The 65,113-nt window shown below is 38.4% G+C and overlaps 1 protein-coding gene across 1 annotated transcript; it reads right to left on the bottom strand.

Moving 5' to 3' along the window:
• Positions 1-4,652: 4,652 nt before the first annotated feature.
• SYPL1 (synaptophysin like 1) lies at positions 4,653-31,286 on the bottom strand. Its single transcript, XM_081146918.1, has 6 exons — positions 31,131-31,286; positions 30,794-30,865; positions 13,785-13,909; positions 12,215-12,419; positions 7,799-7,987; positions 4,653-6,337 (listed from the first exon to the last, which is right to left on the bottom strand). Exons 1-6 carry the CDS (start codon positions 31,179-31,181, stop codon positions 6,203-6,205), a joined length of 777 nt encoding a protein of 258 aa, XP_081003044.1. The 5' UTR covers positions 31,182-31,286; the 3' UTR covers positions 4,653-6,202.
• Between the last annotated feature and the right edge of the window lie 33,827 nt (positions 31,287-65,113).

Genomic DNA, 65,113 nt, shown 5'->3' with positions numbered 1-65,113 from the left:
TCCATATGTATTTTAGAATTAGCTTGTCAATATACAAAAAGTCTACTGGGGATTTTAATTGGAATTGTGTTGAGTCTATTGATCAATTTGGGAAGAATTGACTTTTTAAATAATTTATCTTTATTGTTGAAAGTATTACAAATGTCCTCCCCTTCCCTCCATTGATCCCCTCCACCTTGTATCCCTTCCCATAGGACTTCACCACACTATTGCCTGTGTCCATGGGTTATGTATATATGTTAATTGCTCCCCATCCACCCCTGCCTCCACTCTGATTCGTCAGTCCGTTCCATGCTTCTGTGTCTCTAGATCTATTTTGCATCGGTTTATTTTGTTCATTAGATTCCACATATGATTAAGATCAGGTGATACTTGTCTATTTCTGACTGGCTTATTTTGCTAAGCATAACAGTCTCCAGTTCCCACCATGTTGTCTCAAAGGGTAAAGAACTCTTCTTTTTTACAGTTGCATAGTATTCCATGGTGTAAATGTCCCCAAAGGTGCTTGATATTATTTCAGTCTTCTTGAGCTTGTAGAGACTTGTTTTATGTCCTGACATGTGGTCTATCTTTGAGAATGACCCATGTGCACTTGAGGAGAATGCATATTATGCAGCTTTGGAATGAAATGTTCTATAAATGCCAACTAAATCCATCTGATCTAGTGTGTCATTTAGAATCAGTTTCCTTGTTGATTCTTTGTCTGGAAGATCTATCCAGTAAAATCAGTGGGGTGTTAAATTCTCCTACTGTGACTGTATTGCTGTCGATCCCCCCGCCCCCCCCCCCCCCCCCGACTTGTGTCTTTTGTTCTGAGGTGGGTCTCTTGTAGACAGCATATATTTGGGTCATGTTTTCTTATCCATTCAGCTATCCTATGTTTTTGCTGCATTTAATCCATTTATAGTTAAGGTTATTATTAATAGGTACTTATCTATTGCTATTTTGTTTCTTTATGCCTATGTTTTTTGTTCTATTTCAATTTATTACAGCAGTCTCTAACATTTCTTGCAATGCTGGTTTGGTGGTGAACTCCTTTAGTCTTTTTTTTGGTCTGGGAAGCTCTTTATTTCACCATCTTTTTTGAATGATAGCCTCGTTGGAGAGAGTATTATTGGTTTCAGATTATTGCTTTTCATTCCCTTGAATTCTTCATGCCATTCCCTTCTGGCTTGTAGAGTTTCTGATGAGAAATCAGCTCACAGCCATATAGGAGCTCCTTTGTAGGTAACAGATTGCTTTTCTCTTGCTGTCTTTAGAATTCTGTTGAAATTTTGGCATTTTAATTATGATGTGTCTTGATCTGGGCCTCTTTGGGATTTTCTTGCTTGGGACTTTCTGTGCCTCCTAAACTTGTGTGGTTTTTTCTTTGACTAGGTTAGGAAAGTTTTCTGTCATTATTTCTTCAAACAGGTTCTCTATCCCTTGTTTACTTTCTCCATCTTCTGGTACTGCTATGATGCAAATATTGTTACATTTCATGTTGTCCCACAGCTCCCTTAAACTGTCCTGCTTTGTTTTTTGGTTCTCTGATTTTTTTCTACCGTCTTCTAATTCACTGATCTGATCCTCAGCTTCCCCTAATCAGCTGTTTATTCGTTCCAATGTGTTCCCCCCCCCCCCATTTTGTCATTCTTAATTTCCTTTATAGTTTCCATTTCTTTTCTCATGTTGTTGAGCATCCTTATGATCAGTATTCTGAACTCTGTATCAGATAGATTGCTTATCTCCATTTCATTTAGTTCTTCTTCTGGAGAATTCTTTTGTTCTTTCATTTAGGGCTTGTTTTTTGTCTCCCAATTTTGGCTGCCTGTTTGGATTTGTTTCTATGTATTAGGTAGATCTGCTAGGACTCCCAGTCTTTTGGATGGTCTCTGGTGCAGGCCAATGTCAGACGCTATTTGTGACTGGCCTTGAGTAGTTTGAAACTTTCTGCACTCCACAGCTTGTGGTTCCCTCTGCTGAGGCTGGGTGCGTTCGGAAAGGACCAAGATGGGCACAAAGGTTTGCTTTTCCAAGCCCTGGGTCCAGAAGCAAATCAGGCAAAGACTCAAAGTACCCAGAGGCTGTTATTCAGTCTCTTAATGAGTCTCAGGCTGTAGACACTCCACAGGGTGGGACAAGAGGTTTTCCAGCAGGGTGGGGCAATTGCTTCCCCTTCAGGCAAAAGCTGCTTGGAAGATAAATGTCTGCCTGAGAGAGATGTCCTCTGCCTTATGGGGGAATGACTGAGCACAGGAATCCAGATGGCTGTCCTCTGAGCTCTAGTCCCCCACCAGCACCCATGGATTCCCCTCACACAGTTGTAGTCCACTCTGCCCTCCCTCTGCTAAAGCCCAAAGTGAATGGCTACACATGAAACTGTGCACTGGCCCTTTATCAGGGTGCCTGCATTTCCAGCCATCTCTCCCTGGCAGACAGAAACCCCACTGCTTTTCATAACTGGATGTTACGTGGGCACCTTTCTCAGTTCTGGTGCTGTGCTGGGAAGCCCAGCTTGGGGTTTAGATCCCTGAGTTCTTGGTGGAATCCCCTTCCACAGCTGAGATATTCCTTTTGACTTTCAGCTGCTGCTTGTGGGAGCCCAACCAGCCCTCTAGTGTCTCTGCACTTCCTACCAGTGTCTATGCAGTCTCGTTTTTCTCCTTGGTTATGAGGGTGCTCTCCAGCTAGTCTTCAGTAGCAATTGATTATTCAGTATGTTTTTTCTGTATTTTAGTTGTAATTCCAGTTTGGTCCTGGGAGAGTCAGTGTAGCTTCCACTCAATCTGCTGCCATCTTGGAATCTGAAGAATTGACATCTTAATACTAAGTCTTCTGACTCATGAACATGGAGAGTACTCTGCTTTTCTGTCTTTATTGCACTTTATTCACTATCCTCCATAACCACACCCTACACCTTTTTAATTGCCCCTCTGAACTCTTTTTGACCACAAGCGCCTTTTTCAGTTTTCTCATTCTGATAATTCCCACCACAGATCTCTGAATTTACCAGAATCACTGGTTAGTCTCCTTCCTTTTCCCCATTTCTCTGTTTTCACTTTCTTTCCCACCTTGGTACTCTTCTTTCATGCCTACTTCCTTGCCTACAAGCCCAACCACAGATCATTCTGTCAGCTTTCTCCATTGCTACATTCATTGGCTTAAAAACCTAAAAGTAAAAAGCAAAACTAACATATTCAGAAGAAAACAGAGATAGTTATCTTCATAACACTGAGAAGGATTTCTCAAGACACAAAAGCACAACAAACCATGAAGATGAATAGGGAACACAGAATAGGTGAAACTAAAGTAGCCAATAAATACAGAGAAAGATCACTAACTTTCATAGCAATCAGAGAATTACATATTAAAAAACATCAAAACACTCTTTCAAACCCATCAGATTGGCCACAGTCCAATAACAGGAAGTATTGGCAAGGATATGGGGCAACAGGGACTCATATATCATCGGCGGGAGACTAAATGGGTACAAGCACTTTACTGAACAATTTTTTAATATCCAAGTTACAACTGAAATGTTTCTCACATTCCAACAGTTCTACTTCTAGTGATGTCCTAGAGAAGCCTTAAAACATTTCACAGAAATATTTATTCCAGAGCTATTTGTAATAGTGAAAGGTGAGAAAAATATAACTGTACTTCAGAAAGGAAAAGGCTGTATCTGTAATGTTTTATTTCCTTAAAAAGACAAAACCAAAGCAAATATAACATGAAGAAAACAAAATGTTAATATTTGTTTAACCTAGTGGTGGGGCCTAGGTTAAATATTGTTTATACCTATCTATCAAAAATACTACATATATTTCAAAATTAAGTGTGACTCAGAAAGTACACAACCAGCAATACTGTCCTTAACATTTAGCGGTAATTACTTTAAGTATCATTATTCAATTGATCTCAATTCACAAAAACATTAGTAATGATGCCGTTTATACATAATTCTTTGTAACCTATCACCTAGTAAATTCAAAGTTATTATTTCTTTTGTGATGTAAACATATATCCTATGAATTGCTTAACCCTGTAATGTTGACTCAAAATCAGGGAGTAAAAAGACAACAGAATGGACCCCTTTCTACATTTACTGTAATCTCAATAGTTATTAACTTTTAATGTCATTAACTATATGTACATCTACCACAAACAAAAAAATAAACACCAAAACATCCCAGGCTCTTTGGGGAAAATAAAGACTCATGTAATCCTGAAGCTTATCTTGCCTTTCTGTCCACCACCACCACCCTTCCCCCATCTAGCTCCATGGACTTCAGGTTAAGAGTCTCTATATTAGATGCTATCAGATTAATCATAGTAAACATTTATAAAAAACCTACTCTAATTTTAACATTGTTTCTAAGGACTTTATTAACATACTTCATCCTCATAAATACACTTACTTTTAGGTCAGTAGCATTCTTATTCCCATACAGAGGGTATGGGAATACAGAGGGTAAATAATTTGCCTAGTTAATTAGCTTATATGTGGTACAACCAAGATTAAAATTCAGTTAGGCTCCAGAGCATACACACTTACTCAAGAATCTTTGCACCTAATTGAATGGATAGTCAATTAGAAAAGGTTTAACCTGAAAGTTATAAACAAACATTTTAAAAATGAGATTGAAAGAAAAAAGGATAGACTCAGGGTCTCCAAAGCTTTTTGTCTCTTTTATTCCTTGTCAAACATTAAAAAAACCCCAAACTGTGATATTCTATTCCTTGCTTTGAAAATTAATTTTATTTTGCATTGCTAATGCCTTTAAGATGAAGGTTTCTCTGTAATATAACAATCAGTGCACTCTTTCTTTTAACTTCTTTATTAAGTTGGTTGCATAAAAGATATCTTCTCATACTGACAATTCTTGTCATGAATAAAATCAACAAAAATAAGCAAGAGCAAGAAGTGCTTTACAAATAAACAATCAAGTGGTAAGAATAGGCAATCTTGCCCTGTACAACAAAAAGATTAGGAAGCAAAATGTGAATAAGCCCTGAATTCAGAATATACCTAAAGACACAAAAACACACAAACCATGAAGATAAATAGGCAATACAGAATAAGAGAAACCTAAGTGGTCATTAAATACAGAGAAAGATCACCCACCTCAATAGCAATCAGAGAAATACAAATTAAAAAACATCAAAGGTTCCTTGTTTATGATGCATAATTCCTTTATCATCCATTTGTGAAATAAGAATGAACATTAAGAAACATGAAATCCGAATTGCATTTATTTCCACAATATTAATGCTAAATTCAAAATAACAACTTAATTGAATCTATGAAATGTTTCAAAAGTAAAAGGAAATCTTAATTTTTTTAACCCTATGAATAGGGTCAGCAAAAAAAGGTGGATTATTTTACTCTACTTGCAGGGAGAATAGGTCTCAGTCTGCACTTAAATGGTATGAGCAACAAAAGAGAGCAAACCAATATCACTAAGAGTAATGCCCATACATACCAAAATATCTACTTGAAGCATGTTCTTTCTACTTATACAGCAAGTCTATTAAACAACCAGCATAATGGAAGCTTACATCTCATGAGACAGAATTACTAATTTAACATACATCTATTAGAAATTTTCAACCCCCCACTCCCAAAACATTTTAGCACACCTATAAAGTACTGCAGGTCATTTAGAAAAACAGAACTAAAACATACACCCAGTCTTTGCAATTAAAATTTTTTCATAACATATAAACAATGTCCAGATATAAATTCTGAACTAAATACATTTTTTCTAAATATGATTTATTAATAAAGGCTTTCTTAAACAAAGATAGGTCTTAGGTTTATGATCTATACAAACTGACAGTAGTGTATATTCCAAATAGAGATTTTCTTCCTATTATGATATGACAATATAACTCTTTTCTGAGTGAAGATATATGTTAAGGTTTAAGGTGTAAACACTCTGGAAGGCAAACAACTTAGTGAAGAAATTAATGTTCATTTTAAAATGTGTATCATCTCATAATAGGCCCCTGAATTTTCAAATTTACATGTGAGAATACATTTACATCTTCAATTTCTAGGAAAGTTACAGGCTTTATATAAAAAAAGCAGCAAAATTTTAAACCTGCCAATTTATTGAAATAGCCTTTACTTTTATTAGAAACAAATAATGCTTCTCAAGATGTTGGCAATAGGTCATAGTATAGACATGTATTTCATACAGTGTACTTCTCCCTTTAATTATATTCCAGTAGGAGGTGGAATACCTCCTTGGGCATGGGAAGCAGAAGTATTTGATGGACTGTGTAAGTTGGTCTCCTTGTACACAAACCATGCATTTCCTCCCCAAAGTATCATATTCAGAAAGCCAAAGATCTAAGAAAGAGAAAAATAAACATGAAGATCTAATATCTACTTAAATATTCATACCTAAGTTTTCCTTTAAATATTTAACATTTCCAAGCAGTATACCATTATTTCATTTAAAGTTTAAATTAATGACATGGAATAAAAAAGAAAGACTTCAATGCCAAATTCAGATACATAATGACTTACTCCCAATGAAATAAAGCTAAATCTATAAATCTGTAACATATAAAACCACGACTAAAAGAAATCTTATTTTTGCATGCTCATTATTATTAAAAATGGGATTAAATATGAGAAAGTAACTAAAACCCTCCTTTTAAACTGCCTTTGCATATCCTTTCCTACTTCCCTACTTTATCCCCCCTACTATCTACCATCTTTCCTACTCTAATAGCTGTAGCCAGAAGAGGAAAGGAGTCAGAAGAACTTCATTTCACATCTTGCATTATTCAACCTAAAAGAAATTAGTCTTCCCTGGTATAAATCTGACAAGATGAACAAACTGAAGCTAGCCTATTTTCACAGCTTTTTCTAAATACAAGGAATATAAATATATTCTTATATTTATAAAAAGAATATGAAGAGTGGGGTAAGAAGCTTGAGAGCACTATCATATTACAGAAGGCCAAATGCTTTATATCTTTTGTATATTTGCATACAAAAACATTTATGGAACTGTCCATTTCAGATATTATCAATACAATTGCAAAAAAAATGGCTTTTCAATTACATACAAAGTTATAAAGCAAAAATTTGGCCAAACTGCTTTATAAGGCAGTGTGCTGACTTCATCCAACACTTTCTTGAGACCTCCTTAAACATAATATACTCAGTATATTAATTATATTTAATTTTATATTTATCTGAATTTTGGTAAAAATAGAGGACTAAAGAATATGTAAACTTATACGGACCTAATTTTTTAGGTATTTATGAAACCATGAAAATATTACTTTCATAGACTCAGAGCCAATCAGATTAGAGAATGAGCTCTAAAGTCAGATCTGGTTCAAACCTTGGCTTGCCAATTTACTATCTGTGTCAACTTGGGTGAATTAACATGAACTACATTTTTCTCTAGTTGTAAAATGAAGATAATAATGTCACCTCCCACATTCCTCTTAGGATTGTTGGATAACTTAAGATATGAGTGTAATGCCCTTGTAATGCCTGACATATAGACTTAATAAATGTTAGTGACTATTATAAGTACCTATCAGGTAAAACTCTTGCCTAGTCAATTTTAATGATCAGAGACTGAATTATGATCTTGTTCAAACCCGTTTCCTAATTTTCGTAACCAACTTTACTTCGTTGTTATAAAGGTAAAGACTACACGATAACCAGCTTAGTAAAAATAAAAACCAACACATCCAGAGATTATTAACAGCTGTTGTTTTCTTAAATTACTAGGTAAGGTTTTTCAAGTAAGTGGAATAAAATATTTTATAAATACTGCATACATACCACAGATACATTTAGGGATCCCATACTAGTCACAGAGCCAAAATAACACATCAATCCTTGAGAATGACAGGGTGTAAGTTCCCGGACAATATTGTGACCAGTAGCTGTTTTAATATCTGTAAGAGCTTTAGCCCAGGCTGAAGTGCTCACCAACCACAAGAAAGTGACAACAATGGTAACAACAAAGTCCTAGCAAAAAGAAGTATGAATTAATAATAATGAAGTTAATTTAAAAATACCAAATTCAAATCCATAATGAAGGAACTGAGATTACATTGAACCCCACGGTACTGAGAAATGGCCTTCATGATATACTTTATAAAAAAGGGCACAGTCAACATAATAAACATTGCTGTTTATTATTAGCCCACTGCCTGAGCTACAACACTAAGGAAGACTCAATTATCTCTTTAGGACTGAAAGATATTTACACTAGAAATCAAGACTTCACATAGCCCTCACCACAAGCCATTCACTCCCAGGATTATACCTTAGACCCTGTTATCACCAGTAACTGTATCCCTCCATAATCTCTATTTCAATTATCCTACTCCCCAAGATCACTTCTCTTTCCAGCTCCCTTCCTCTAGCACTGCACCTCAAAAATACCTATCGACCCCACGGAGACCTACAATCTGATCTTATCACTTACTGTCTCTCAACCTCACTTATGCTCTAAATTCCCTCCTTAATTTATATTCTAAGGTCCTTCATTATAATCCCTTGCATATACTCTTAACTCCCTTACCCTTCTCCTGCTTTATCATATTGTTCTGGCAAAACCAACTTTAGTTAAATCTAATTCTCTGTGATAGGCACAATTAAATGGTGAAAAGCACATATCCAGGAAGACTTGTTTTTTAAAATTCATGACTGTGAAATTTTAAGAATGCTCATTATAATAAGAAAAGAACAAGAAAGAAGTCTCTGAAAATAACCTTACCCTAGTAACTTTCTATTAAAGTCTTTGCTATTTACTATAGTTCTAAAATTAGGACTAAAGTTTTTAATATTTTGGGTAGTTTCTTATCGAACTAATAAGATGAAGAAAGGAAAAAAAAATTTACTCAATCTATTCTGCTGGGAAACTAAAATTTTGTCAACTAGTATTGTTACAAAGATCTAAATAACACTTTTTGTATAATATAAAGTCTAAGTCCTCCTTTGTCTGGTCTTCCTTCAAATTAATGACCAAAGTGGGAATAATGTAAAATTTGTATCTTTTAATGTTATGTATTAGGGTACACTTGAGGTTATGAGTTCGTACACAACTGAAGCAAAACTCCAAGCTCAGGAATGGGTTCTGGAGCTTATCACAGAAGTGTTTTGTTTTTAAAATGAATCTGATTAGTTTTTAATTATTTTTGCCAGTCAGCTCTTAGTTACTTATTTAGCATAAACACCAATGACTACTTATGAGATACAGGAACTGTCTCAGCAGCTTGTCCACTTGGTCAAGATGACATTGAATATCTTGTGATTAGAGAACCAAAAACAATGATTAATTTTACAAATATGGAGGTATTTGCATTTTGCATTTGAGCTCCCCCCTGTTATTGGCCCTCTTACAAAATACAGACAAAGGAGAAAAGGACAGAAACATTATAGCTTAAATTTCTGCACTGAGAAAGTATTCTCCTTTTTGCTGCTGTACTTTTTGCTGCAGGTAGACATTTCCTAAACACTTGCTAGAAATACAACGCCTTTTGGAGAATACACAAATAGTATGTATGAGGTTATCACATGTTAAAAAAGTAATCTCTGGGCTTAAGTTCCCAGGTTTGACTAATATATATTAAATCCTCTTAATTTTAGGTTTTTTCTTCCTTCCATATTTCTAATTAAACAATATGCTGTTTTTCCCCCTTTCCTGATTATGCTCTTTAAATCTACTTTGCTGATGGCTTAAGACAGGACATTCTTATACTTCAAAAACTTTTCTGAAAATGATGCACAGAGTAACCCTAGGGTGAGGAGAGGTGGGGGAAATGTGGGCCTCTGAAGATAGTCTTTGTCCTGCTCAGGACTCTAGTTAAGATGATACACCATGCATGCCTGGAGTTCTGCAGTTCACAACCTGCAGCTGCCTACGACTGCTGTGGTCCTACCAATAATGAGGATATGATTCATAAGAGATTTTTTAGAATTTGGGATACCCTATATGTTTAGTTTTATTTTATGGTATTTCTGATTCTCCACATGGCCTAGAGGCCTTAAGCTCCTGCACACAAAAAAGTAGTACATTTACTTAAAAAGGAAATTATAGTTGATTTAATGTCACAATTGAAATGTTCCTAGAAACACCTTAGCAGAGGATCGAGAAAATTGCTAAAATAAAAGAATGTCCCCATTAACAAACAGTACTTGTCCGGCCGGGTGTGGCTCAGCGGTTGAAGAGTCGACCTAGGATCCAGGTGATCGGGGTTTGATTCCCGGTCAGGGCACATGCCCGGGTTGAGGGCTCGATCCCCAGTCGGGGGCATGCAAGAGGCAGCCGATCAATGACTCTCTCATCACTGATGTTTCTCTCTCTCTCTCCTTTCCTCTCTCTGAAATCAATAAAGATATATTTAAAAAACAAAACAAAAACAGTGCTTTAACATAAAAAAAACCCCACACCAATGTTATATTTGGCTATATTTAAAAATTTGTGTATCTTGAGAAAACTCTTTTTACATTTATATGTTTAAATTAAAAATGGAATTCAAAAGTTAACTTAGAAGCTGGACTTTTACAGACAAGAAGCATCCATTTTATATGTTATCAATATAAACCACTTATGGAATTAATTCTGGATTCTTTCTTTATATGACCACTAACTGATCATTCTGAGGTGAAAAATTACTTTTGACTTTCTGAATGATGCAAACTAGATCAGTTTTATTAGACAGGAAACCTTCTACAAAAAAAAAAAAATTTGAATGCTGCTTTTAAAAGTGTGGTCATTTTAAAGCTTACTAAACAAAGTACGAGAAATAAAAGGCTCACTGCTAAATTTAACTTAAAAATTTGTTGGGATAATGACAAAATGGCAATATGGCAATAAATGTCTTCATTGAGAATTTAAATTATAAAGAATTTTAACAAAACAGAATATCTGATCATTATAGTTTTATAGATTCCTAATATGTAATTTCTGTTGATTAAGCATTACAAATAGTTGTTGTCTATATTTTTGAAAGGCACCTAACAACCAAGAAATATTTTATAAAAATGCCAGGTTTAAGAATCTCTTTTCAGATGTAAGAAATGAAATAAATATGGATGATAAAAGGTTGTTTTATTCCTTACTTACCATTTGCATTCTTATGATCCAGGCAGCAAAAATTAAAAATAAGTAAATAAATAAAATCTGTTATATTATTTGATAATTTCTTCATATTTAAATACCTTCCCTTTAAAGTAACTTCACAAATAATTAGTGTATGTCAATATTTTCTCAAGATATAAATGACCAGTATCACAAAAAACACCTCTGTTCTCCCTTCAAGTCAGTAACACTAATACTGCCTTTGTACTTATTTTTCTGTAGTGGAGGTCAAGCTTAAAGCCATGTCTTATCTTTGAATCTGCTGCCAATAATCCAAGGCAGATTCTGCTAACTAAATATCAGAGATTATTTCTATTTTTAGCTTAGCAGATTGAAACCAATAAAGATGCCAGGACTTCAAATCCAAATCCTCTGTTGCCATCTAAAGTTTCAAAATTAGCTCATGAATGCCACTAATGCTGAATTCTACAATTCTTACAGAATTATCTGTGTCAGGTTTTAAATAAAGGAATTTAGACCAGGAGTCAGCAAACTTTTTCTGAAAAAGGAGACAGTAAATATTTTTGATCTCTGTTACAAGTATTTAACTCTGCAACTGTAGAATGAAAGTAGTCATAAACAATATGTAAATGATTGAGTGTGGCTGTGTTCCAAAAAAATTCTATTGAAACAAAAAGCAAAAAACAATGAATTAGATTTGACTTGTGGGGGTATAGTTTACTAATTCCTGACTATTAACTTCAATAACACATTGTAGAGGTCTCTGAGAAGGAAAAAAGGTAGTAAGTAGAAACAAAGTTGTGAGGCTACTAGAATGGTCAGCAATTCTACTTAATTTCTTTGCTACTTGCAACTTAATATGCTCTATTACATATCTGAATTTTTCCCAGGTTAAAACAGAATTAGAAACAAACCTCAGCACTCCCTAGAGTACAGAAAAAGTGCTGCAAACACACTAAAAGAATTAGCTTAAACGTGACAACGGGAGAAAGCTCAACCTCATGGCAAACAAAGATCAAAATTTGTTGAACTGGCTTATGACTAGAATTTTATTGCAGTTTAAGAAAATCTGTATTTTACTTCAAATATAATGTATATTTATCTTACACAAATTATTTTTGTATAAAAAGAAAGTGTTTACTTACAGTCATGGGAAGTTTTCGACTATCCCGATATAGGTTTGTGTAACCAACATAGAGCAGAAGAGCAGCAATGCAGTACAGGAAGACAAAGACTGCAAATGTAACATAGAATTGCGCAGAAGAGGAGTAATCTCCAATAAGCACAAATTTTTTCCAATGTACATCACATGCATTTACTGGAAGTGACTGAAATGATGCTTCATTCAACCTATTTAAAAAAAGGCTCCAATAAATTTATGAATTACCTGGACTCCCCGAACAGAGATAGAAATACATAGGCAGAATTGAAATGACATTTTTAAAAATACTACCCAAATACAGGGTGAGGCAAAAGTAGTTACAGTTGTTTGCACGGAAAATAATACAATAATCAATAAATAATAATACAAGAATAAGCTCTGTTTCATGTACCCAAAACTGTAAACCTACTTTTGCTCTACTCTGTATATTAAAAACATTTTCCTTTTGAAATAAAAGGAAAAATTTAAATATTTAAGTGAATTACATTTTTCATAAAATATACACATAAATTATAGCTGGTAATTGATTCATGATAGATTGAGTACAGACTGAATTTAAACACTTACAAACCCAGGTACCATCTTCCTGCATTAAAATGTTAACAGATTAAGAGGGCTGATACAAAATAGTTTACAATTTGAGTCATGAGATTCCATTTAGGAGACAGTGTATTGCACCAGGAGAGCCAATTATAATTCAAAATTTAACCCTGGATTTAATTACCTTGTCTTTAATTTTCCCTATCCATAATTCACAAGAGCACTTATTGCTAAAGATGTAGTAACAGTTCCTTACATAGAAAATTTATAAGAGAAGGGTTGGGAGATGGAGAGGCAATGATACCAAGCCCTTGCTAACTGACATATCTTTAATGTAAGATTTCATTTAGTCATCAAGATGACCTTAAAAGGTAATATTTCCAATATACTGGACAGAAAAATTGAGTCCTAGATAGGTCAAGTAAATAGTAAGTGAAAGAAGCTTTATATCCTGGCTTAAATACAGGACACATTCAATAAATTGTTCAATAAATACTAATAGAATTCACAAACAAAATATTCATTTTAATTTGAGAGCAAGAAAATAAAGTTTTATGCTAGCATAGGAACTCCACATAAATCCATGTCCTAAAACTATATAAAGAACACACTATTATTTAGTAGTGGCAAACAAATGAGAAATTTGGAATTTTCATAAGTTGTGTTTGTTTCCACATCATGGCTTCTCACACTATGGTGATGGAGCAGTCTCTGTTTTTAAATTTCTAATCCACTGTGGGATGATAGAATAAAGTGTCAAGGCAATGCCATGTAATAGTTTCTAAAGGCTTACTCCCATTTTCTATAATTATTTCATCATAGACTAGGAAAACAGTTGGCAGACAGACACTGGTCTACGTACCACAGTTTGAGTAGCAACAATCACTATTTAAAATGAGGGTGCAATTTAAAATTTTCTATCCCCCAAGATTAATAAATTGCTGGAAATCTTAAATGAGTCAATATGAAAGCAAAAAGAGTTGTTAAGCCATACAAACGAACATATAACTCACCTGAATGGATAACCAAAAGTAGCTGTAATGGTTTTATTGTCAGAAACTTTAGAAGGACAACTCACTAGAATTTCTGTTTTGCCCTTAAAACCTCCACATGTGGCAAAAGCAAAGATAGAGGCAATCTACACAAAGTAAGACAAAAAAAAGGGGGGGGGGAGAAAAGCATTACTACACCCAAAACAAGTTTTAAAATTATTATTAAAAACTTGCTCTTTAACGTTATAGAAATATGTAACATTATAGAAAATACAGAATTTCTTAACTACAAATTTAAACATAGATGGTGAAAAACATTAACAAATTTATTTGCACCCTGGCTGGGTGGCTCAGTTGGTTGGACTGTCCTCCTATACACCAAAAGGTTGCAGGTCCCGGTCAGGGTACATAACTAGGTCTCAGATTTGATCACCGGTCAGGGTGTGTATGGGAGGCAACTGATCAATGGTTCTCTTTCACACTGATGTTTCTCTCTCTCTTCCTCTCCTTTCCTTTCTTTCTAAAAATCAATTTAAAAAAGAAATCTTGGATGAAAATTAAAAAATAAAAATTTTTTAAATAAAATAAAAAATAAAAATTTACTTGCAATTCTTAACAAATATGATTTTGTTTTCTCCTTAATGTAATATAGAAACTAGTATACCAGCCAACATAAAAATTCATTTACTCCAGATGTAGCTACTAAATATTAGTATGAAATTTAGAGGAAGTATTATTTATTAGTATCAAAATCAAAAGGGGTGAATTGGAGGTATTTTTATTTGGAACCCAAGGGTAACTGTAAAGCCAAGAGACTGTATGCAAAGAGATGCTATTTTATGAGCTTATAAGACCCCGAAAGCCTCAGCAATCTTGAGAATGAAAAACAAACTTAGAGGGATCACAATACCAAATATCAAACTATACTACAAAGCTACTATAATAAAAACAGCCTGGTACAGGAACAAGAATAGGAATATAGACCAATGGAACAGAACAGAGACCCCAGAAATTGACCCACACCATTATGGTCAATTAATATTGAACAAAGGAGGCAAGAGCATACAATGGAATAAAGACAGTCTCTTCAATAAAAGGTGCTGGGGAAATTGGACAGTTACATGACACAAAAATGAAGCTACACCATCAACTTACACCATGCACAAGAATAAACTCAAATGGATATTCTAGGTCTCAGAAAATAGTTGGAAATTTGTTTTCCTGATAATGCAAAAAGAAAAAAGTAATGCTGCTCTCTCAAAGGCTATCCATAACAGGAACTGGAAGCATCCTGAATGTTGACAAGGAAACAAATAAACCATAATTCATTCAATAAACTATAATTCATTCAAATAATGAAACATTATGTGGGCATTAAAATGATATAGGAAAATATTCATTACATATAAAGTTTGTAAAAACACCACACTGTGCATGGCCTACATCAATGCATTCACACACAACAAAAACTAGAAAGGTTATACATAAAAATTTTAACAGTGGTCATTTCTGAACAAAAGATAAAATATAATTCCTAGAGACTCAAAGCAGCAGGACTTCTGTCTCCACTGCTGGCTTGGAGGATGCAGACACCATGAATTCTAGAGCCATAGAAGCTGATCCTTCTCTAGTTAGACAGTAAAATCTTAGACATCTCACACAGCAGTATTTTCACCCCTACATCTCCTAGGGCAAGAGAACAAAGGGAAAAATAAACAAATGGGACTACATCAAACTAAAAAGCTTCTGCACAGCAAAAGAAACCAACCATCAACAAAATGAAAAGGAAACCCACTGTGTGGGAGAACATATTTGCCAATGATGCATCTGATAAGGGGTTAATTTTCAAAATATATAAAGAACTCACACAACTCAACACCAGGAACACAATCCAATTAAAAAATGGGCAAAGGACGTGAACAGAAACTTCTCCAGAGGACACACAGATGGCCAACAGATATATAAAAGAATGCTTCATGTCACTAATCATCAGAAAAATGCAAATTAAAACTACAAGATTATCACCTCACAGCAGGTGATCAATAAATCAACAAGCAACTAGTGCTGGCAAGGATGTGGAGAAAAGGGAACCCTAGTACACTGCTGGTGGGAATGCAGATTGGTGCAGCCACTATGGAAAACAGTATGGAGTTTCCTCAAAAAATTAAATATGGGACTGCCCTTTGACCCAGTTATGGGAATATATCCTAAGAATCCCAAAGTACCAATCAGAAAGAATATATGCACCCCTATGTTCATAGCAGCATTATTTATAATAGCTAAGATCTGGAAACAGCCCAAGTACCCATCAGTAGATGAGTGGATAAAAAAAGCTGTGATACATTCACACAATGGAGTAGTATGTGGCTGTAAAAAAGGAGATCTTACCCTTTATGACAGCATGTACGGTCCTGTAGATTTTTATGCTAAGCAAAATTAGCATTTAAAGAAAGACAAATATCATACGATCTCACTTATATGTGGAATCTAATGAACAAAATATACTGACAAACAAAACAGGTCCAGAGGCGTGGATGCATGGAACAGAATGACAGATCCAAAGGGGAGGGTGGTGGAGAGGAGGGCAAGTGATTAACCAGATAACATATATGTATATATGCATAACCCATAGACTCATACTATAGTATGGTGAAGGCCTGAGGTGGGGTGGGGCCTGGATGGAGGGGAGCAATGGAGACATCAGTAACACTGTCAACAATGAAAAAAAAGAAGATAATTCCTTTTTCTACTTGTATCTTCTAAATTTTCTACAAAACAAAACACAGAAAAAAACCCAGATATGGAATAACGACCAAGAGCTCAATCTTTCAGCAAATGCTGATGGCTCTATTTAAAAATATATTTGGAATCACATCACTTCTTACCACCACCATCACAACAACCTGTTCTAAACCACCATTACCTCTTGCCTGAATTATACACTAACAGCCTTCTAAATTGATCCTCTGCTTCTGTCTTTGCCCCTGCTTCAGTGTATGATCAATATACCAGCGAGGGTAATCTTTTAAAAATATAACGCAGACAATTTATCCTCTGCTCAAAACTCTCCAATACCTTCTGAGTGCTCTCTGAATAAAAACCAAACCTCATATAATGATCTACGAGATCCCTTCCTTAATATTTCTGACCTCATGTTGCTACTTTTCCCTGCCAAATCTTTTTTCACAAAATGGTCTCGTTGTTATTCCTTAGAGACAGGGGATAAACTCCTCCTTCAGGGCCTTTGTAATGGCTATTCTCTCTGCTTGGAATTAAGTAGTCCACTCTTACCTGTGGTTTCAGTTACCCGCGGGTACATGTGGCCAAATGGAAAGTTCCAGAAATAAACAATTCATAAGCTTTAAATTGTATGCCATTTTGAGTAGTGTGTGTGATGAAATCTCACACCATCTGCTTTGCTTGGGATGTGGAATCATCTCCTCTGTTCAGGTTAGCCTCACTGTCTCCATTAGTTACCTATTAAGTCTTCTTGGTTACCAGATCCTGGTATCAAAGCGGCTGTGTTCAAGTAACCCTTTCTTTACTTAAAAATAGCCCCAAAGCTCAAGAGTAGTGATGCTGGCAATTTGAATATGTCAAAGAGAAGCCTTAAAGTACTTGTTGTGTATAGTCAGAAGGTCAATAGTAGCCTAAGATTATATCACAATGCCTATGTCATTCATGTCACTTCATCTCATCATATACACATTACACTATCTCACATTGTTACAAGAGTACAGTAATACATTTTGAGAGACCAGTCACATAACTTTTATTACAGTATATTATTATAATTATTCTATTTTATTATTATTGTTAATCTCTTACTGTGCCTAATTTATAAATTAAACCTTATCATAGTATGTATGTATAAGAAAAAAACATACTATATATAAGGTTCTACGCTATCCATGCTTTCAGACATCCAATGGGGATCTTGGACTGTATCCCCTGCAGATAAGGGGGGGACTATGGTACATGGTTCACTTCCTTCTTCACAGCTTCCTGTTACAATATGACTTCATCAGAGAGGCCTTTCCCTAACCACACTATATTAAAATAACAGTGTCCCCAACTCCACATACTACCTATTGCCTTTATGTTGCTATTATTTCTCATTGTAACTACCATTGCCTAACAGTACTTAAAATGATTTGTCTGTTTTTCCCTAGATTGTAAACTCAAAGAGGGCAGGGACTTTGTTTTGCTCAAGGTCACACATATCCATAAATAAATTCAGGGCAGGTCTAATGTACTGTTGAACAGCGCTATAATGCCTTCCATGGATCCAGGGCCTTAAATCCAGCCATAATCAGGATCATAGCTAACAAGGGATTTTTTTCCCCCAAGAAGAAATATAAGAAACGGAACATAGTTACAGATATAAGAGAGTCTGAGGTAATGTCCAGCACATAGTTTGGAGTCTTCAGTAAAGAGTTAATAGGTAAAGATAGAAGAATGAATACTCTCCGAGCATAAATGTACATAAATACAGAGTGAAAACAGAAGGCCAGGAAATAAGTCTTGGGCATGTATCCACATTTAGGATTAGAAAAAAGAAAGAGAACTACAATTGAACCAATGGAACAGAAGAGGCCAGAAATAGACTTGTGTATATAGACAAATTATTTCTAGGCCCTGGCCAGGTGTTGGAGCATCATCTCGTACGCCTAAAGGTTTTGGGTTCGATCCCTGTCCAGGCGTGTTCGGGAGGCAACCAATCAATGTCTTTCTCTCACACTGATGTTTCTTTCTTTCTCTCTCTCTCCCCCTCCCTTCCTCTGTCTCTAAAATCAATAAACATATCCTTGGGTGAGGATTTAAAAAAAAATTATATCTAACAGCTGGCATTGCAGATGACCAAGGAAAAGAGTGTGGTGGTTTTAAAGGTATGTCCACAAACTCTGATTCGCCTTCCCCGAAGAGATGGAGATTAATACTCCTCCCATTAAGTGTGGACTAGACGTAGTGACTTGCTTCTAGTGAACAGAATATGGTAGAAGGAATGGTATGCCCTTTCTGAGAGTACAACTTCTGTCTTCCTTTCTCACTCTTTTGAGCTACTGACTCTGGGGGAAGCCAGCTGCCATGCTGGGAGGATATTCAGGCAACATACAGAGAGACTCACATGGTGAGGAACCCAGTACCACCAGCAACCACGTGAGTGGTCTTGAAAGTGTAATGGTTGAGGTTTGCCAATAGCGTAAGTGAGCTGGAGGGCTTGAGATGACTGCAACCCCAGCCAACAGCTTAACTGCAACCTCATGGGAGAACCTGAGCCAGAACCACTCAGTCAAGCTGTTCCCATATTCCTGCCCCAGAGAAACTGAGAGATAATAAATGTCTATTATTTTAAATGCTAAGCATGAGATAACTTGTTATGTAGCAACAGATAATTAACACAAGGAAGGCCTGTTCAATAAATGGTCCAGATGGGCTAAATACTTAAATGTAAAAAGTGAGTCTTTAAAAATTTTAAAGACAATATAAAAGAAAATCTGTGACCACAGAGAAGTAAAGAAATCTCTGAAGATTTTTAAAAAAAACTACTATGGTTAGAACTTGCTAAACTACAGAAATAATTTTTTAAAATAAAAAGTCAGCTTTCAGAGGTAAAACAAGCTACAAACTAGGTGAAAGTATTTGCAATAATGCAACAAAGGATTAGTGTCTACTAGTATATAGATTTAAGAGAAACTCTTGTTCATGTATATTATAGGACATACATAAGAATGTTCCTAGTGATACTGTTTATACTATCAAAATATGAGGAGGGGGGAAGCAATAGGAAAGTGGGTAAAATATGGTAGTATATACTTACAATGGGAAGTTATATAGCAATGAAGATGTACAAACTACAGCTACTCACATCAACATGGATAAATCATAGAAACCTAGTGCTGAGGAGAAAAAAGTTGCCTAAGACTACACAGAATATGATGCCACTCTTTTATCTGTTAATCCTCTCACCTGAGGATATTTTTCCACTGATTTTTTGATTTTTAGAGAGAGTGGGGGGGGGGAGACATCGATTGGTTGCCTCCTGCTTGCACCCCAACTGGGGCTGGGGATTGAGCCTACAATCGAAGTATGTGCCCTTGACCAGGAATCAAACCTGAGACCCTTCAGTCCTCTGGCAGACATGCTAACCACTGAGCAAACCCAGCTATGGCTGATGCCACTCTTACAGAAGCTCTGTTTACTTGTCCTCATCACTCCTGCCACTATTTTTGTTCAGGCCCTCACCATTTTTCACTGGGACAAACCCAAAAGACTCTTCTCCTCATTTCTTATTCCCATCATTATTCATCTTCTACATTGTGGGCTCTAAAACTGCAGTGTTTGATAAGGTAGACAAAGCACATGCGGCTATTGAGCACTTTAAAAACAGCTAGTCTGAATTGAGATGGCGTAAATATAAAATACACAATGGATTACAAAGATTTGGCATAAAAAATGTAAAATGTCTCATCAATAATTGTTTATATTGATTACTTGTTGAAGCAATATTTGGATACACTGGGTTAAGTAAAATATTATTAAAATTAATCTCACCTGTTTTCACTTTTTTAGTGTGGCTAGTAGAACACTTAAAATTACTACGTTGCTTGCATTTGTAGTATGCATTGCATTTCTATTGGACAGAGCTACTTTAGTGATGTCACATTGATCTGAAGTAAAAATCTGGTAATGTCACTCCCCTGTTTAAAGGGATTTCCTCAATGAATTTCCAGACCTACATTTAAGAAAAGAAAAAAACGCCAAACTTCTTAATTTGGCATTGGAAGCATGGCCAAGGTAGCCTAATCGTTCTACATTTTATGTGCACATACTCCCTGCCAGGTACTATACGACTGTCACACTATACTACTTACTATTCCTGAAATACACCATATATTTATGTCTTGGGTGTACATGTTTCTTCTTCCAGGAATTGCTGCCCCCACCCCCGCCAAACCCCATTCTCTAACAAGCTCATCCTTTAAGACCCTACCCAATTCCTTGTGGCAGAACTACTCCGTCTCCTGGGCTGCCATAGACTTGGGTCATTAATTCTACCATAAACATTTTTCTTGTGTATCCTGTCGTGTAAAATAAAAACCAACCCCAACACAAAAGAAATAAAAACTAGTTTCCCACATAATACAAAAATCAGTGAATAAATGGCATACTGACCTATACAGCTTATTGCTTTTTCTTATCCTCCAATATTTTTTGAATTAAGTTTTTAAAAATGTTAACATTATTGCAGGAGTCCCTCTTGCCCCCTTTGCCCATTTCCCCCCTTCCTTGGTCTTTACCAAACACTGTCCATGTCCATGGGGTAGGCAAAGTACTGTCCATGTCCATGGGGTAGGCATGTATTTCCTTCACCTTCTTACTGCCTTTTTCAGACTAGGCCTTTCTCTCTCTCTTGGTGGACTGTCTTATCTTTGTACTTGGTCTTCCAGAGGATTTTTAGTGTCTCTGGCACACAGAAAATGCACACTAAATAACTACTTAATGAAAGGGGAAAAAAATCATTCTAATAACCTACAAATAAAACCATATTTTGAGTCTTACATAACCATTATTTTGAAGCTGCCTCTTTATTAGTAGGATAAATATATGTCATGTTTGTGATTCTGGTTTTTATCTTATGGAAAAAAAGGGACAAGGTACACACTTTTACTAAATGGGAGTATAAAACAATCTGAAGGTAAATTATCCAACCATCTCACCTCTCTCATTCTACTGCTATTTTGATTTAGATTTGAAGTTATATACGGGTAGCCCAAGGGTGAAAACCTGGCCTGCAGATATATTTGTGTGGTTTTCCCAGCATTCATAAAAAATGTGAATTTGTTGTCAATATTTTAATATCAGCATACTGAACATAAAATTTAGATTTCTTGCTTTTCCTGAGTGTTGGGAAACTGAAGATATGGCAACATCAGACCCATAGTTTCATAAAGCAACAATCACATGGAATTGAGTGACAGATGACACTGAAGTAAGATACAGCATGTGCTTTCCAGACTGTTGACACTCTCTAGTGTCTCAGTAACTGTCAGGATGTGTGTTAGGGTTTACAAGTAATCAATGAACTTATACTATTGTTTTTCTTCTGAACAGCTTGTTTCATACCTTTACTTTATGAGGGTGGTTACTATAAGCACTTCAGTGTGTACTCTTAATCTAAAATGAGAAGCACTGATGTGGTAATTTATATATTTCTTTGCCACTTCTGAAATACATTTTCCATTCCCCTCTATCCCATAAAGAATGACTGAAACTGCTGACATGAAATTCTATCTGTACAGTAATAGTAAGAACCTAGGGACAGAATGACAACAAGCTTCTCTTAAGGTCAAAAGGGTACCATATTCATTATGATAGCCTCAAGTCACCAGAGAAACAGTTCCACTTATCTCTTTGCCCACCATACCCATACTAGAAACATGGAAGATTGCTCACTAATTTAGAGATCTGTAACTTTTGAGTTAATATTATAGCCTGGTTCTCTAGAACACTACTCTCCAAAATAGACTATAGTACTCAAATGGTATACAAGAAGAAAATATTTGACCTTCTATTTATAACTACTTTTAAACTTACACAAGGAATCAAAGCTTTATTAAAAGTAATATAGTACTGAAACCCATGCTGGGCCTGCATGTCAGAGTCATATGTTAGTACAGTATGCTGGGTGTCCTGAAGGTATGGTGAATCCCACAACATGGAAGGATGGAGTGATACTTTCACCTATTCTTTCCCTTTTAGTATTCATGTATTACAATGTGAATGTACCTGGTCAAGTGACTTTATGAGATAAGTTATTTGGTTTTAACCAAACCTTCACAAAATGGACAGGTGGCTTAAAAATATCTTCAGAAACTAAACTGATAATACAAAAACCTCATATCCAAAAGAAAAAATAGAAGAATTAACACTCTATGTGAGCTATATTCACCAGCCACATTATAAGGTAAAAACAGACTCCACTTAATCAGATCACAAGAAGGTGGCCCCTGCCCCAAATCAGATGAGTATTTGAAGTAAAGATTTAAAAATATGAATGGAATTTACCCTGAGTGTGTCAAATGCCTTAAGATACTCACATGGTAAAATATGCACCTAAGTAATAGATGCATATAGGGGCTGTGTATAAAATTTTACACTGATAGGGATTCATGATAAAAAAGAGAAATTTGATGATTCCTAGTATTTTCAATGAGTTATTTATCCTACAGCCAGATTCCCAGTTCTTACCCCTATTCCTAGACCTTTCTCTGCACACTAAGGGTTCCACTGGGTACTCAACTAATTTATGCATGTCTTTTATGTTTCTAGTTGCAGGGTCCTCACTGCTTTTTAGTTTCATCATTAACCTGATACCATCTACTTAAATTTCTTTCTGTCTAAAGGTTAGTTTACGAAAATGATATAGGTTAGCTTAGGAAAATGAAATATATAATCAAAATCTCCAGAAATAGATCCAAAAGTATACTGTGTATAAGTGTTTATGCGCAAAACCAAATGTATGCTCTTTTACCAAATCAAATTATCAATTAGTATTTAAAATGAACTATCACAATATGTTTGCCTTTATAATCAATAAGATCAGAGCCTAGAGTCAAAGTATTTATTTTTGAGTCAAAGCCTAAAGCATTTACTAAAGATATTCATTGAGAGTCATCCCATGCACCAAAAGGTCAATCCCAGTAGGGGGCGTGTAGGAGGCAGCCAATCGATGTTTCTATCTCACATTGATGTTTTTTTCACTCTCCCACCCCTGAAATAAAAAACAGATTAAAAAAAAACACCCCATTTTGTTATTGATGCTGATATTTCAGTTTATTCCCACTGAGCACTGAGCAGGGAAGTCAGTTACAACGCACTTCAGTTTCACACTTTTACTATCTGTTTGTAAAATACAATGACAGAAAGTTCTGAATAGCCTGCTATTTCAGTTCCATAATCTTTAAGAATTTGGATCATGAGAAATAAACTTGAGTTCTTGCTGAAATAAACAAACAGAAGTTTGTGTTAACTCTTAATTATTATATGTTGGAAACATTTTTATGTCACCTTTATTCTTAAACAATTGTTAAGCAGAGTATGGAAATAGAAATCTCTGGAAAATCTAAATATATTTATTTTAAAATCATTTCAGGCTGCTCTAGTATTTTTACATCTTTTGGAGTCAATCAATATCACGATTGTTGAGCTATCTGTCTTGAAGTCAGTCACTTCACTTCAGAAAGCTGATAGCATTTGTTGCCACTGATAAAATCGGAGCTTTTTAAATAAAAATAGCTTCCTTCATGTGTTTTAGGATATCTGATGTAGGCTAAACTTGAGAGTTTGTTATTTCCCCCTTCTCTACCCCCGTCTAGTGCTTTCATGGTCATCTCTCTGTCTGGTAGTTTCATGGCTGTTTCTACTTGGCCTTCTGAGTCTGCCAGTCCACAAACAGCGCATACTAAGATGGGGTCCCCAAACTACCAACCTATGAGGATATTTAAGTTATCACAAATCCAGACTTTTAAGCTGGCAGGTAGATTGATTCAGGTCTTAGTTCGGAGGCTATACCTCTCTTTCTACTTCTTTAAGTACTCAGCTTTATGTAAGTCATAAATCCAGACAAAAGGTTGAAACTTCTTTCCAGACTTATTTCCCAAAGCTGGGAACAGTCCTGCTCCCACCCATATTTTCTGTCCCATTCCTGGTCCCTAATGATGTTTACCTTGTATGATGATGACATTTGCACTGAGTTAAATGAAGGCATTGGTGGGTAAAACTGCTTTGGTAAGAATCAGCAATAACATCACACTGTTATGCACTTGCAGTTTAAAAAAAAAAAAAAAGCCAGTTTCACTTACAAATGCTTTTGATGAAACACTAAAAATTATTATTGATAAAATCCTGACATTTGAGGCTTCTTAATATTCTGTGATGAAATAGGATGCACAAATAAAGACTTTAACTGCATACCGAAACACAATGGTTGTCTCCAGGGAAAGCATTTAAACAATTGAATTGTATGCTGAACTAGTTGCTTTCTTCCTCAAACACCATTTTTACTTGAAAGAATAAGTCACAGACAAAATACAGTTATTCAGACTTGGATATTTGGCAAATATTTTTCTGAAAAATAAGTGAAGTGAGCCTTTCACTTCAAGGAAAACTGGCAGGATTTGTTGCCATTGATGTTGTTCAAGCTTTCGAGCGATTTATTACTGTTGTTTGAAAATAAATGTTTTTTAATGTATCAGCTTAAATTTCTAATATGGTAAATATTGACAGATACAACCAACATGAACAAAAACTCCTCCAAGTCCATAATATTTAAGAGCACAAAGGAGTTCTGAGATTAGTGTTTGAGAACCACTGTAAAAGAGCATCGCTTTGTTATCGTAATTTTCCGTTTTAGATTTTATCAGAGATTGTTATTTGTATGTGTGGGTTATGTGTTTGTGTGTCCTGAAAGCACTGACAACACATCTATTTTGTCTATGAAAATTACATCTGATCTACTCCATGAGAGTGCTCATGGTAAATAGTGAGGGGATTCCAGGTAGGAAAAACAGAGACCAAAAGAAGGGTGGGATGGGGCTGAGTCAATAGGTCTATTAACAAGTTTCCAGTGGAGAGTCCTGGGGGCACAAAATGCTATTTGAAATCCCTTTTCCCTTTTTATAATGCAGTGGGGGCAATGAACACAAATGGTAGGGTTAAGAGAAAGGTAAGTTCCCTAAAAAGTAGTTTGTGTTATAGACTGATTGCCTAAAAATGTAAAAGTTAAGCAAATAGATGAGATGTTTATCAGTTTATATATGTCCCTCCCCCCAATGCAATACAAATAGTTTATATTTTCTGGGGTGCTCCTCTGTGCCATATTGTAAACAACAAAATTAGGATGAAACATGGTCCCTGTTTGCAAAATTCTTATAATCTACATGGGATGACTAAATAAATATTTTATATAAACTATTATATATTTCTGAAAGTTTGTGGTTTAAAGAGGTTTATCTATGTAATGCTCAAGGATCACAGGTTTTATCGTTTTTCACACTAATTTTCCTGGATAATAATTTATCACAAAGTAATGTTTTTAAAGGCATAAGTATAAAATAAAACAAAAACTTCAAAAATGATAAATGAATCAAGAACACCCTATTTGAGATCTTATTATAAACATGCATCCAACAAACAAGAAAAAAAATTACTTTAGATACCTAATGTTTTTGGTTTTTAAGCTTGAAATTTTGGACAATCTTTTCAATAATTTATTAAAAAATCAATTAGAAACATGAAGGTAAATTATCAAAATGACTAAGAACACACTGCTAAAGTCCTGGATGTAGTAATAATCATGGGATATTGGGTAAATTACTTAATTTCTCTAAACTTCAGTAACAGGGGTAACAACCCTCATAGGCTGTCATAGGATTAAGTGAGAAAATAGAGGTAGAGTCCTAGCACATATATGGTACTCAATAAATATCTTGTTAATAGCTGGGCTGGGCGTGGTTCAGCAGTTGAGCGTCGACCTATGATCCAGGTGACTGGGGTTCGATTCCTGGCGAGGGCACATGCCTGGTTGCAGGCTCAATCCCCAGTCCTGGGGCGTGCAGGATGCAGCCAATCAATGACCCATTCATTATTGATGTTTCTATCTCTCTCTCCCCCTCTCCTTTCCTCTCTCTGAAATCAATAAAGATATATTTTTAAAAAAAAAATCTCATTAATAGTAAGAATAAAGTTGACCAGCACTGACAAAAATATTCAGAGATGGTTAATAATTCTAAAATTCAAGTTAATTAGGCTGTAATTCCTTATATACTCCCTAAACAGTATCTCTTCTATAATTGTGTGTGTGAGTATGGAATTAGAAAAGCGTATTACTTGGATTCCTTAGGGGTTAAACATTTGTTCAGTGTCTACCCTATGCAAGATGGCAGCAAGAAAGTCCAAAACACAGTGTTTAATATTAAAAGTAGATATCATTTTAATGAAAATCTTTGATCTAAACAGTAGAGATAAGTGACTATAAAGAACCAAGTTGAAATTTACCAAAGAAATATTAAACACTTTAAAAAGCTGCTTTGATAAAATTAATCCTTGACTTTTACTTCTGTGTTTAACTCCTACACATGGGGTATCTAAATAATCTAAATTTTATATTGTCACCTTGATAGGCTGCCCAAGGCAGGAAAGCATGCTGGGAGACAAATGAAAAGCATAAAATATTATCATTTCTAAAGTTTCAAATATCTAATAGAGAACAGTGATATTGAAGGACCAGGAGATATGTATGTCAGTTAATTAGCTCAATTCTATCTGCCATCCGGGTCTAGTCTTTTAGAAACACAGCATCTCAGTCCTGGAAAAACCAAGTAAAAACTGTTCAAGTACATTATCATCATTCACATATTTATATATTAACTCAATCATTCCAACAACCCTGTATTGATATTCCCATGTAAATGTAACAAAAATTCATCAACTTTTACTGAAGAAAACTAAGGCAATGCCACTGCCATGCACTGTAAGTAGGGACAAGGACTACATAAAAATAGAAAAATTAAAAAAATATTATAAAATATATAAATTCTTTATATATATATAAATAATATGGTGGCTGCAGTTTAGAAGCAAAGTGAAAATGCTTCTTCTGCTTCAGCAATTGTATTTGTATTCTGTCAATAAATATTTACTGGGCATCTTGCCTTCATGTCTATGAGACATTCACATTTGTAACCCTCTGAAAGGTACATACTATCTATCAGGTTATATCTTAGTCTAACACCACCTTGCTAGAGATAAGCTAATTAGGGAAATTATTCTTTTTGCTATATGGATGGTAAGCAGCCTTTATCTAAATTTTAGATTTGTTTGTAAACTCATTTACTGACTATTTTTAGAGGTAACCCCCCAACACACCTCAACCAATGCCTTATTAAACTTTAACAATTCATTCAAAACAGATTTGAAAATTTCTAGAATGGGCCTTTCTCCTCTAGAACCTTGTTTTATCATTCACTCCCCTCTCTGCCTGTTTTTAACCTCCAACAATTCTATTCTTAAGTTTCTTCTCTATAGACCACAAACCCATTGAGTCTTTTCCATTTTTAAGATGGGTTACCACCAAATTTCTGTCATTTTCACTCAAATAGTGGTTTATTCTCACCGTCTTCACTTTTCTTACCATGCATCTGTTCAGCCCACCACCATTCCGGTTTCTGGTTTTACTAAAACTGTTCTTACTAAAGCCACCAATAGACATTTAAAAAAAAAAAAGTTTTTATTGATTTCAGAGAGAGAAAGGGAGTGGGAGAGAAAGATAGAAACATCAAGGTTGAGAAAGATTCATCCAATGGCTGCCTCCTGCACGCCCCCTATTGGGCATGTGCCCTGACCAGGAATTGAGCTGTGACCTGGTTCAGGGGTTGATGCTCAACCTCTGAACCACATCTGCCAGGCTTCCAATAGCCTCTTGATTACCAAAACCAAGAATGCATTTTAGTCCTTATTTTAGTTAACCTCTCTACTGCACGTAACAGAGTACTCTTTTCTTAAAATTCTCTCCAATAGTGATGCCAAGATATTTTTTTCTCTCCATCTTCCAAATCACTTTTTCTCTCCTTTGCTGGTAGATATCTGTTGAATCTCCAGCCCATATTTATCTTTTAAAAACCCAGATTCATATATCTAACTGCCTATAGGATACCTCCACTTGTATGATCTGAAGAGAACACAAACTCAATACATTCAAAACCTTACTTATCTTTCACCAAAAATTTCAATCCCCTACACTGCTGACAAAATGAAAGTTTCTAAAAGGCAAATCTAATCATATCATTCATTTACTTAAACCCCTGAATGGGTGAGTCCCTACCTTATGGTAGGAATCCTGGGATTATATGGAAGATATCCAATAAACTACCCCAAATTCTGTACCCTGCATATATCTATATTCCTACTGAAAGGGCCCAGAGGGTTAAGAACCACTGGCAGATAGAATAAGCCCTTTGAAACCTTTCAGAATCATCTCAAACCATACCTTCCCTCCCAGTCAATACCAAATAATTCACTCCCCAGCGAACAAGTACTCATCCTTCAAGTGTTATTTCATCTATGAAATTCTCCCCAGTTCCTTTAAGCAATTGATTTCTCCTTCCTTTCACTTACTACACCTTGCCTATACCTTTATCATAGTATTTATCATATGGCATTTTCATTTTTTAAAATCCTCACCCTAGGATATGTTTTTACTGATTTTCATGTCTTTCTTAATATTAATAGTTCATGAGGAAATGACCATGCTTTATTCATGTTTGTGTGCTAGTGCTCAGCACAGCATCTGTATTCAATACATACTCAAATATCTGTTACATATTCACACCATTAATAATGAATAATCTTTTCATAAACGGTTCTCCTGTGTAATAATAAGTTGTTCAAACTAACAATAGTATTTCATTAAAAAGCTTTAAAAAGGGTATTATTCAAAATATATTGGCTACAAACACTAATCAGTTTATTGCTGTTTTGAAATACTAAGAAAAAATTAAGTCTACATCTTTTTAAAAAAAAGACACAAAATATAAACAACTGCCTTTTTGTGTAAGTAAAAATTTGAATTATAAATTATTTGTAATCCTCAATGAGATTAAATCTACTAGGTATAAGACTTTTTCTTAACCTTTATATTTGATTAGCCTAGTTAAATGTGATTTTTCTTCTGTGATTTAAAGTTTTTATATATTCAATTAATTTTATTTATATTTATATCTGGACCTAGGTTTACAGAACTTAAGTACATATATATTTATATGTCGTTAAAATAGATATTTGTGTGAAATCAGCACGATTTCAGTTTTCAAAAAACACCAAATGAAGCTTTGGGGGAGAGATAGGGAACTGGGTTAAATAGGAAATTAGGTTGATTAACCATCAGAGAATCTGAGTTCTGTGTTACTTTTAAAAAACATCGTGGGTAAGTTATTTAAAACAGGAAATCGAAAGTTCTTACTCTTCACCACTATATCGCTAAAAACAGAGTTAGAGTTAGATGTAAATTTTGCTCGCTATAAAAAACTTGCCCGCACACGCTGGACAGATGCCAGCTGCCTATTAATGTGCGCATGAAAATCAGCACTAAAATATACGCTAGGCCATGAAGTCTGAAGAAAATCTGCAGTGCTTGGTGTATTCACTAACTCCTCCAAGTGACTTGATCATTGTCAAGGTCGAATTAATAAGTCTCCTTTGATGTTAATGACTGAGTGTTCCCAGGAAAGGACTAAAAGCTGTCTACCGGCTGATGCTTGGAAATACTTAAACGTGATGGCGATTCCTAGCATGTGTTTAAGTGAATCCAGCTGACAAGATGCGTTTTGTTAAAGACCTTTCCTTCCCCGTCCCTCACGTCTCCTGCTACCATCCTCGCCAGCTTCCCTGACCCAGTCATTTATCCATTTTTAACTTGGGGCCAATCTTAAAAACAAATTAATAAATGAATGCTCGTCAAATCGGTTACGAGGCACAACTAGCTTTCGAGGGAGCGGCCTCAAATCAGCAAAAGGGCAGGAAAGCATGGGCTGGCCCTTTCTACAGGAGGCGCACAGGCAGCACTGGCCGGGAGGGGGAGGCAACTACCGCCCACCGGGTTTCGGTTAGACCTCAACAGGAAGTTTTCTCTTCCCTTGCGGAAAACAGTGAAACACCTCGACCCGGGCAACCAGAGGTGAGCTTCAGAGTGGGAGGGCGGCTCCGCCCGGGGCCCAGGCCACAGAGGGGCTAGTGACTCAACGCCGACCGCGGCGTCCCCGCCCCGCGCGGGCCCAGGCCGCGGCCTCTCGTGCGCTCCCCATCCACCCCGCCTAGTCCCGGGGGTGGCGGCGACTTCGGGGCCAGCGCTAGCCGGGCCGCGCCCCTACTCCCGGAGCTCTCCGCCTCCTCGCCGAGGGAGCCGGTCGGGCCGGAGCAGGAGCGGCCCCGGCCGCGAGATTCCCGGCCTCGCCCGCCCGGGCTGCACTCACCCACTCGAGGACCTTGATGAAGCCGAGCGGCTCCTTCAGCGGGTTGAGGTTTAGCTGGAAGGAGGACATCCTCTGAGGGAAGGAGGGAGAGACAATCAGGACGGCGGGGCGGAGAAGTAGGGGAATCGACGAGACCTAGCAGTCGGGCGGCGAGGAAGGGCAGGCGGGGCGGACTGCAGGAGGCGGGCCCGGAGGCGGCGGGGAGGGGCGAGGCGGCGGGGCGGGGCGGCGGCAGTTGGGTCGCTTCCGTAGGCACTGGGGCGGAGGCCGAGAGGAACAGTGGCTGTGAGTGGAGAGTGGACGGGCTGGGAAGGGGAGGAGCCTCCCTGGGCCTCACCTGGCCGAGCCGGTTGATCCGCTGGCGGATCAAATAGATGTTGGACGCCATGCTGTGTGCGCCGCGCCCCCTTCCCTAAAGTCCAGCCTCCCGAGGTCTGTGTGCACTCGCGCTCTATGTCCTCCCGCGCATGCGCGCGCCCACCCCGGCGCCTGCGCAGCGAGAGCCGCTGCCCTGCGCAAAGTACTCGACCGGAATGCTTTGGCCTCTTTCCTGGCGGTACAGCAACCATTTTCTACCCGCTTCCCTTCAGAGTGCCCAACTTTTGGATGGATTTATAATATAAAATATTGATACAGATGAAACCGCGTTTCAAGGCTGGTATTAGAGGCCTTTTACTAAAATGGTGGAGAATTATTGCAGAACAAGGGACTTTGGAAGACCATGATGTAGGTATCTCAGAAGCGTGATTCACCAAACATTCTTACGGAAATAAGTTTATTGTCAGAATTAGTATTGGAGTCAGAATTGAAGATGTAGGAGAAAGGTTATACACCTAATAGAAAAAGGCTTGGACGGACAGGCTCCTCTGACCTCCCTACTCACCTGTTCTGCCCTGTCGTCATGTCCCCTACTCTATAGAGGGCTAATCCTGCTCCCCTTTCGAGATTCAGCTTAGGCGACACTTCTCTCCTGGCACCCAGTTATCGGAGGCCCAAGGTAGTGATCTCCTTACTGACTTCCCCAATACCTTGGAAGTTCTTGGAGGGCTGGAACGGTGGCCTAATGGTGTGTATGGATTGTAAGGTGGTTAACACCGTATAACAGGAAGGAAGGAAGGAAGGAATTTAGCACAAGAGGATCCCAATACAAACTTCCAAGTACTTGCCTATATATTGATTTTCCAAGCACTTACCTGTGAATTAGCAGGCTCCATGCCATTGAGGTTATTCTAGGAGGGTTTGACAACTTATTGAAGGTGTTTCTGAGAACCTAACCCATTCTCTTTTGAGACCTATTTACCTCCTTACTTGTTTCCCAGAGCGTGGAGAGAACACATTTCAATTTCCTTGTCCACAGAGACATCTTACTCTATCCTGACTTCCTTCCTCAGTTCCAAGCACAGTGCCTTATGTTTAGTGGGCACCTACTGGATGATTGCAGATGCCTCTTACTAAATAAATCAGTGGCTAAATCAGTAGAAAGTGACCCTGCATGGCACCCAATGTACCTGAAACCACTATAAGTGCTATTCCAGGTCTTGCTACTTTTCTTTCTTTTCTACTTTGTGTCTGCAGCTTTTCTCTGGGCACCCAGTGATCAGAGTCCCAAGATAGTGATCTCCTTACAGGCTCTTTGTCACTCTTTGTATTCTCTTTAGTCCATTTTTCTAAACTTTTACTCCCATTCTGTTGAGACTTTTTGGATGGGCACCTGGTGGTGGGTTGTAGATAGTAGACCTATTTGTCTTGGCTTCATATTTACAAAGATTCAAAGTAGACTCTAATGTTATTTCTAAATAAGATATGCATGACAGATGAGAACTATGTTTTCTTTGCAATGTTATTTATGAACTTTAAAAATCTGTGAATCTGTTTATAACTTTAAAATATACTGTAATTTGGTAACCCAGTTTGTGCATTTCTCCATTTTTTTTCATTGTTTGAAAGTCTAAGAAATTGGAATTAGCCAGGCTCTTTCTCAACGTCTGAGATTTACTTTCTATTTCCTTTCTTCTGACTCCCCTTGCTTTCTCTCCTGCTTCTTGTTCATGCCAAATAGTGGAAGTCATGGTTGTCCTCTGAAATCCTTTAGTGCTAGAGCACACACCTTGAACTTTAAGAAGTTCTCTTCCTTGACCACGTGCCAGTAGTTTTTAAAAAATAGAGACCACTTAGAGTGAACAGAAGAGTATCAGGTCACTTGTCAGAATTAAATCATAGAATCTGACCTGGCAAAACAAAGCAGAAGAGAGCTACAGCTGTTACCTTTAGTTACATATAGTCTAGCACTGCTTCTGCCAATCAGCTGAGCTCAGAGGAGCTCCTACTTTCCTGAGAAGAAGCTGGTAGTGGTTGGCAGAGCAAGTGAGATCTGATTAGGCAACCAGAGGGGTGTGAATATTTTAAAAAATTATATTGCATTTATTGGGGTGACATTGGTTAATAAAATTATATAGGTTTCAAGTGTACAGTTCTATAATACATCATCTGTATACCTGTGCCCACAGTCAAATCTCCTTCCATCACCATTAATCCCTGCTTAACCTTATTCTACCTCACCCAACCTCCCTTTCCCTCTGGTAATCAACATACTGTTGTTGGTGTCCATGAGGGTGTTTTGTTTATTTTTTATTGATCTCATCACCCTTTTCACTCAGCCTTCCAACACCCTCCCCGGTGATAGCTGTCAGTCTGTTCTCTGTATCTATGCGTCTGGCTTATTTCACTTAGCATAATACAGTGGAGCCTCGGTTCTTGAAATTAATTTGTTCCAGAAGGCTGTTCGAGAAGCTATTTGTTCAAAAACAGAATCATTTTTTTTCCATTAGAAAGAATGTAAATTGAATTAATTCATTCCAGACTCCCAAATGATTCCGTTTTAACCTTTCTTATATACAGTACATGTCTAATGTACTGTTTAATCTATAAACAAACACTTTTTCAATTCATTGAACTACCCCCTACTAGCCTTAAACAAATCACTTTTGGCACCCATTCCAGGGGTATATTTTAGGAAGTCAGCATGCAGCATATTTGCTTTTTCACATATCACTGCCTCCGAAATGCTGCCACCAGCTAACTGCTTTTCATTTATCCAAATCAACAGTTTTTCTACCTACCTCTTCAGTTGCCTGTGATCATTGTTTCTTTTACACCATTGTCAACATTAGAAGTATTGATGGCCTCTTTATGTTTTAAAATTGTGCGAATTGTCCATTTTGCCAGCAACAAAAGCAGGAAAAAACCCCCCAAAACACAAAAGTATTCACAGCACAACTTCCCGAAAGGTTAACAATTCGAAGTTTAGCAGAAAACTGATGCATGTTATCACCTTTGTTTGTGGCCTGAGAGACGCTTTTTGTTATGCTGATGTATCAGCAGGAAAGGGTTGTGAGGTCCAGAATGTAAGTTTTGTTCAATAACCAAGACGTATTTTCTGCGAATAACTTGGTTGAGAACCGAATTGTTTGAGATGGGAGACGTTTGAGAACTGAGGTTTGACTGTACTCTCCACGTCCATCCATGCTGTCGCAAAAGGTAAGATTTCCTTCTTTTTTATGTCCGAGTAGTATTCCACTACCTAAAATGTACCACAGCTTTTTTATCTACTCACCTACTAATGAGCACATGGGTTATTTTCAGATCTTAGCTATTGTAAATTGCGCTGCTATCAACATAGGGGTGCCTAAGTTCTTTTGAATTAGTGTTTCAGATTTCTTTGGATATATGCCCAGAAGTGGAATTGCTGCGTCATAAGGCAATTCTATTTTTAATTTTTTGAGGAAACTCCAAACTGTTTTCCACAGTGACTATACCAATCTGCATTCCCATGAGCAGTGCACAAAGATTCCTGTTTCTCCACCTTTCCAACACTTGTTTGTTAATTTCTTGATGATTACCATTCTTACAGGTGTGAGGTGATATCTCATTACGATTTTAATATGCATTTCTCTGATGATAAGTGATATTGAGCATCTTTTTACATGCCTATTGGCCATCTGTATGTCCTCTTTGGAGAAGTGTCTATTCAGGTCTTTTGCCCATTTTTCATTGGATTGATTTTTATTTTTTTGTTTTTGTTTTTGAGTTGTATAAGTTCTTTATAATTTTGGATATTAACCCCTTATCAGATGTATCATTGGTGAATATGTTCTCCCATTAAGTGGGTTGTCTATTCATTTTGTTGATGGATTCCTTTGCTGTGCAAAAATGTTTTAGTTTGCTGTGGTCTCATTTGTTTATTTTTTCTTTTGTTTCCCTTGCCCGAGGAGCTATATTAGAAAAAATACTGCTATGAGAAATGTCTGAGATTTTACACCGTTTTCTTCTTTAATTTTTTGGTTTCAAGTCTTATATTTAAGTTTTTAATCTATTTTTTTTAAAAATATATCTTTATTGATTTCAGAGAGAGGAAAGGAGAGGGAGAGAGAGAGGTAGAAACATCAATGATGAGAGAGTCATTGATCGAGCCCGCAACCCGGGCATGTGCCCTGACTGGGAATCGAACCCCGATCGCCTGGATCTCAGGTCGACGCTCAACCGCTGAGCCACGCCCGGCCGGGCAGTTTTTAATCTATTTTGAGTTTATTTTTGTGTATGGTGTAAAAAGGTGGCCTTTATTTTTTTTTGCACATATCTGCCCAATTTTCCCAACCCCATTTATTGAATAGACTGTACATCATTGATATTTCTAGCTCTCTCTCCTTCTCCTTCCTCACTCTGAAATCAATTATATATATATATATATATATATATACACACACACACACACACACACACACACACACACACACACATTGCCATTCTGACAGGTGTGAAAATATATATATATATATGTATATATATATAGCCATTCTGACAGGTGTGAATATATATATATATATATATATATATATATATATATATATTGCCATTCTGACAGGTGTGAATATATATATATATTTATATTAAAAAAAAAAAATATATATATATTTTAAAAAAGACACAACCCAAATTGGGAGACAAAGAAACACTCCACAAATGAATGAACAAGAGAACTCTCCAGAAAAAGAGCTAAATGAAATGGAGGCAAGCAATTTACCAGATATAGAGGTAAAAAAAATGGTTATAAGGATGCCCAAGAAATTTAGTGAGAACTTCAACAGCATTGAAAATGACATAGAAACCATGGAAAAGAACCCATCAGGAATGAAGACTACAATATATGAAATGAAGAATACACTAGAAAAAATAAACAGTAAGTTAGATAAAGCAGAGGATCAATTCAGCAATTTGGAAGTCAAGGTAGTAGAAAACAACCAAAGCAGCAAAAAGCATTTTTTAAAAATAAGGAGTTTAAGGGACTTTGGGACAAAATGAAGGATAACAACATACATATCATAGGGGTGCCAGGAGAAGAGAGAGCAAGGGATTGAGAACCTACTTGAAGAAATAATGGCTGAAAACCTCCCTAACCTGGTGAAGGACAAAAATGCACAAGTCTAGGAAGCACAGCTAGTCCCAAATAAGATGAACCCAAAAAAGCCCACACCAAGACACATCATATAATTAAAATGGCAAAGGTTAAAGACAAAGAGGGAATCTGAAAAGCAGCAATGGAAACACACTTAGTTACCTACAAGGGAGCTCCCAGAACACTGTCAGCTGATTTCTCAACAGAAACACTTTAGGCCACAAGAAATTGGATGAAATATTCAGTGATAAAAAGCAAGGAACTACAACCAAGACTACTTTACCCAACAAGGCTATCATTTAAAATTGAAGGAGAAATAAAGAGCTTCCCAGACAAGAAAAACAAAAGGAGTTCATTACCACCAAACCAATTTTACAAGAAATGTTAAAGAGTCTTCATTAAGAAGAAGAAGAAGGGAAAAACACAGAGAGGAACAGAGTTAAAAGAATAAAATGGAAATACATACATACCTATTAATAATCACTTTAAATGTGAATGGCTTAAATGCTCCAAACAAAAGACATAGGGTACTTGACTGGATAAGAAAAAAAGAGGGGGGAGGGAAAGGCACAGGCATGCTCCCAGGGGGGAGAAGGCTCACACTGGGTCCTTTGTTTTGAGGGTTTTTAATCTCTCTTGCAGGCCAGAATCTTAGGGGAGGTCTCAGGAGGGTTTCAGCAGAATATTCAGTTTTCCAGATGTGCCCTTTCAGGGTCGTAGTATCTACTGATTGGTCAGCACCAGGGTAAGGTGTCAGTCACTGCAACTGGTCCTGGTGTCACCTGGTTTTGCTGCTTTTCTGGTCCTGGAGCTGAAATACAACTGAGGCCTAGATGTTATCTATAGGGAGGTGGCCTTCTGTATCTGACTATAAATTACTTGACCAGTTTGTTCAGCTATATGTCTTAGTTTCCCCATTCTACTTGCCAAGGAATTTTCTTAGCTTCTTACACATGCCTCAGTTATCCATGTGAAGGGAAGGCTCTTCACAGCTTGAGAGGGAAAAATAGCCCCTGTCCTACAGTCACACAACTCATTCTTTTCCAGATTCTGCTGGGAGCCCAAGCTTATCAGGGCGGGACTGACTGAATGTCAGGAGGATGGGGCTGCTGGGAGCCCAGACAGTGGGGCTACTGGATCTCCTTTGTTGGGGAGACACTGCCTGTCAGGTTCACAAGAAAGTAGAGGTAATGTCCCCTGTCCCAAGACTACAGAACTTAGTCACTGACACCTCCTGAGTCTGCCTGGACCCCTACTCCCCAGACCAGGCTGCTGATCCCTCAGCAGGGTGCAAACTCTGTAGGGTATAGTGTGACAAGGAGTCCAGAGTTGGGGCTGTTGCATTTCCCCAGCTGGTGCTGTAAGGAGGAGAGTGCCCCACCCAAGAAAGATGGCATCTGTGGTATGGGAGAGGGACTTAGCACAGCAATCCTGGCAGCTGCCCCTTCAGCTCTGTCCTCAGAGCCACAAACCTCAGGGTCTCCTCACATAACTCTAGTCTGTTCTGAACTTCATTCACTGAATGCAGGGTACATGGCTGTGAACATTATTTTGGGCATTGGCCCTTTAAGAGGGCACTTGTGCTCTAGCAGACTACTGTCTCTCCCTGGTGGATAGAATCCCCACTGATTTTCACAGCCAAGTATTATGTGGGTCCCTCTTCCCGACTCTGTTGCTCTAGAACAGGGGTGGGGAACCTTTTTTCTGCCAAGGGTCATTTGGATATTTATAACATCATTTATAACAAAATTATCAACTTAAAAATTAGGTATGAAAAAGGTTCCTAAATTTATTGAATTTCGAGTTACACCTGCGGTTGCCTTTGGCAGGGCAAGACCAAATGTCCACGGGCCAGACATTCCCCATCCCTGCTCTAGACTGTGGAGCCTGGCATGGGGTTGAGGCTCCATGCTCCTCAGGCGGGACTTTTGCAGCTGAGATATCCCTCCAGAATCTCAGCCACTGCCTGTGGTTAGGAAGCTGTGGTTGCAAGGCCAGTCCTTTTCACATCTTTACACTTCCTACCAGTCTTAACGTGGCTTCTGTAAAATCCTTGGTTATAAGACTTCTTTTCAGCTAGTCTTCAGTTGGTTATTCAGATTGATTGTTCTATATTTTAGTTGTAATTCCAGTTTGGTCCAGGAAGGAGGTGAGTGTACCTTCCCCCTACTCCACTGCCATCTTGGATCCCGGGCAGTGAATTTTTTTAATCCTAAAAAACAAGAATGTTTACAATAGTATCTTGTTGAAGGCACTATTCAAAATCTGGAATAATGTTCAGATGAGGATATCACATTTACTACAATACTGTCATTTTCTGATTTGTTCTTCAAATGCTGTGGAAAGAGCTAGAAACTCTCTGGCTCCACTCTCTGTTCCACTCTCTTCCAGGGTTGTTACAGAAAATAATACTTGGAATGCAGTTTGTCCTGTTTTAGGTAGTATTACTGAGCCCTATCTATGGTAGTATAATTATAATGAAGCCACCCACATAATTTGTCATTGTTTTACTTTCTCTTTGCTGTTTATAAAACATGCCAGGTTATGACACTTGGCATTTAAGGATGTGCTATAGGTCAGAAGGAAGCTGTGTGTAGGGCAATCATTTAATTGGTTAGCTATAACATTCTTTTGCATTTCTCAATAGTAATACAAGGTTCTGTTCATTTTGGGAGGAAGATAAGACTTTGTAATGTGTTCTCAACCCATATTTTTCTCCCCCCCCAAACAAATAGTGTTTAATACCACTGAGTTCAAAACCGGAGTTTTGCCTTTAAACACAGTTCTTTTCTTTTCACCCATGAATTCAACAATCATTTTAGAAAAATCTAAAAATCACTCTAAATTTATACTTACAGAAAAGTTGCAAAATACAAAGAATTCCTGTATACACTTAACCCATCTCTATAACCAAGATACATTTGTCAAGACAAAGAAATTAACATTGGTATATTACTATTAACTAAACTACAGAATTTTTCAAACTTTATCAGTTGTTCACTAATGTCATTTTATTGCTTCAGGATCCAATGCAGGATACCACATTTAATCTAATGAGATCTTTTCTGAAGATCTGGTGTCTGCTTTTACAGCCATGGGGCCCCACTACCTATTGCGCTAGTGTACATTTGTGGAAAGCAAGGAAGCCCTCTAGTTGCTCTGCAGTCCTTTAAAGCTATGGTACAATTCAGTAGTTAACATGAGGAATCTGTTGTCAGACTTCTGGGTAAATCCTGCCTCTTCTTGGTGACCTGCAGCAAGGGCTTTAACCTTCCTAAGTTTCCATTTTTGCATTCCTATTTTTGAGAGGAAATGAGAGTTGTAGTGAGGTTTAAATTTTACTATCTTCAGAAATCATATAGAAAAGTGCCTATTACTATAAGTGTTCCAGAAACAGTGGGTGGATCAATTTCCAGATAGGATATTCAAGTAACAAAGACTCAATGCTACAGTAAAAATCATTTAAAGAAATCTAACTTTTATTTATTGGCTAAAAGAGAATTAGAGTGCTAAGGAAGACAATTTTATTGATAAAAGGAAAGAAATATGAAACTTGGGAGTAGACTTCTAGAAAGCAAATAAAATGCAGTTTTTGACTACTGAAAGTCATTTGGAGCAAAGGTTATGCTAATCCTTTCTGTATGGGTCTAATTTTAATCTATTTGTGGCTGAAGTGAGCACAGCTCTCATCACTATTTTAAGCTTAGCTCATTTTAAGCAGTGAGTAAACAGGAAACGTGTAATTTTAGATATTAATTTTATAATAATTATAACAAATATTATAATTAGGTTTCTAAAGAAATAAGGCTTATTGTATAAAAGCTTTAATAACAACATAACTTGGAGTTTATATAGTGTTTGGCATTTTTCAGAGACCTTTCATAGTCACTTTTTTCATGTGACACTTGAGTTAAGGGAGGGCGTATGAATTATGATCCACATTTGCCCAGAAGGAAGCTCAGCAGGAAGAAAGCATATCATGAAAGGCCTTATAGAGGAAGTGACAGAACACTGATGCTTGAGAGATTGAAAGGGGTTCCCCAGATGGATGTAGCAGAAAGTAGGGTGTAGCAGAAAGTAGGGTGATTGAGGAGAGGAAAATTCTTTTGTGGGACCAAATACCTCAATATGTCTGATGCTTTGGGTAAGGGGAGCAGTGTAGAGGCAGGTGGCGCTTTATATGCCAGGCTAGGAGTTTGGACTTAATTCTCGGGCAGTGAGTTTCTTTGAGACAAAAAAGTAACGTAATCAGATTTCAGTTTAGGAAGGTCATTATGGCAGTAGTGTAGAAGATGAACTTGAAGGATCTTCAGCAGGTAGGTTCAAGATAGCTGATATTTTCAAAACCTGTTAGCCATGAGATCTCAGGTCCCAGATATGGTGCCACTGAGCAAGAGGAGATAGCCAGTTTGGCACTAGCAGCACAATACTACCTGCAATAGAAGCATGAGATTTAGACATAGAAACCGTGGTCCCAGCCCTGGCTTTGTCAGATCTACAATTTTCCCGGAGCATTACCATTTAATTTCTTTTGGCTTACCTCCATCTAATGAGAGTATTTGTGTGCCACCAAATTTACATATGTTAACTGACATCACTGGGGTGCTTCAGACAACAAATGAGGATTTAGGAAAGAAGACAAATGTGAATATGTTACAAGCTAGTCCCAGAATCATATCCAGGGATGGAGGGTTCAGCAGGCTGCCTAAGCTGTATAGTAGGGTGGATATGGGAATTTTAGAATCCAATTTTGAGTCACTTCTATCACAAGTAATTATTCCAAAGACTTCCATGTTTTATTGTCTCCCTGGAAAGCTGAGTGCCCCAAAAGATTTAAATAGAGATTTCAAATTTAATATTATATTATACCCAGGCTTTCTCTTAAAGTCAGATGGGAAACAAATCAAAATGTTCACTAGTTCTATATGGATAGTTTTGATACTGTTGCAATTAGCTAGTTATTAATAGTAGTAAAAGAGCAAAGGGAGGGCCAGATATTATAGGCATCTCATTTGGGCAGCTTCGCCAGAAAACTGCAATTTCACCACCCCAGAGAACACCGGCCTATTCCTTGCAAAACATTGGGGTAAGGGATCCAGCAAAGAGAAGGTAGACACTTGCCCAGTAAAGTTGAGGGCACTAGAAAAGGTTCTTGCCTGTCAATCAAACCTGGGGACAGAGATGGCACGCCAGAATGGCCATGGCCATTGCAAGTGCACAAACATTTGGGAATACATAATCCCCTAAACAAAGGAATTCTCTCTCTTGACTCTTGTTGCTCTTGTTGCTTGGGGCACGCTCTCTTGGTTCCCTTGCATTTGCCTATGCGGCCCATGGCCACGTGGACCCTCATATGCAATGGACTGAGGGACAACAGTGGGGAACACAAGCTAAGCTAACCTGGTGCTGTACTTGGACCCGGCTCCAACATGGAAAAGAAACTATGGACTCTGGTTCTGATTTTAGATCTGCTGAAATCCCAGCTACATTTCTTCTATGACTGGGCAAAGGGAAATGGGACTTTGGAAACCCACGGGTATAATTGCACAGAAATAAAGCTTTCTACTGTACCTCATCCTCCCATCGGGGCCTCCAGAAATTTTTATTCCAGCGGTGCCCCAAGAACCCCACTTCCACAAGCAACCAGGGGAGACTAGCCCCTCTCCTCTCCTGTAACACTTTGTTTGTTCTACTTGCAAGCATAGAGAATTGACTTCCTGCCAGGGAGAGAAGGGTGTGATAGATCCGGAACAGTAAACTGAGCAGATGAAGTGCTTTGTTTTTAACATGCTGGACAGGATCTCCCCAGGATCTGAACTTCCTGTATTTAACATAGGAAACAGAAAGAAATGGACGATAGCCCTTCCCTCCTGATTCTGGCACTGCAAATTTTGTGTCAGGAGCACCATGATCTTCTAAGTGATGTTTTAGCATTTATTAAGAAAAAATAACTCATCAAAGATGACCACTTTTAATGTTGACCAGGCACATGTGCAGTGCAATCATATAAAAAATGGGAATCTTCTAACATGATACAAAGAGGGGAAATAAATGCCTGAGTGGAAGCTGGCCAGGAAAATTCTGATGCTCATGAAATGTTGGCAATGAAATTTGTTTATAATTTATCTAGGAGGCAGAAGAAAGTATTTTATACAGTAGCTTGGTTTCTAGAAAGTTAACTGTAAATATAATTTTTGTAAAGGGGATTTCACTTTAATACACTTTACGAGTTGGCCATTCATTTAAAGAATTCTTTTGGAGGACTTCTTTGTGATCATTTTTTATGCGTCATAGGTTTGTATTTTTTATATTCCCAACCCATCCCAGTTTGTTTAATGCAAAATCATTTGTAATTTTTTTACAAGCTAAATAAATTGGTCTTTGTTTTGTGAAACAATTTCTTTGACTATTGTTATTTTCCTTGAGGGAAACACAATATTTTTGTTCGTTTGTATTTAAACTCCTTTGCTTTTTTATTTCTCTTTATTGTTTTTTTTCCCTTTCATTTCTTAGAATGGCCAAATGATGAGAAAGCTAGGAATTGATTGACCTCAACTTGGTTATCAGGATATAACTCTGAGAAAGTGAGGAAAGCCCCAACCACCTCACCACCTGCCTACAGAAATATACATACACCCTACTGTGCTGTTATGTGGATCCTGAAATGCCACCATAATACATTCTTTATCTTAGGTTAACAGCTTCGTGTTTTAAAAGACAAACACCCTGGAGAATTATTGCATTAATTGGTCTATTCCAGCATAACATTTAACTGGAAATTACTTGATTATTTTTCTCCTGGCAGTGAGAAATGTGGGAATTTTAATGAGAGTGTAGGAAAGAAGGGGTAATCTTGGAATTTGGGGTACCAACCCAGGAGGACAGGCTTAACTAAAGGGAAAAATTCTGAGCTGCCAAGAAGTTGCAATAGCGATAATGAATGTCTGGGAAGTATGGTGGAGAAGCTGCTCAGCATTGAAGAAAAGAAAATGGGAAGCAGAAATAAAGCAAACTTGTATCTCTGCATAATTTAGTTTAGGGAAGACTAAATTTTCTTAGCATATTTAATCAATGGTTGCCAGTCATTTGAGAAGAGAGACCTGAATAGAGACCTATTCCTTCCAGTTTTTATTGATCACTCATATAGACCAGGTAGCTGCTAAGTGCTAATCATACAAAGTGAAACAGGATATGTCCTCAAAGAGTTTATATTCTAAAAGGAAAGATAGGCCTAAAGAAAAATAAGATAAATGAAAATATATTTTCAAGTTGTGATATGTGCAATGAAGAACACAAAACACACTTTTTATATTTTTGTTTTCTGCTTTACCCTGCATTATCTGTAGTAAAACAGAGATAAATTGGCAATGACTGCAATCTTCATAATCCACATAATTCAATTACTGTTGACTTAGGTCCTATGTAAGTTAGGTTCTATGTAAGGAATCCTATGTAGGATTTCTAAGGATAATCTTCCAATACTCAAAACTCCATGAAATTCTGTAGACTCCTAAACACTAAGGAGCTCCTTAGAGTTAATTCTGATTTTAAGTAGGTGAGATTGACCCCTGCCTGTGAAGTTTGATTTTAAGGCCTACTGTTTGCTATCCCCACCCTAACACAATGCCCATCCTTTGGCTACATTTCCAAAAATTCCAGAGTTGAGGATTCTAATATACCAGCCTAAGGAGAAGAAAACAGAAAGGTGATCAGTCATGGAATTGCTAGTGACAAGGAGAGAGAGGAATAAGAAATATACCCAGAGCCCCAGAAAAAAGCTAACAAGAAAACTGACTGAAACTATTCCACGTTCCATTTCAGTGATTCAGGTAAAGAGAAGAGGCAGAGTGGGGAACAGAATTCCTCCTAAACTTAAGGGTAGTATGTGGGGAACCACTTAAGGTTCCTATTTGCTCAGTTGTTAAAGGGGGACTATAAATATATACTCTGAGAGCCTGCATGCACAGTCCTAAGCATTCTTTTATGCATGTGATTGCTAAAGCCATTAGAAATAAGAAGTCAGGTAGATGACTTATAGTATTTTTATATAGTTGATAGAATACTGAGGGACAATGTAAAATATATTTATGCCTGGTTCTCACATACCTACTAGTGAAAGAGGTAATAAGAGGAAAATGAACTACAGCAATCAAGTAAAACGATCTTCTTGAGACTTTCTGTGTCTGCCCAGCATCTTTTTGGGTAACACATCCCTCACCCTCATTCCAAAGTATTCCTGTTCAGGTGGTTTGGCTCAAGGATGGGTATGTGATCCAGGATCAGTCAGAGTATTTTATCTTCCTAGTGACAGTTACTGCCTCATGAAAGAGTATGTGATATAAGTTGAACTAGTCAGAAGTCTCTCTGGGTAGTTTACCAGCTACCCAGAAAATACTCTTTCTCTAGGATCATCGGCTCTAAGAACTCTAAAGTTTTAGGGCAGCCAAAGTCCATCTTGCTGCCACATGGAGTCAATTTGAAGATGAAACCAAGCAGAGGGAAAAAATGGATAGGGAGTGGGGGAAGAGAGGTTCTAACTGATATGTCCATTTTAAGAGATTCTTGTGTGGATGAAGCTGAGTAGAAGGACAAGTTTTTACCAGGCTGTTAGAATGGTGCCATCAGGGCTGTGACTCACAGTAGAACCAGTTGTCTTTATCAGGAGGGGCCAAGCTCTTCCAGGAAATTTACATTGGAAGGGGTCTGATGATAGCAGATAACCGGGCTGGGACTTCTTGAAGTTATTTGCCCTTGGGTAACTTCAAGCTTAGTGTATACCCACTCCCCTTGAAGCCTTCTTGTGCCCCTGCTGCCTTATATGAACCTGGGTTACCAGATTCACCTGGAAAAAGAGTGAAGAAGAAATAGGAAGGCCAAGATAGTGTCCAAGTCCAATATAATTAGCCTTGTCTTTCTCATGCATCAGACTTTAAGATGTTTGAAGGCAGGTCCTGTATCTCCCACTACTGGGTCTTCAGGCCTAGCAGAGCTCCAGAACTCAGTAAGCATTTAAATGAAGCATTAAGTGAGTTTGATATGCATATATAGAGAGAGGCCCTGAAATAGCCTGAGAAATTCATTGCTTTGGATTAAAGCACTGCCTCTTTAAGCATGCTCTTAAAAAATGCAAGTGCCCAAAGGAGACATAAGTTATTTTTTGTCAACCAGCAATTCTTATCTTTGGAAACTATCAGAACAAGGGGAACTATAAAAATTGGATTTTAGAGAACACTCTTAGTGTGATAGAAAAGGAACAAATTTGTGTAACTAATTTGGAAAAGTTTGGTGTTATCTCCTGACCCAACAATTCACTCTGAGAGATGGACCCAGGGGGAACTCTTGTAGATATATGTACGAGAATGTTCATAGCTTCAGTGATCACAAAGGAAAAACCTGGAGACAACTCAAATGTCCATCAACAGGAGAGTGGGTGGATGAATTGTGATATATTCACACAACTGGATATTATGACAATAAAAATACTTGAACTATATTAATTCACAACAATATAGATAAATCCTAGTAATGATACAATAAAACATAAATGAAGGAAGTAAGTGTACATACTGTATACAATAAGACATAATATTTATATGAAAACTAATATAAGAATATACTTTATAGAAATACATATAAATGCAATTAAACTATTTAAAAAACAAAGGAATGCTGGATGATGGTTATATTGTGCGGGGAGAGGTGGGGAATGGGATGGAGATCACATGGTTAGATGAAATTTATGTCAAAGTTCTAGCTTTTGTTTTGGATGGTAGGTTCAGGTACTTATCACATTACTAAGAATAATGAAATAAGTCAAAAACCTAGAAAGCCTAGGAAATGGCCTGAGCCTGGTGCTTCATTTGGAAAGTGCAATCTCAGAGCAGTCATGGTAAGGAAAAAGTGAAGGGAGGCAGGGAAGGGTGGGAAGCAGTGGTAGGGGACACTACATTGCTTTATGAAGAACTCTGAAGACACAGGGCCAATAAGTCAGCAGTGTCTGTTCAGCTACTGAAGTCTTCAAGGAGGATGTTCAGAGAGACTGTGCCTTGGAGCAGTCCTTGGGAGGGAGGGGGGAGAGAAAAATTGTTGGACAAGGTCTCTCCAATAGGAAATAACTTCCAATAAGCACCACTGGCCCCTTTTGGTGGCAGAACCAGGTCTCACAGCCTGTGTTTTGGCTAAGTCCAGAAGTGCTGGGAAAGGCCAAGATCTCAAGGCATATGGCTTATTAGCCCAGCTGCCCAACAGCAGCAAAGGGGAAGGTCCTTGACCCTCCCATGCAAGACTCTAGTTGGCCCAGGCGGAGTAAGTTCCTGGGCTGGGGAGGGAACTGAGCCAGAGCTGGTGGCCAAGGGTCCAGGCCAGACTGGCACTAAGGGAATCTAAGAGGTTTATAAGATGTATCCTGTGTAAGCAGGGACTTGGAGTCCAACCCAGGTTTGAATCCCTGTGTGAATTTGGATAAATTCCTTACCTTGAGCCTCATATGGAATATGGGAATAGTAGCAACTACCTCCAAAAGTTGTTAAAAAGAGATAATGTTTATAATGCAAACTGCAGAATCTTTGGCACCTAAGAAGTTCTAAAAAAATGGTATTTTCTTTTGTCCTACCTCATGCCATGAAGCATAGTTGAGACAACACTGGCATAGGGGAGCAGGCCTAGCTTCATTCCCCTTCTCTTCTCCTCATTTCACCCCATCCTCTTCCTTACCCTAGGCAGCCTAATGGCACTGGCACCTGTTTTATAGGATGAAAGAGAAAAGACAGTTTTTACTCCCTTCCCAACATTGATAGTCCTGGGGCTGTACCATTCCTCTGTGCTCTTGGTTTGAAAAGCTTTAGGTTTAAAGAGACATCCCAAACATCCCCTCTAAATGATCTTCTTCAAATATTTGTCTAATATTTACTCTGGTTGAGGGCAGAGCTTGACCCAGTGGGTCATAGGCACCTTTCACCAGTGTGTGGTCGGGAATTGAGCATGGAGACCCGAGGTCACCAGTGACAGATTTCCACTTCATTTCAGGGTTGTGTTAGCCCCTCTATGACTTGCTACCCTAGCCACCTGTCCACTTGGTCATTCCTTTTTGTTTCTAGATCCCTTCAAAAGGCAACTAGGTCAGCAGACCTCTTGGTAGTTGATAGACATCACTTTAATTCAGGATCCCCTTTCTTTTTGGTCATTTAAGAATATCCATTTTCTGATTTGCCTGCCTCATACAATTAAGTGCCACTGCCTTTCATAATACCTCCATAGGTTCTTGTGTTTGAATACATGCCAGGGACTAAAATAAATGCATACTGCTATTTTGCTAGTGAAATACAGTATTGTGTAAGTGCAGGTTTTAATTTTGTAGATTTAGATGACTTACAATTTCCTTGTTCTTAATTTGGTTTCTAAATTGGGGATAAAATGGTTACCTGGGGCTGGAAGACTCTCAAAAGGCCTCTCCTTATCATTAATGCATATTTTACACATGCTCCCAGACATTCCTCCTCAGACCTTTTTGAGAACAGAGTACATGCCTAATCTCTAGGTTGCCTCTTTTCCCTTGAACTAACCCTGTGGCTCCCACAAACATGTAAAAAATTCTGAAGGAGTGGCACTCCTGCACACTATTGGCAAATTTCCTTTGGCCTACCCCTTCTGGCTCACTTCCTATGTCCACGGATCCACTTGGCTCCAGTATCTTTCCAGTGGGCAGTCATTTAAAGACTTCACACCACTGACTTCCAATATTATTGGAGAAATGATCTTCTGTCTGTCTTTGTAATACTTCTTGGATCCCCAAGGTCAAAGCATGCAATTCTACTACCAGAACTTTTCTTTGGTTAAATTTTGATTTTTTCTAAAAGATCAACTGGAGGACTGGAGGACTGGCATTTAAGGTGTCCTAAATCACCTATGTATTTAATGTGAATGGTGAGCAGGTTGGGTCAGCAGAGGCTCTGAGGACAGCTGGGGGATGTAAGAGGAGGGGAGGCTATAATTAGGTAGCTTGGGACTCAGACAGATCTTCCCCTTTGATAGAAGCCACCTGGTGGCAAGTAACATTTTGGCCCGGAATTCCCCCTCTTGCTGGCATAGCTGCTCCTAGCTTTTACCTTTCAAATTAGAAATATTTATTTATGGTGCAATGGAAAATAGTGTAGGTTAGTGAAGTTAGCAGAGATTGGAGAACTTATAAAAAATAAAATAGAAGAGTTTCACCCAAAACTCAATGTTTAAAACAAAAGTTAAACATTAAAAAATGAGACCCAAGAAAAAAGCCCGTTGAGGGAAGAAACATACACTATATTTTCAACCCTGTTTTTTTTCCTCTCTGTGGTATTAGGCCATCTTTTATGAAAATCAATAACTAATATTAAGATATCTCCTGAGACAATGTGAGATAATATGGTAAGTAAACAGTAGGCAGTTGCTGAATCAAAGGAAAGGATCATTCATTAATACAGCTAACCCAGCATGGATGCTCCCTTTTAATCAGAATCTTCACTCTCTGTGGGACTTACCCTTTGGCCTCAACTTTATTGAGCTTCTGGATTAAAGGCATGAGAGTCAAGCTTCATTTTCTTCCATTTCTAAGCTTAGAGAATCTATTTATTCCTTTTATCAATTGTCAGGACCAGTCTCAGAAAATGTTGACAATTGGGTATGAATAATAATTCCTAATATGATATGGATTTTTGCAGTTTGCAAAGCACATTTTCATGTATTATTGCATTTAATCCTTCTAATCACTCTGTGAAGTAGGCATTATTATTATCAAAATTTTACAACTGGGAAAACTAAAGCTTAAAGAAGTAATGTGATGGTCTAAAATCACAGAGAAAAGGAATGAGTATAAACTCAGGCTTTCTTACCCCAAATCCTGTTCCTCCTGATTCTGAGGAGATGCCAATTGTAAACCATGCTCCCCTCACTCATACTTTATTAATAACAGTGGTAATAGTGGCTGACTTTTGGGGTAGTCCCATGATGCCAGGTACATCTCATTTAATCATCATGCCAATCCCACGATTCAGACTTTATAACTAGACTTATTTTATAGTTGATTAAACTGAGGCTCAGAAAGGTTAGGTATGTTATCCCAGGGTGCATAGCTAGTAAGTGACAGAGATAGGATTCAAATCCAGGCTTGTTTCGTTCCCTAGCTCTTAGCTACTCCATGATTTTGCTGTGTCCTTTGGTTTCTCTTCAAGGTTTCCAGCTCCTTCCAAATGTCTGATTCAGTGCAGCAGAAGCACACATGGCACTTTCAAGGGCAAAAACCAAATTATAGGCTGTGGGAGGACACAGGATGAACAATGGGTCCTTCAGGACTTATGCTGGTGAGAAACACAACTGACCTACGGAGCAAAGCTACAACACGTGTTAGTCAGGAGGGGCATGGAGCCCAGTGGCGGGATGGGAGAAAAGCAGGACTTACCGGCCCACACTGAGGCATTAAGTCCCTCACTAAGGGGCTTACTAGAGATCCTCTACTCTGATTCATTCACATTTTATAGGAGGATGAGGTGCTTAATGCCAAGGTATCCCTAACTAATAATGACCTGTGGCACAGTAGAGGGTGAAGTGTATCAGCTGGCAGAAGAGACTGAAGATTGTAAGACCCTCTGGTTAGTTACAAATGCTCCAATACTGAGGTAAAGGCTATAATACAGTTAAGAGTTACTTAGGTTTTTGTTTCAGTTAAAAACAAAAAGTCCCCAGCCATCTTTCAGAGATTAGCTTATTCCCATGCTGACTGATGCTGGCAGAGGGGTGGGAGAAGTTGGTGAGAGAAGGTCTGGGAACAAGACAATTTGTTCAGTCCCATGAAAGGAAAGCCTTTGAAGATTTGGATGAGACAGTGGGAGAATCCATGTCTTTCATCTGCCACCCTTTCCTGGGGAAGCCTTTCCTGTCATGGCTGATGGTTCTCAGTCCTGGTTGTACATTATAATCACCTGGGGTACTTTTGAAATCTACCCTTGCCCGGGACCCACCACTCAAGAATCTCTGAAGGTGTGGCCCAGGTGCTGTAATTTTATAAGCTTCTCAGGTGATTGTGAAGCACAGAGAGTATTATTTCTCTAGAAGTTCAGAACCAGAAACAACTGACACAAGTGTCCAAATTAAACTTTCTACCATTGTGGTGAGCTCGGAAGGGAAACAGGCACTGCAGACCCATTTATAAGAGGGGAAGAGAGGTACAGAGAGGAGAAGCAATTTGTCTGGCCAGAGGGCTGGTGGGGATAGGGTTGAAGTAGGAGGCAGCTCCTTTATGTTCTTCCATATCCCTTCTTCTGGCAGCATATCAAAGAATCAATAATTCTGATGGCTTAGCTATATATGTACGCAGGCATGAGATTTCTACTCCTTATCTGGTGCAACCTGCCCAATTAGATCTATACTACTGTTTTGTTTTGTTTTTTAAATATATCTTTATTGATTTCAGAGAGAGGAAAGGAAAGGAGAGGGAGAGAGAGAGATAGAAACATCAATGATGAGAGAGTCATTGACTGTCTGCCTCCTGCACACCCCTGACTGGGGATCGAGCCTGCAACCTGGGCACATGCCCTGACCAGGAATAGAACCCTGATCCCCTGGATCCTAGGCCGATGCTCAACCGCTGAGCCGTGCCCGCCCGGGCTATACTACTGTTTTAATGTGTTTTCTTGTATGGAAACTCAAATCATTCTTTTGTAATTCTTAGCCCTTTGCAAGCTCAAACAGTGGGTCATGAGACTCCCACATCTGTTTAGAAGGAGTGAGGGACCTTGGTGCATTCTGTACAGAGCATAACACATGCATGTGCAGTGAAAACACATCCGTGTGGGTGGAATTGGAGCCTAACTCAGTCTCAGCTTTCAATCCAGCTGTAAAACCAGCATGTCTGCCACTGGATCTATAACAGTTCATTCTTTTAGAACACAGAGCTAAATCCCCAAGGAGGCCAGGCCTGGAGAGGCCACCTGAATTGCTGTCTGCTTAAGGTACACTCATGTTTCTTGGTTTAACTGGGTCAGTTAGGTTGTTTATTTTTGTCGTTTGATTTCAGGACAGGGCTGGCTTCAGTGAGCTGGCAATTCCCGGAGAGCACAGGCCCTGAATGACTGGGGCAGGTGTTCAGGAACTCCCAGTGACTATTATTTAATTTTGTCCCTCCCCAGACTCACAATTTATGTATGAGTTGGTTATGTGACTGAGTTCTATTTTTAACTCCAAATATGCTCTCTTCAACTGGAATCATGTTCTTTAGACACTGCATTATGCAAACTGGCTCCATAGTTTGCCAGGAGTGCTAAAGTAAACTGTGGATAGTCATTGAAACCCCCATAGTGAACGAACAGAATGCTTACTTGCTGCAAGGTAGAGTTTCAGTTGTGTTAAATAACTGTCTGGTGCTACCTGATGAGAAACCCTGTCTGGGCACTTCATCAGTTTCTTTCATCTTGTGTCCTACTTAATCCCAGAATAAATCCTATGGCTCTGGGGGGAAGGGCATTAAAAAGGCTTCTGGTAATAAAGGTTAAACTTGAAAAAAGTCATAATGAGGTGAAAGCAATGTAATGCTCATTGTAATGTATCTTCTTAGGTCTTAAGACCTAAGGGGAGAAGAAAAGATGGTTTAGATGGAGGACGTCTAGTTGAGAAGCTGTTCTGATGCAGGTGATCCTGCTGAGCCACTCATTCTCCTAAAGTGAGTACACTAGACAAGTCTACTAGTGAGATCTCAGGTTTTTTTCTTGGGGTAATCATAAGAAGTATCTTTCAAGAATTACACAGGATCATTTTCTCTGACTTCTGGAAGACTGGCATCTGGCTTATTCAAGATGACCCAGAGAAGGGGCAGAGCTAGCTGTCTCTGAAGGGAGGGTGTTAGTATCAGTCAGGACTCTTTGGTGGCAAGCAACAGAAATCAACCCTTTTATAAGGGTTAACCTACCTTAAGAAGAAAAGGAATTTTTAGAAAATAAGTTCTATGAGAACAGGGCTAACTTGTTCACTGCTGTTTTCCCAATAGAACAGTACCTTAAATATGGCACTTAGTAACTGTTTGTAGACTAAAAGAAGACCTTGTTAGGAAGACTGAGAACATCTTTGGAGGGGTTTAGGTAGCAGGAACAGTGTCATCAGGACATCACTGCTGGAATGAATGCTCTCAACTATTCTTATATTTTTAAGTAAATGTATCTATACTAATGCATCAAAATCCAGAGGGTGAATGTATTAGAGCTTTCCAGAGAAAAACAGAACCAATAGGAGATATATCTGTCTACCTGTCTATCTATTATCTATATCTATCATCTATCTATCATCTATCTATCTATCTATCTATCTATCTATCTATCTATCTATCTATCTATCATCTATCTATCTATCTATCTATCATCTATCTAATCTATCTATCTATGTATCTATCTATGTATCTATCTATCTATCTATGTATCTATCTATCTATCTATGTATCTATCTATCTATCTATCTATCTATCTATCTATCTATCTATCTATCATCTATCTATCTATCTATCATCTATCTATCTATCTATCATCTATCTATCTATCTATCTATCTATCTATCTATCTATCTATCTATCTATCTATCTATCATCTATCTATCTATCATCTATCTATCATCTATCTATCTATCTATCTATCTATCTATCATCTATCTATCTATCTATCTATCTATCTATCTATCTATCTATCTATCTATCTATGTATCTATCTATCTATCATCTATCTATCTATCTATCATCTATCTATCATCTATCTATCTATCTATCTATCTATCTATCTATCTATCATCTATCTATCATCTATCATCATCTATCTATCTATCTATCATCTATCTATCTATCTATCTATCTATCTATCATCTATCATCTATCTATCTATCATCTATTTATCTATCATCTATCTATTATCTATCTATCTATCTATCTATCTATCTATCTATCTATCTATCTATCTATATCTATCATCATCTATCTATCATATATCTATCTATATCTATCTATCATCTATCATCATCTATCTATCATCTATCATCTATCTATCATCTATCATCTATCTATCTATCATCTATCATCATCTTCCTACCTACCTATCTAGAGAGACACAGAGATTGATTTATTGTAAGGAATTGGCTCACATGAATATGGAGGCTGACAAGCGCAATATGCAGGGTGGGCTGCTGGTTGGAGTTGGAAAGCCAGGGAGAGTGTATGTTCCAGTTCAAGGGCTGTCAGGCAAGAAGGGCTGATGTTGTAGATGAAGTAAAAGACAGTCTGCTGAAGAATTCTCTCATTTGGAGGAAGGTCTTTTTGTTCTGTTCTGTCCTAATCAGGAGGAGACCCACCCAAGTATGTAGAACAATCTGTTTTACTCCATTGATTAAAATGTTAATCTCATCCAAAACACCTTTGTAGAAACACTCAGAATAATGTTTGTCCAAAAATCTTGATATCCCATGTCCCAGTCAAGCTGACACGTAAATATGACCATCACAGAGAGCTCTGGAGTGGGAGAGCACAACTAGCTGAGCTTGAGTCATGTGACCTTCTTTTTAGCCAGTAGATGGCAGAGTGTTTTGTTTGGCAATTCCAGAGACTTTGCACTACGGCACAGAACTTATTTCCCACAGGGAAAGTAGGGAGCTGTTACCAAGAAAGGGAAAGGGATACTGGGAAGCCACGAGACAACAACTGGCTCTTGTCTCAGGAGAGTCTTACTTCATCACTTGCTTCTGTGTGGGTTGATATGACAACTTTGACTGTCTCTTCAAGCTCCTCTTTTTGTGAAAGGGAGAGCAGCTGGGATGGGGAAAGAAATAACTTCTGTCCCTTTGCCCCTTCACCTCCGTGAGTAGAGGTAACTGTTTGAGGGTAGACCATCAGTTCTGGCCCTTACTCTTAAAGGTTTGTGCTAAGGACTCAGCACTCAAACTGTGGCTTCCTCTGGAAAGTGTCCCCACATTGTATAGGGTGTTCACAAGATATCTCTGTCCTAGAAGAGTTAGAATCTATTGTACTCTGTGTATTTTCTTTCTTTTCCATTCTTTCCTTCTAGCGATGTTATGTAGCTGTGGCTGTCCCTAACCGATGCAGTACCTTTGTGGAATTAAAAAGGCACCAGTCCCAATCTGCAAGGAGAGGTAACGGGCAGATATTGCTACTCCAGGGCACATCTGCTGTGATATTCTCTTTAGAGGTTTATAGGCCTGATTTTTCATTAGCACATTATAGAACTGACTCACTGCAAATTCCATGGATCCCTGCTGGGGTAGACATGATCAATGGTCTAAAATGAAAACAGATAAGATAATAATAAATAGAAATACTAATTTTTTTCACATATCTCAGTGGATTATGTATATATCTGGGGTAGGCACAGCCCACTCTTTGTGGACCAATGATGTAGAACCTGTAGTTGTGCTTACAGTACCTCTGCAGACAAGGCTAATTGATTACAACATTCTTCCTGAGCCTGGAGGCATCCTCATACTCCATTACAATACCATGGTCTCTAGGTGTGTGTGAGGGTGTGTGTGTGTGGGGGGGGTGGGGGTGGTGGTGTTTGTGGAAACTATAGCCTGGGGGCCTTATCCAGCCCACCACCTGTTTTTATAAAGTTTTATTGGGACACAACCACAGTTACTTGTTTATGTATTGTCCATGTCTGCTTTTGTATTCCAGTGGCAGAGCTGAGTAACTGCCACACAGAGGCCATATAGTCCAAAAGCCTAAAATACTTATTATCTGACCCTTTACAGAAATGAAAGAAGCTGACCCTTGCTCTAGGCAGTCAGTATTGATCACTGTGTGTTGCTAATAAAAGGTAAAACTTGTTTGCTATTCCTGCTTTAGAATTAGACTAGAGTTTGGAGAAAAGCTCATTGTGCTAATCAAGCCAAGCTTGGCCTTGCCTTCCTCTGAGGGTACTTAATCTTTGATAGCTTCCTCAGAAATCTAATTAATTGGTCACAAGGACATAGGGAAGCAAATATGGATAACACTGGTCACCTAAAGTCCATGTCCTACACAGTATGATCAGCAGTGTCCACTCTACCCTTAGCCTCTCTGCTACTTGCCTCCAGGTGGAGGTGTATGCTCCTCAGCACAGGAAACACCAATAGCCTTGAGGCCTTCACCACTAGAGGGCTCAAAGACACTGCACATCACAAAGCAGGCTGTGGGAATCTGTGCCGAAAGTTTGAATTTCTTGAGAGGAATTTTTTTTTTAATTTTAAATTCAAGGTTTGAGGTGACAACTGGGAACTGAAATGCATTGTTTTTGCTAGTCCTGAAAATTCCCAACTCTGACAATTCCCTTATCCCTTCCTTTTTGGGTTTGTCCATTGGATGTAGGAAAGCAGAAAAGGAATAAGAGCTGATAGAGGAGGTAAAGACAAAGGAAGGCAGAATAAGAGGGATGGATGATCATGTTCTGAAATACTAAAAATGTTTATATATAGTGAGGTGATTGAATTCAGACCTAGTTGAAGTCCACCACTTTCAGGTGTGGGCAGTTCTCACAAACTATTAGGTACCAGCCTGGGTCCTTATAGAGGAGCTAGGAGATCTCCCAGGAGAGAAACTCTCAGGGAAGTGGGGCCCTCATGGAGGTCTGTCCCAGCTTGGTCTCTTGGTCTGCCCTCTCGTACTGCCACGTGCCACATCTGCATTCAATTTAGGGAGGGGAGAGTGCCTGAGGAAGAGATGTAAAACTGACAAAATCTGCTCCTTGAAAGCCTTAGTAGCCTGGATACTAAGAATAGTGTTTGGGTCCTGTATAATGGACTGTAACACAAAGAAAAAGGCAGGTTCTCCCTCTTTTATGAGTAGGCACCTGTCGCTTCAAAACTTACATTCTCAGAAGACTCATATGTGTTGGGCATCTCAGATTCAGAAACAGCTGCCCTCTGCGGCCCCAGGAGATACTTTTCCACAGCTCAGCAGAAGCCAAGAGCCTGGCAGAGGGTCTTCCTGGAGAGAGCCAGAACAGGAAAAGAGAAAATGGTGGATGCCCCATTTCCTGGATAGGATTTGCTTGTGTGTATATGTGAGTATATTGGTTGGGTAATATCCAACTCCAATTAATTTCAGGCTGGTCACTTCAGAGGTACTTTGGCTGTCATTATGGATTTCTTTTTATCCCTGTACCTTCTCTTTTGGGAATTGTATTTTTCTATTCCATGAGGTTCTGTTAATCACGTTGCTCTGGCCTTCCAGTCACATTCTTATAGGACACCAGAAAAGATGTTATAGACAGGCCCCTGAGTTGAAGGGGAGAGTTGCCCCCTCCTCACTTCTTGTCATGCTTGTGAGAAAGAATTCAAATGAGTGACAGACAGCAGCGTTGTAGTAAAGCAAGCAAACTTATTAAGGAAGCAAAGCAAGCAAATTTATTAAAGAAGTGAGGCAGGCAAATCTATCAAAATATACCTGGCATAAAGCACAGGTGGGCACTCAGCTAATCTGAGCATGTTTCCTGGTGGGGTTCAACAGGTTTTATACCCTTCTTCTTATAAGTTTCAAGGTTCCTCTGCCAGGTATCTTGGGCACCAACTAGATTTCAAGGTCCCTCTTTTACTTTGTTGTGGTTTTTCCTAGAATTTATGAGAACATTTAGCAAGTCCCATGACTGCTGACTGCTGTGTTCAGTGAGTGAGATAAAACTCCTCTCTTCCCCTTCCCCCTTCCCCTGCTCCTCCTTAGCAGTTCCAGGGTGATTTAAGCTATGTATTCTCTGGTTAGGGAGTAGAGGTATTAATCATTTGCTCTCAAGTGTCTTTCGTTGGGGAAAATAAGGTCTTGCTGAAAGCTGTCCAAACTGTTTGGCCTTGTTTAATTTTCTTGTCTCAGTTTCCCTATTCCACTTGCCCAGGAATTTTCTGAGCTTCTACGATCCTGTTACAATATAGGTGGTCACTTGGAAGAGAGAGTCCTTCCAGGGTTTCTTGGGCTCTCATGTGTCCTATGGTATGTGCCAAGAATGCAAATTCTGCTGCTCTATTATCTCAACCATTTCTCTGAAATGTTTGTGCAGCTGGTAATAGATACTGTCTCCCCTGGACAAAGAGCAGGCTTGCTTGCTATAAAAGCAGTGGATTCCCCAAGCTGGGGTTCCTTTGCTGTCATGCACACACATTGCCTGTGTGGTATCCTTCTGGTTTATGCCACCTGGCTGCTCCCATGACACTCTGGGGTGAGGAGGACCAGTGCAGAGATGCTGATGTTCATGTTGGGTTCTGTGCTGTGAGTAGTGAAGCCTCTTGTTTCTGACCCATCCCTTGGCTTCTGGCAGCATGCAAAAAACAGCACCAGGCTAACTTATTAGCTTGAAAGTAGGGTAAAATCTAATCACAGAGGGTGGACACAGGGCTTCTTTAAAGTCCCTTTTAAGGGTTCATGTGGATCTAGAGAGAAAAAATTGTGCACTTCCCCAAGTCTACCAATTGTATAGATAATAATTTGGCAGCTATAAATGTACTGGTTTGATTCATACTTTATAAATGTAGCTGCTATGCCTGTTACTCAGATCCCTTACTCTTAAGGCTTTGGTTGCTGTGAGTTGTAAATATGAACACTAATTCAAATGCTAACCTGCTTCATGCTTTCTTTTCTCCCACTCAGCCCCCATCTTCACTTGTATGCAATGAAAACTACTGCCCTCCTGATTTTTTTCCTGTGGATGAGGGAAAGTGTATGTGGGTCCAAGTGAATTTTCCCCCTTGGCTCTGAAAGCAAACTGACAAAAGCATGAAAGTGGATACCACAGTAAAACTAACATTTTTGTAGCCAGGGGCTGCAGAGCCTAGGGTATATGTCCACAGGCACTGGAACTGCCATGACATTGAACTTGTGTCTGAACAGCTCAGTTCCTGTCTCTGCAAGGATAATTACAATACTCTCCTCCCCACCCACTCAACATAGGAGTGAACCCTGAGCCCATGGGCAGCATTGCCTAGGTTTTGGCACTAGATGGACCTCTAACTAATATTCAGCAATCAGTGTGGGTTTGGGGTGGTGGTCATTTTTACTTTAGAACTCAGGTCCTCGGCTTTATATTTCAGTATTATGTGAAAAACTCCTGAGGTTCATTTGAGATGTCCAGATTCACACTTGTGGGTATGGTGGAGACAGCTGTAAAACCCAGATTTTGTTGGTGGGAGCATTCTTTAGTAAATTGTTCACCCAGGGGTGGGATGAGTCCTGTTGTACTTCATCTACTCAGAATGGCACCTTTTGTATTTTTCACAAAGTTGCCACTTGTGCTAATGCTGGCCCATGGCCCAAGTTTGGGGCCATAAGGAAAAGGGCTAGACAATCACAGAGGTTTGGTGCCCCTCCTCTCCCAGCTTTCTCTTTCAGTCACAGATCCAACACTGGCAACCTCTTACCTCAGAGATTTATTGTTGTTTGAGAGCAAATTAAACCTCACCTTGTTCCATTGGTTTTTATTACTCACAGCAGAATTAAGTTTCTTACTGATGAGTGAAAAAATTAAGGGAAAGCTCCAAGTGAGCAGAAACAGGAGAGAAACTTTCCTTCTAGGAGCATGAGATGATGAATCTGGCCTGGGTTTGAGGTCCAGGTCTGTTATTTCATTCTGTGCCCCTGAGCCAGTTACTTTACCCCAAAGGCCCAATGTCAAGGCAGACCATGGTGCTCTGAGCACCCCGCCACCCCCGATGTTGTGATGTCCTTTATGTTCTGCCTTGGGCTTTAGGCCCTTAGTATAACAAATCCAGAACAAACATGGGAGATTTTCACCCTCTCTCAATGAGCTTCCAGGCTGGAGGAATATGAATTACCTCTCTGATAGGATGGCACATTTCCAAAAAGAGATAATAAATTTAGTTTATTTTGTGGACACCACAGCTCAAAGTCTGGTGACAATTGACCAATCCGTCTGCAATGAGGCTAGTGAAAATCCAGAAAGGCTCCCTCTAGAAGAATCCTTGAAACCTGCTGTTTCATTTCAAAGGCTATCTTCCCCCAGCAAACATGGTAGAAAGAAGTCTTGTCCCATAGCCTTTTAGGCCAGATGTTTATTTTTTCTGCAGACAGTTTTTGACATTTTAATACTCTTTATTGCAAACTACAACACATATAGAAAAGTATATTAAACATAATGTATAGTTTAATTTTTTGTATAAAGTAAACAAACTACTTACCAGGTTAAGAAATAAAACACTGCTGGCCTCTGAAGCCCGCCTGCATATCCATTCTCAACTGCAGTTCCCCTTTTCAAAGGTAATTACTGCCCCTACTTTTTGGCAATTCACTTTGTTAATCAGAAAGAGCCGAGGTCTGATAAGGCCTCAGTTTATTGCTTGCTGATTCCAAAGAAATAACCTGGAGGACTAGCTGTGAAAGACATGAGGTTGTTAGGACTTAGCACTGGGGAGGCTTGCTGGTGGTCTCCACAACACAGGCTTTGGCAATACAGGGGTATATAGAGTACTAAAAACAAAGCAAACAGGGTGATAAATTGTGCATACAGGGTGGACATACTCATGCACAAGTTGTGTGAGACCAAAACATCAGCTGTTTAAAATCTGGGCTCACATCCAGGAATACTTTCTTTTTGGCCATTCCTTGACTGAGGAGCTGGCCAGGCACCCAAGGTCCCACAGTACCCTTACAGATGGCCTTCATTATATTCCTACAGGGTGGGAGGGGAGTTGGAGCTTGGGAAGGGACCCAAGTTCTCACATACCACACACACTTTTTTACTTTTCTTTAAAATTTTACTACATAATTATACATCCATGGACACTATTGCTTGATTTTATCTGTTATTGAAATTTATAGAAATGGATCCATACAGTATATATTTTTTCTCTGGCTTCTTTTATCCACCTAATGTTTCTGAGAGGCATTCATGTTGCACAAAGCTGTAGTTAATTCATTGCACTGTTGTATTTTATTGTATGAATAATCAGCAGGCTTTTACAAATTCACTTAATTGTGGAATTTAATTGTTATTAATTTGGGGATTTTAAGTTGTGGAATAAACCTGCTCTGAGCATTCGCATCCATGTCTCCTGTACTCAAGTACAAAATTTAAGTAAGGTAGATACTTTGGATTAGAATTGCTGGGTCATGGGATATGTTCCTTCAAACTTTTCTAGATGATGCTGAAGTGATTCTGCTGATTTGTGCTCCCACCAACTGTGTGGTCTCAGTGCTTCTCATCTTCACTGACACTTGGTAATGCTAGTCTTTGCAAGGTTAGTTTTTCTATTGGTGTGAATTAAAGTATAATTGTATGTGTGTCTGTGTGTGTGAGAGAGATATTTTTACCTAATATGTATTATTAGATAAACTTAATTTTTATTAAAAATTTCAAACATAAAAAGAATAATACAGAGAACACTCACATATCTACCAGTAGGTCAATAATTATTAACATTGTAGCATTAATTTGCTGTTTTATCTATATTTATCTGTTTTGTGGGTATGAATTGTATGAAAACAGCAGTCATGATGATGCTTACTCTTAAATACTTTGGCATGACCCTTCTAAGAGAGATATTTTACTGTTTAATCACAATAACCAAGATAATAATTAATCTAATACTACACAATATTTAGTCCATATTCAAATTTCTCTATTTGACTTGAAAATGCCTTTTAAAGCAAGTTTTTTGGAATCAGGATCCATTCAAAGTTTATGTTATACATTTGCTAATTATATCTTTAATTTCTCTCTCTTTTTTAATGACACTGACCTTTGAAAAAGAGTAGACCAGTTGTCTTGAAGCAGTCTCACATATTGCATTTGTTTGATATTTCCTCTTGGTGTCTTACCTGCTCTCTATAAACTGGAAATTAGGTCTGAAGACTTGATTAGATTAGTTTCATTGCTTTAATTCACATGTATTGTATTTTCAAGATTGAGCACCTTTTCACATTCTCTCTCTTTTTCTTACTAATCAATCAGTAGGAGTTCTTTACATATGTGTTGAAAATGTCTTCTTCCATTCTGTGTTTTGTCTTTTTACTTTTGTAAGGGTATCTTTTGATGAGCTGAAGTTCTTTAATGTCCAGTTTATCAATATTTCTGTGACCTAAGGGATCTTTCCTAACCTGGGGTAAAAAAAACATTCTGACAGGTTATCTTGTCAGTTGTCCTTCTTAATTGCATCTAAAGTACTCTTGGAAGAGATTTTGTGTATGGTGTGAGGCACAAGCTCGGTTTCATTTTTCTCCCTGTAAAACTAAAAAGATGCTCCTTTCTCTGACTCCACAGTGCTACCTTGATCATAAGCCAAGGATGCCTCTGTGTGTGAGTCTGTTTAGGAGATCTCCATTCTATCCATTGGTTTATTTTTGTATCCTTGCACCAATATATTTTCTTAGTTACTGTAGCTTTATAATAAGGCTTGACATTTAACTGTGCAAGTTTTTCTCTGTATTCAGGAATGACTTGGCTAAGATTTTGGCATTTTACACAAGAACTGACTCAAACTTGGAGCTTCATGTTTGGAATCGTGGGGTTATTATTCTTTCCATGTTCTTAGAAGTGACTTACTTAACTTCCGAGTTGGTCCTTTTCAGGGACTTACCCATCCATGGCTTAAAGGAAGATATGATTTGAGCTCATGTAAGTCCAATTGAATTCCCATATTTAAGTTCTACTTTTTGGAACAGGCTGAAGTGTAACAATTGAATCTGAAATAGCTGGTGACCTTTTTAAGATAAATCATCTGATCTTTGGAAATGGGTTGCTGACTGAGCGATCAACCAACCCTCTTCTTGGGGCTGCACCCTGGACAGAGAATGAGCTCTGGAGTTAGATTTTTGGTTCAACTCTTGGGTATACCAACTACTGGCCATGTGACACTAGGCACATTAGTTAACCTCCTGGCCTCAGTTTTCCTCATTAGTAAAAGGGGATAATAATAGTATCTACATCATGGGTATTTGTGAGGATTAATGTGATAATATATGAAAAGGAGCTGGCATAGAATATGCTTGATAAATGTTAGCCATTGTTATTCTTGAGAAGAATTCCTCTTCTCTCCAAGGGCTTTGAGCCTCATCTAGGAGAATGGCAAAATAACGTTCCTTTTGCATTTCTGAGATGCAGACGGTTTTACTTCTTGTAGACTCTGCACAGGCATCTGCAGAAAGGTCCTCATGTCACCTGCCCTTTAGTAGTATGAAGGGAAAATAGTTGGTCTGCATCCTCAGTTGGAAATTACCTAATATGCTCAACTTCAATGACTTGAACCTAATGTTTCAAATAGAAATTACAAGAGGAGAGAGGCAGAATCACACCTCAGGGTCCTATTCTAGACCTGTTCAACAGCAGTTTCTGATCAGCCCTTTCCTACTTATTGGTGTAGTGGGTATTTACTGCCCTGGAGACCTCTACCAGGTCAGAGGTGTACACAAGACCTCAAGGAGAGTTAGGGTTGTTAGGGATGATATATGGTAGGGAGAAACATACAGTTTATGTTCAGTTTATTGGGGAACCAAAATAAAAGAGCCCAGTGGAGTAAGCAATGAGATTATATCTCTAGTAGACTGGAAAGGAACTAGAGACGGAGGCACCCCTGCAGTGCACTGGGTGGGGTGAAGGCCTGGAGAGGTATGGAGAGATGTGATCCTGGGAAGGTTGAAAGCTGGGGTGGGGGAACTGCATGGGTAGTTGGTGTAGGCCAGAAAATATGCATGTCCAAGGGCAGCCAGCCAGCCCATCACTGCCCCAAACCATGCCAGTTAATAACAGTGCAGAGAAGTGGCTTTGGCTGTCTTGACCTCAGGGCCGTTCTCTTAAGTCCACCACCACCTCAAAAGCCCTTTTAGAAACAGAGAGGGAGGTGGCGACATGGGAGAAACAGTCCTAGGTCCAGTATCTAGGTGGAGCTGGGCAGGGGAAGGCCACACTTGTTCCATTGAAATGGAAAGATGTTTGTGATACACTGTGGCAACTACACAATTACAATTGCACAATTTTTCTTATAGTGTGATCCCATCTAATAATACATGCATATATGTGTATATATCTATTTAAAAGATTATGAGAGTTTATTTCCATGGCATTGAAAGTAATTGTTTCTGGGTGGGATTATTGGTGCTTTTTATGTTCCTCTGTTCTCTGTATTTGTATTATGTATTTACATGTTTTTCTGGTTAAATGAGTTTTTATATTACTTTTGTAATTAGAATTAAAAAAGAAGGAACATTATTAAAATGTTTTCTTTAACCTAACTAGTCAGGGATGGGGAAAGGGAGGTGGATTCTTGGAGTCCATCAGAATCAGCATTTATGATCAAGCCCAAATTATATTATACACATAATAAGTATCATACACTTCTACACCTGTAACATATTCCCCTCCACTTTAGCAATTGGTCACTGTCCAGCTGCTAAAATGTGAGGCTCCCTCCACTTTTAGGGTAAGGGCCAAAAGATCCCCTGGCCCCTTTCAAGATTCCAGCTTAAGTCGTTTCCATGGTAATATGAGAAAAAAATTAAAACTAGAAGATGTTTATCTGGATTGGGGAAAGGTGAAGGGGCATTTTTCTTCTGCCAAATTCTCCTCAGTGTCTGGCAGTGATGTTTATATAGCATTGGCCAGGGTTGCCTTCTGTAGTTTATAGTGGAGAGAAATCTAGAGCTAGTATTGTAGCTCAAAAAGGTCACCAGTATTCAGGCTCCTTCTGTCTCTGTTCTGCCACTCTTGGAGGTGGCTCCTTTCATTGAGCTTGCAAGACCACTTCTGGTCCTTCAGCCATTGTGTCCCTGTTTCAGCTGTGATTGGACTGGGAAAACGAGAGGCATGCTTTCCAAGAGGCCTAGCCCCAAGGCTTGCGGTCATATTTGGTAACACCTAATCTGTACAAGAAGTTTGGACTGTAGTTAGTTAATTTATTTATAAACAAATAAATATATATTTAAATATATTTAAATAAATATTTATATAAATAAATCACCTGGCACATTGCCAGAATTCTGTTACTAAAGGAGAGACTATACTCTGGGCAGGCAGCAAGCAGTCTCATATAATCTAAAAGCTTTGCTTTTTGCAGCAAAGTCCATCATTTATAAGTATTCCAGAGATTTTAGGATCAAGGTAGATTTTTGAAAAATCGAAAAACCAAAGGTGCTATCATCAGTCCCATGGGAAGAGTCTGCTCAACAAGATAGTTCTTCAGCTGCAGCTGGCCAGCCTGGATCATCTCCAGTTTACCTTATGGGCTCAGCGCAGCAGATCCATTGCTGGGCTGGCATCTGTCAGCCAGTCAGCAGTTCACAGTGGTTTCAATGCAGATGATCCATGGAACACTAGCAGAAGAGCTGAAGGTTCTCACATATCATCCCCAGTGTTTGTTTCTATTCCCATACTGTTGGGCCTACTGGTGTTCTTTTGACAGTAATTAAAGTGGCAGACTTCTCCAAAGAGGATATACAGATGGCCATTAGACATAGGCAAAGATTCTCAATGTCATTAATCATCAGAGATATGCAAATTAATATTTTAAAAAAATATATCTTTATTGATTTCAGAGAGAGGAAGGAGGAGAGAGAGCTAGAAACATCAATGATGAGAGTCATTGACTGGCTGCCTCCTGCACGCCCCCTACTGGGGATCAAGCCCGCAACCCATGCATGTGCCCTGACCAGGAATCGAACCCCGATTGCCTGGATCCTAGGTCGACGCTCAACTGCTGAGCCACGCCCAGCCGGGCCCTTGGTGCTTTAAGTCTTTGCTCGATCTGCATTTGGACCACGGCCTTGTAAAAGCAGACTTTGGTGTGCATCTTGGTCCTGTCCAAACACACCCAGCCCCAACAGAGGGAGTCACAAGCCATGGATTGTTGATAGCTCCAAACAGGGTACTCAAGGCCAGTCATAAACA

The sequence above is a fragment of the Miniopterus schreibersii genome (assembly GCF_964146895.1).
Source record: "Miniopterus schreibersii genome assembly, chromosome: 9".
Taxonomy (NCBI): Eukaryota; Metazoa; Chordata; class Mammalia; order Chiroptera; family Miniopteridae; genus Miniopterus; species Miniopterus schreibersii.
Note: the sequence above shows the minus strand (reverse complement) of the source record. Positions and strands in the feature narration are given on the sequence as shown.

Coding starts and splice junctions, on each gene's coding strand:
- SYPL1 (XM_081146918.1), bottom strand. CDS start 31,181: ATGGCGTCCAACATCTATTTGATCCGCCAGCGGATCAACCGGCTCGGC. Junction 30,866..31,130: donor GGATCAACCGGCTCGGCCAG/GTGAGGCCCAGG, acceptor TCCTTCCCTCAG/AGGATGTCCTCCTTCCAGCT. Junction 7,988..12,214: donor GTCGAAAACTTCCCATGACT/GTAAGTAAACAC, acceptor TCTTTTTGCTAG/GACTTTGTTGTTACCATTGT.